Here is a 68,505-nt window from a genome sequence, read left to right on the forward strand (position 1 = left end):
ATCAACAGGTTTTTATTAAGAACTTGCTATTTTCCAGAAACTGAATGAGGTATTGGGAAAACCAGAACAAAGTATGAAATAATTGTTACTCTAATGGGGACGGAAGGTTACATTCTAATTGGGGAGAGAAGTACATATAAAAATGTAGACAAATACAATTATATACAAAGTATTTAAACTAGTTCAGGTAGGAGAGTACTGGTGGTCAGGAGATCAGGAAAGGCTCCATGAAATAGACAGTATTCTGAAAAGGGATCCATAGCTTTCATCAGATTTCCAAAGGGGTCCATGTTACCTTTTTTTGTAAAAGGTCATGGTAGAAGGAAAAGAGAAAAGGAGAAGGAAATAAGCATTTATATAGTGCCAACTATGTGCCGGGCACTGTGCTAAATGCTTTACAAAGATTTCATTTGATCCTCATAACCGTGGAAGGTAGATTCTATTATCTCCATTGTACAGAACTGAGGCAAATCAGTGAGTTGCCAAGGTTCATAGAGATAATTTTCTGAGGCTGGTTTTGAATTAAGTCTTACTGATTCTAGGCCCAAAGCTCTAGACATTTGAGCTACCAGCTGCCTCAGGACCCAAGAAAGAACTTGAGAATGGCCACATTTAGAGAGAGGGGATAACACAGGTATTAGGTTGAATTAGTAAAGGAGATTGAGAAATCATCAGACAGGCAGAAAAGAAAGAGTTTTCAGAAGATGAAGTTGATTAACCACTTCAAATCCAGCAGATGGGCTAAGAGATGAAAAGAGACCATTGAATTTGGCAATTGGTAACTTTAGCTAGAACCACAGGAGATGAGGTGGAAAGCCAGATTACTGAAAGTTGAGGAGTGAGTCTCCTACAAGACTAAAGATTCCTTTCCTCTGAGATTCCCTCCAATTAAATATACCCTCTATACCAAGTGACAGGGGGAGGCTGAAGATTGAGGGAAGGATCACAATCTGCTGGAGAAGACACAGGGGAGGGGGGAGTGGCGTCCAGTATAGGAAGAGGTATTTTTTTGGCCTTGGCAAGAAGGATGTCTTGGGGGAAGGAGGAAAACATGATCATGAGATGGAGAGAATGTGACAGCAGGGAGCTCCCTCAGAATGGCCTCAAAAAAATTTTTTTTTCAGTAAAGCAGGAAGCAGGGTCCTAAATTTGCAAGTGTAATTGAGACCTGGCAAGTGCCCAAACCACCTGAAGTGGTGATGTTCTGACTGAAGAGACTCAGATCCTGCTTTTGAATAATTATGATCACCCTTATAGGAAAGTACTTTGGAATGACCAGAGCGGGCATGAATGTCCTGTAACAGGTTCCAGTTGATCAGCCAACATGATTGGAGGGAGACTTGTTTTACAGGTTTTGACTCTAGAAAAGACTGTGTCTTCAAAAACTCCCGACTCAGTATGTTGGCTCATTATTGTTTCATTCCTGGAGGGACTCTGTGACCCTCATCAAGAATGATTTCAGGGGGTAAAAGAAAGGGTCAAAAAGCCTCCTACCTACCCTCTCCTCTGGCTTGTTCATTTCTGTTCTAAGGAAAGGGAGTAGAGCCTCTTATTTAGGTCAGAAATGAGAGTTATAGGAATCTAGGCATTGCATATTGAAATCTAGCCCAGAAGTTGTCCAGCTTGGTATCAGTGCCCCAAGGAGGGACCTTGGAGACTCGGCTCAACAGGACATGATCTTGGTACGGCTCATACTGTGAAGTCACTTGAATGAAGCTCAGACGGCCCTACTAGACATTATGGAAGAGAAGAGGGAGGGAGAGTGGATAGTACACCACTGGATGGTGGGGATATGTTTATCAATGTTTGCTCTTGCTATATTTTCAAAGTAAATCGCCCTTTACAAAGCTGATGGAGGTTAACTGGTTAAACAACTGGGATGTTGTTCACTAGCCCTTAAAATGTGGGAAACACTGCTGGTGGGACTCCTGTTGCTGGCAAAGAAAATAGATATTACCAATCCCCTGAGGTTAGAGAGAAATGTATCTTTCCGACTCCAGAAGGTCAAAATGTATACATTACTACAAAATTGCTACATCTTTAATCCATTCATTGTGATCTCTCACCCTTTTCTTTTTGCTCAACTCCTTTAATTGTCTAGACTTGAATAATAATCAAGGTTACTGGCTGTAAAATTTATTAGAGGAGCAATAAAAACAAATATGTAAAGAATAATTTGTACTAAGTCAGCTGTGGGAAAGCACACAAAGTTCTCTTTAACTATAACTCTAAGCGCCGTCTTAGGTCCGGGAACAAAATTTCACTCTTGCCTCCCTATCTGCCTTTAAGATTCAGCTCAACCACTTCTTACTTGAGACCCTTTTTAATGGTTAGTGTCCTTTCTCTCTCTTTCCTATCCCCCAACTTTTATTTACAATATGCTTATGGTATTTACTTTCTGTTTACCTGAATCCCCAGTTATTGCAGGTAGAATCTAAGCTCCTTGAGAACAAGGCCTTCCCATTGTAGCAAATACCTCATAAATGCTTGTTTTTAAGGAAGCACAGATTTCCTTGGAAGATGTAATTTTTTTAAATTAAATTTTTATTTTTTTAAAGTCACTAAAACTCGGACTCCTGCCCCTCGAAATCCCTCCATCTTCCCCCTCAGTTCTCATAAGAAATAAGACCTTACTCCTTTTCTCCCTGCCCTGGCTTCAGCCATCACCGGATCCAGTAACTCCAGAATCACATTCAAACTCTGTCTCCTCATCCAATGGCAAACTGTCACTCCAAGATTCCATCACTTCTGCATGTCGCAGTAACATTAGCTATCATAATGTCTCTTGAAGAAAGTATTGAAATTGGTTCTGCACCTGGGAATAAAGCAGATAAGGAAAGACACCCCCCTTCTCTCTACAGAGAGACCATTCTGTGGCTGTGGAATATGGCTCTATAGGGAAAGAACCTCAGCGTGAGGATCAGCTGTACTTCGAGGTCTATTTTGAGGTGGATGTTGGAAAGTGTAAAGACAAGGAGCACCAACCAGTTTTTTTTTGTTTGTTTGTTTTAAGGCTGTAAGCTCCTGGAGGACAGGGGCAACACTGTTTTTCTCTGGCTGGCTGGCTCTTACTAAGTACTCAATAAATGCCAACTGATTGGCCCATTGTCTGTTTTATCTTTGTGCCCCCCCCCCAATTCCGGGGCCTTCACAGAGACCCCTTTTTATAAGACACATCTAATTATGCAATAATTGGATCTACATGTTCCTAAAAACCACCCCCTTCCCCCTATGCAAAACGGAGCCATAAAAGCCACAGGACCTATGGGGGAAAGGGAGTTAGGGTACCACACTCAAAGACTTTGTAGATAACACATTTAAAAAAATAGACACAATTTTAAAAAGGGTGGCACAGTTTTATACATGTTAAATGGCACTTCACCTTGAAAGAGACCTGAAGTTTGCTGGCTGAAGTGGGTTCCATCCGAAGGGCCTGCGAGCTACTGTGGAGTGACAGACCGAGGGGTGTCCAAAGCCAGGTGAGAAGCTGCACTCCCAGATGTGCTCGGGCCATTGATTTCTCGTCTCTTAAGATACACATAGGATTTCTGCTGCTTTGCCAGCCTCCTCCTCTCGTACTGAAGGTGCCGGTAGGGTTCCAAATTGGTCCGGATGCCACGAGCCACTATTCTGCTGCGTTCAGCGTTGTAATCGTTGTCCTCCAGCCACTGCAGCTGCTTTTCTATCACCCCTAAAACGTCAGACAACTGGACCGTGTCCAGCTGCCTGGGAGCAGCCTTCGGGCTGTCTTCCTCATCCTCGTCCTCTGCCTCAGCCTGCCCTTCGGCAGCCAGCTGTCGCATGTCCTCAGAGGAGAGGCGATCAGGGGGCGCCTCTAGAAGCTCGTCTACGTCTTTCTTCTTGACCCCCTCAAATCCAACTTGCTTCGCCAGATCCACGCAACTTGCCTTGATTTTTTTTAATTGCTCCGAAGGTTCGAATCCTTTAAAGTCGTGAATCAAGTCGGGGAGCATCTTCTTCCACACACGGTGCAGACACTCTCTGGTGACATCGTTCCAGGCTTCAACGATGATGTCGATGGCCATTTTGATGTTAAATCGCTTCCAGAACTCGATAACGGTCTCTGCATTCTCCCCTCCGGTGGCCGAGAGCAGCATCTTAAATGTTCGCCTCAGGTAGTAAGCCTTGAACAGGGCTATCACCCCTTGACCCAGGGGCTGGATCAGGGAGGTGGTTTCAGGGGGCAGAAAGATGAATTTGACATTGGGATTGAGCTCAGCGATGGTCAGGGGATGGCTCGGTGCGTTATCGATAATTATGAGAATCTTAAAAGCCAAGTTCTTTTTCTTGCAATAATCCTCTAGAACGGGGAAGAATTCGGCAAAAATGTCGATGCAGACTTGGGCCGTCATCCAGCCCTTCTTGCTGTAGCGGTAGTGAACCCCGAGGCTGGCCCTGACGATGCCCCTCAAGGCCTGAGGATTGGCCGAGCGGTACACCACTACGGGCTTGAGCTTCAGGTCCCCGCTGGCGTTGGCGCCCAGTAGGACGGTCACCCGGTCCTTGGCCGCCTTCGGCCCGGGCCCGTGCTTCTCGGCCCTGGAGATGTAGGTGCGTCGCGGCATGCGCTTGTAGTAGAGGCCCGTCTCGTCGAAGTTAAAGATCTGGTCGAGCGTGTAGCCCTCCTCCTTGACCAGCTTCTGGATGAGCGCCGGCAGCTCCTTGGCCGCCTTGAGCTGCGCGCTGGCCGCCTCGCCCAGCAGCTGCAGGCTCTGGAAGTTGTAGCGATGCTTGAAGCCGCTGAACCAGCCGCAGCTCGCCCGGAACGGCGCCACCTCGCCGGGGTTGGACGACTTGCGCTTCAGGTCGGCATAAATGGACAGGGCCTTGCCCTTGGCGGTCAGGAACGTGGTGCCCGACCTCTTGCCCTCCATCCACAGGCTCAGCAGCCTCTCCATCTCCTCGATCTCCCTGGGCCGCCCCCGGATGGACTTGGCTGCGCTCGTGCCGGTGCCGGTCCGGGACGTCTCCTTGATCTTGACCGCGTTGTCGCGGATGGTGCGCAGCGTTGACTCCTTGAGGCCCGTGGCGCGGGAGATGTCGCACGTCCTCTCGTTGCCCTCAAAGCGCTTGATGATGTCCAGCTTCTCCTTGATGCTCAGGGCTTTCCTCTTGCCGGCCCCTCCGCCGCCCCCGGGCAGCTTGGAGCCCGGGCGCTTGGACATGTCCGGGCCGGGGGCGAGCGCCGGCCTTAAGCAGGGACACGGTAGCGATGGGCGGCGCCGCCGGGGCAGGGGCCGCTCAGCCAACCTCCAAGGAGGACTCCCGGGGCGCGGGCCCCCGACGATGGCGGCGGCGGCGGCGGCGGCGGGCGGTCCGTCCTTGTGTGCTCCGAGGAGGTCGGGACCCAGGCTCGGAGCCGACTGCGCCGTTCTCGCTGCTTCTCGAGGGCAAAGTCGCAGACTGGCAAACGCGGGGTGCGCGGCGCGGCGCCACCGGACAAAGCGATCAAGTTGGAAGGGATTCGCGCTTTGGAGCGGAACTGACAGTCCCTCCGAAGGGAATTACCGGGAAGGCGAGGCGGGGAGAGGGAGGGACTCGAAGCCCTCCCGAATTTTTTTTTTTTTTTTTTTGGTAACGGGTCATAACGCATGCGCCTAGTTGCAGGCTCTAGGTCTGGGGAATGCGATCGCGGGAAGAGCAATTGACGTGTGTGGGGGACTTCTTGAGTCAGAGCGCATGCGCAGACTGCTCCTCTTCGGGGCGGGCGGCTTTCCCGGCCTCCCGCATTGCGCAGGCGCAGATCGTCACTGAGGCTCCCAAGTTGAGGCGGCAGAGCCGGCCACGGCGCGGTTATAGCGGATTCCCACGTGAAGGGCCGATCTCGCCTGAGCCCGTGAGTCCGAACTGAGGCGGGGAGGGCCGTCTCGGGCCGGAGAGACGAAACACCTGGTTACCGTGGCGGTGCGGGCTCGCGTATGCGGAGCGAGGCGCCGCGGGGTCTGGGGAAGCGTAGCCCGAGCGAGTCAGAAGATCGGGGAGGGCTCGAGACAGGGGCCCCGTTGCTAGGCAACTGGGGGCGGCGTTGCTAGGCAACCCGGGCGCCCCCGTGGACCGCTCCTGGGGGCAAGAAAGAAGTGGGCGAGGGCGCGGGGGGAGGGGGGACGGGAGGCGCGGGGCTCGGCGATCTCCGAAACCGGGAGTGTTCCGGAGGCGCCCCTGCGGGGGTCCTCACGCCCGCCGGCCCCCCGCCTGCGCAGCCTGCCCCGCCGGAGGCGCCGCCCAGTCGGCTTTGGCAGCGCGCCCCGCGGGCGAATATAGCTCCGGTGGCTGCCCGGGCTCGGGGGAGCTGCCCCCGCGACAGCTGCTGCCTGGCCCGGGCTGCCAAGGCCTGTGTCGGACGTGGGGGGGAGGGGGGGCGCAGGGCGTGCACCCCGGGGCCCGCGAGTGGCCAGAACTACTGCCCCGACGGCTAAAAACCCCGGCCCCCTGGGAAGGGGCAGCGGGAGGGCGTGGACCCCGGGAACCCGCGGGTGGCTAGAGCCACGCCCCCATGCCTGGGGACCCTCGGCCCTTTAGGGAGGAGCCTGGAAGCCCAAGGGCAGACAGAGCCACGCCCCTGACATCTGGGCGTTTGCGACCCCTCCCTCCTCGTAGCTCAGCGTGCAGGTGGGACATGCAGGAATGGGATTAGAATTCTGGTCCAGGAGCTCAGACCCATCCTCGGCCCCGGAGTGCTGGGGCTCAGAGAGCTATTTATTGTTCAGGCGTTTTTTTCCTGTCTGTCCAGCTCGTGACTTCTTTGGGGATTTTCTTAGCAGAGACACTGGAGGGGTTGGCCATTTTCTTTTGCAGCTCATTTTACAGATGAGGAAACTGAGGCAGACAAAGCTAAGTGACTTGCCCAGGGTCACACAGCTAGTGAGTGTCCGAGGCCGGATGTGTCCTCCCGACTCTGGCGCTCTGCTCCCCCCATGATGGCTTTGTAGCCCGTTCAGTCGTAGCCTTTGGGTTCAGTTCGATTCAGCCAGCGTTTCTTAAGTACCCAGTATGTGCCAGCTCTCCTTCCCTTTCACCCCAGTGCCTCTGGCTCCCTTCGTCCTCATCCCTGCAGGTCCAGCCCCCAGCCTCTTATCAGCTCCTTCTTCCTGGCCTGAGCTGTGCCTCTGGCCCCCCTTCATCCTCACCCCTGCAGGTCCAGCCTCCAACCTCTTATCGGGCCCCCTCCTGGCCCGAGCATCTCCCCTGAGCCTCTGGGGCTGCAAGTCAGTGGCCTTAACCACGATGCAGAGAGTGACTCAGAATGCGGAGATGCCCCGACAGGAGGAAGGAACTGGGGGCACCGGGAGGAGCCGGGCAGCCCCACCCCGCTCTGCCTGAAGAAGCGAGAGCCTTCCCCCCTGCTGCGGAGCCGCCGGCCACGGAGGCCTCTGGCTGGGACCGGTGGAACCACCTTCCCAAACAGAGGCGTTGCCTCCTCGCCAGCCCCACACAAAACCAGGAACTGGGAGCCCCGGCTTTGGGCCTTCCAAGGCTTGGCTGTCACCCCAGTCTATCTGGGCTGGCCTCTATTGTTTGAGCTGGCTGTGTTGCCTAATGCCTCAAGCTTTTTTAAAATCTGATCCCCTTGGACGGGATGTCAGCCCAGTCCCCCATAGCCCCCTCCTGCCGTCCTTCCCACTCCTGGGTGAACCTTTGACCCACAGGTCAGATAAGAAAAACCTGCCTTATTTGGACAAGTCCCTTTGTCTCTGAATCTTAGTTTTCTTATCTGTAAAATGGGTCCCCTAGACTCTGTTCCTCTGACTTCCTTAGTGTCAGGACCTAATGGAGAAAAAGACTCAGGCAGCCGCCATCTGCCGGCAGAGGAGAGGACCCTCCGGCTCCCTGGCCAGAGGAGAGGCTGGAACCCCGGGGCTCCCCCTCTCTGCCATTTCTCAGCCTCGGGTCTCAGCTCATAAAAGAGACCCAGTGGTCTCTCTGGTCCCTCCCCAGGGGTTCTCATTCGGCAGTTTGTCTTAGCCCCCTTGGGTTCCCCCTGCGCCCTGGGCGCCGAGGCAGTGCAAGCTAAGGGTCAGACGGCTTTGGAGTGTAGAGGAAGGAGGGCAGTTAAGGACTCGGTGTGAGGGGCTCCGCGGGCATCTCCTCCCTCTGCCCACAGCTGGAACGGAGGCTGAGCCGGCCGAGCGAGGCGATCGCCACCGCTGACCTTCTCAAGTGGAGGCGGGGATGTGTCCCATCGTTCTCGGGGAGGGAGGGGGATCTGATAGCGAATCTTAACTCGCACTTGGCACGCTCCCCGGCAAGTTCCTGACTTGGCCGCGACCCAGCTGCCTCCGCCTTTGGCTCGCCTCCTCTCGGCCTTGGCAGCCGGTGGCCGTCTGTCCCCGGCGGAGGCTCGCTCGGGGCAGCCTCCCTCCTCGGCAGCTGTCCCCGGCCCATTTCACCGTCTCCAGCAGGACAGGATAGAGCAGCTTCTTCTCTTCCTTCAGAGCCGGGAAAGCTGGGAAATGGGTCTGCCCCCTCGGTGGCTCCCGGGCTGAGATTTCCAGCTCATTGTTTGGGTGCCATGGTAACCTAGCAAACTTGGCTGCCCTGCCATCTGCCAGCAGGTGGGACCGCCCTGAAGCCTCCAGGTTCCCCTTCCCGCTCCCTCCCTCTGTGCTCCGGGAGGAGGAGAAAAAGAGGAAGAAGAGGGCTGGCCGGCCGCCCTCCCGGAGCTGGCACGGCCCCTCACCGGAGCTTCCCTTCCCCACCGGAGCTTGGTGGGGGGCAGTCTTTAAGTGAATTAGCCCAGCTGCCAGTTTCTGCCCTTGAATACTCTGGCCGCTGGGGAGCTCACTACTCTGTGCTTTCTGACCTTCCCTTCGCAGTCCCTTTTCATCCATTGGGGCTGTGAGAGCCCGCCCTTTGAGGCCCATGACCTAAGAAAGCAGTGGGGCAGAATGAGAGAGGGCTGGACCTGAAAGGCCGGGGGGCAAGTCCTGCCTTTTGCCATTTGTGGCAAGTCTCGGGTCAGGTCATTTCCCTGAGTCTCAGTTTCCTCATTTGTAAAATAAACTGCAGCACCTGCCCCGGGGTGTGTGGGAGGCCGTGTGAGCTGGAGTATCAGAGGATCGCGCAGGCTGATAATCGCTGGCTCCTGGCGGCCTCAGCCGCGGAGTCCGGCCCTCGGGCCTCCGATGAGGAAATGGAATTCCGTGGGAGGCGGGCGGCTCACCTGGGCCGGACAGCCGGGAGCCCGTCCGCTCTCTGCCCCGGTGTTGCTCCCTGGCTGTGTCACTGACGCTGGTGCGTGGGACCCTCAGTAAGAAACGCCCCCGCCCGGTGCCATCCAGCACGGCTCTCTGAGAGGCCCTCGTGCTCCTGGCCTTTTCTCCACTCCCAGCCACGCTTCTCATCGCCAGCCCAGTCTCCCATCCAGTCACGTCGGCCCTTGGGGACCTCTGGGTGGCGACCGGGCACAGAGCACCGGCCTCTGAGTTCAGATCCTGCCTCCATCACTAGCTGTGTGACCTGTTCACCCTCTTGGCCGCATCTGTGAAATGAGCTGGAGACAGAAAGGGCAAACCCAGAAAAGCCCAGAGTCCGGCCGGATTGTGATGGCCGGACACTAACACCAGGGCAAGCCTGTGTCTATCAGCCCGTTCTCGTTCCCAGGCCTCCTCCTCCTTGGTCTCCTTTGGGCCGCCTCCCCTCCCCCCTGGGCTCCTTTGGGCCGCCTCCCCTCCCCCCTGGGCTCCTTTGGACCGCCTCCCCTCCCCCCCACCCCCTGTCTCCTTTGGGCCGCCTCCCCTCCCCCCCTGGCTCCTTTGGGCCGCCTCCCCTCCCCCCCTGGTCTCCTTTGGGCCGCCTCCCCTCCCCCCTGGGCTCCTTTGGGCCGCCTCCCCTCCCCCCTGGGCTCCTTTGGGCCGCCTCCCCTCCCCCCTGGGCTCCTTTAGGCCTCCTTGACACTTCCTTCTCAGGAGGCCCTGGAAAGCGCCAGGTTGAGGCAGCCATGTGCTGGGCTTCTGAGCCCCCTGTGGGCCGGCCCACCTCCCACCTTTGTGTGCCCCCCCCCACCAGAATTCAGCACTGGGCACTGTCCAGGGAGCCTTGGCTGTCGGCCAGAGCTAAAGCACGGCCCAGACGCTGGCTCCGTGTGGCCCCACCAGGCCCCATGGTCTCCATCTTGAATCCCTCCTAGCCAGCATTGGGTTGTCTTCCAGAGTCGGGGTTTGGGCTGTGGGCCAGTCTGGCTGACTGTTCCCGGGAGGAGGTCTCGGGGTTCCCCGGGGCTCCAAGTCTACAGCGATGCCTTTCCCCCTTCCCACTGGCAGGCAGAGCCATGCTGAGATTGGGCAGCAGATTCCTGATGGGGCGAGCTGTGCCCAAGGCCCTCCTGGCAGCCTTCGTGGCCCTCCTCCTCGTTCTGCACGTGGCAAGTTCCCAGCAAGACTTCCAGTCAAGGAAACCGCAGAAGAAGGACCCCCCGGCCGACTTCCTGTCGCAGACAGGGTGGGCCATTCGGGAGACCATGGACGCCTGGATTGGGCCCGACGTCATGCACGTGGTGGCCGAGGTGAGGAGCCTTCCCGCTGGGCGAGCGACGGCGGCTGGCGTGGGCGACAGGTCCAGAGAAGGGGCGAGCGGATCCTCTTGGCACTTCGGGAAGATTTGGGGAAATCGGGTCAGCGTGTGCCTGGAAGGGGGACTGGGGAGAGCCCACCCTGCCGCTGTGTGGTCCCTGATCTCACGTGTAGTCCCCACCTCCTCCTTCCCCGGTCCCTTCCCTTCTCTCAGGGAAAAAGGTGGGGAAAGGGCCCAAATAGCGGCCAAGCCACTTTGACCCATCGTGACACAGATGCTTCCCTTCTTGGTAGAGAAGAGGGAGATCGGGGCCTGACGTTTCTGAAACGGGTTCAGCCCTGGCTGATAACACCATTTAGTGGGGGAAGGGCTGACAGAAGGCCTGCTCCTTGAGCCGCTCCACATTCGGAGCTCTTAACCGAGGTGACGCCCTGAGCCTCCCTTAACGGGGAGAGGGCAGCCCACGATGACCTCGGCCCGAGTGCGGGCAGACCGAAGGGAAGGCTTCTGTCGGGGCTCCCGGAGCCCGCCGGCCCAGCTGTCCAGAATCTCAGGCTCGTGGCTTCCTCTCCCCCCACAGCAGGGGTCCTCCCCGGGGCCCGGCCCCTCGGCCAGTCTGCCTGGGAGGCCGGATGTCACTGTGCTTTGGAGCCCACGTTGATCACTGAAGGGTGAAAGGTTACATTTCAGTTAGGGGCTCTTGAAAACAAGATGTCCTTGCTGGGCCATCCCTGGACCTTCCTCCTTTTCTCGGTGGAACCTTGGGGCCCCTCCCTGCTGCAGGAGATGGGGTGGGCTTCTCTTGGGTGCCCCCCGCCCCGAGTCAGCCAGCTGCTCCGCTCTCTCCTAGACCTTGTCCCAAGTGCTGTGGGCCGTCTCCTCTGCCATCTCCGTGGCTTGCTTCGCTCTCTCCGGGATCTCTGCGCAGCTGCTGAGCGCCATGGGGCTGGATGGTAAGGAGGGGCACGGGCGACTGCCTCGGGTGTGGGCGGCGGGCCATGGGCCGTGGGCACCGGACAGCTCGATTCCTGAGCACTTCTCCAGTTCTGGCTGTCCTGGCGGAGGCTTCTGGGCGTCCCTCCGAGGGATCGGCCCCTTCCTCTCTGGGGGCGGGGGGAGATCCTCTTGCCCCTTGAGTCTTTGAGGGTCCCTGGCCTCTCCGCGGGTCCTGCTAATGCTCCCCTGCCCCCCTCACAGGTGAGCACCTCACACAAGGCTTGAAGCTCAGCCCTGGCCAAGTGCAGACCTTCCTCCTCTGGGGAGCCGGGGCCCTCGTGGCCTACTGGGTGCTGGCCCTGCTCCTGGGCCTGCTGCTGGCCCTGCTGGGCCGGATCCTGTGGGGCCTGAAGCTGGTCCTCTTCCTGGTGGGCTTTGTGGCCGTGGTCAGGTCGGTGCCGGACCCCTCCATCCGGGCCCTGATGCTGCTGGGGCTGCTGACGCTGTACGCCCTGCTGAGCCGGCTGAGCGGGAGCCGCGCCTCGGGAGCCCAGCTGGAGGCCAAAGTGCGCGGCCTGGAGAGGCAGGTGGAGGAGCTGCGCTGGAGGCAGCGCCGGGCGGCCAAGGCCAGCCGGGGCGCCGAGGAGTAGGCGGCCGGCCGGAGGCGAGGAGGCCCCGGATGCCGCTTCTGCGCTCCCCGAGAGACGACGGCCCGCCCCGTCCCCGCGGCCTCGCTCTCCGCTGGATCGGCTCCCGCGGCTTCCCCTCGCACCCGGGCCAGCTCCGCCGGGGAGGGTCTGACCATTCTCTGTCTCCTGTTGCTACCCTTAAGCACACCTCTGCCGTGGCCTTGACCGAGACCTCCAGGGGCGCAGGGACGGACCTCGGGGCAGCGGCCCGCCCCTCTCCGTGCCCCTCCCCCTCCGCTTCCCCCTCCCGGCTTCCCCTCCGGCCCTGCCCTGCGGACATGTGTCCTGTGCACCACCCCACGGTGGGGAGGAGACATGAGTGGTCCCTGCGGGGGCCGGAAGCCCCCCCACCCCAGGTCTTAGGGCCGCCAGTGTCAAATCTGTGACAAGTGCCTTCACTTAAGCCAGCAGTGCCTGCTTCTCGCCTGCTGTATGTAGGAATGTGTATTAGGTGTCTCGGGCGGGAGCTGGAACAGGAGCAGCCTCCTAGAACCCGACACCCACAGCCAAAGAGCCCCGTGAGCGAGGCCTCCCCTGTTCTGGCCCCCGGAGAGGGCCCGGGGAGCTTGGACGCCCCGAGCCCCCAACTCTTCCTTCAGGAGAGCCGGCCGAACCAGCCCCACTCCAGCGTCACTGCCCAGCCGGCCAATCGGGAGGCTCCTGAGGAGCAGGCTGCCCCCCCCCCCCCAACTCGGCCACCACCGACTTCTCTGGGAGAGCGCAGGGCAAAGGGGGAGCGCAGCCTCTGCCCCGGAACCTGGGGAGGGGACCTGGCCGAACCGGGGTTCCGGCCCGAAGAATGGCCCCGACCGAGGAGGAACCAGCTGCCAGTGATGTTTTTATCGAAGCTGAGCTCATTGGGTTTTAAATTAAGAAACGCACGCTATTTTATCTTGTTCCATATAAAACACGTGTAATCCAAGTCTCTCGAGTTGCTTGTGATTTCCCAACATTGTCCCCCCCCCCCCACCCCCTCTTTCACAGCAGGGGGGGTGGGCGGGGCGGAAACCCCAAGTAGTTCCAGTCGCCGCCACCAGGTGGAGTCTGAGGGACGGCGCAGGGTTGGGACGGCTGCAGCCCGGGGCCGCGAATAACGCGCGCTCCCGCGACGCCCCCCCGGCCCCGCCCATCTCGCAGCTGCGCCTGCGCGATACTAAAGCGTGCTCTTGGGCTGGAACCGAGAAAGATTGAGGATTGTGGCGAGAGGGAGGGCAGGCGGGCCTGGCATCCCCTCTACCCCCGGTCCGCGCCCCCCCCCTCCCCAGGGTAAACAGACCCACACGCCCGCCTGGCACAAGCCTTTCTCCGCCCCTACCTCCCAGAACCGTGCTACACGCGCACACGTGCACACACTCCCTCCCTGGGACAAACCTTCCCCCCTTCCCAGAAGAGCGCTGTACACACGTGCGCACACCCTGCCTGAGAAGTCTCACCTCCAGAAGTTGGCTGCACGCGCACACACGTGCACGCGCACACATCCTACCCGGGACTAGCCTTCCCATGCTCTCCCCTACGCTCTGGCACGCACATGTATACCTGTACACACCCCCACGCTCCCCTCCTAGCGCACACTACGCACACCCCGCCTGAGGTCTCCCCTCCCAGAAGTGGGCTGCACGCGCACACACTCTGGCCCGACCCTTGCCTCTCTTTCTCCCCTGTGCTCTTGCATGCCCGTTTGTGCCCAGCCCTCATGCTTCCCCAACATGTGCACACGCGCGCGCGCACACACACCCTGCCCGGGCCAAGCCTTCCCTCCCACTCTCTCCTGCACGCGTACATGTGCACCCCCCGCACTCGTGTTTCCCACCCAGCACACACATTTACAGCCCCGGAGGACAAGCCTTCCCTCCGCGGGTACTGTGCTAGAGCACGCGCGCGCGCGCACACACTCTGCCCGGTTCTCCCTCCCACGTTCTCCCCACGTTCGCATACACCTTTGTACAAGTCCCAGCCCCGCGTTTCCCTCCCAGCGACACGTTCACACCCCCCTAGGACAAGCCGTCCCTCCCCAGGTACAATCCTCCTGCGCGTGCGCGTACTCCCCCCGGCCCCCAATCTATCTCCCACGATTTCGAGGCCCCCCAGGGTCTGCGCCCGAGCCACAGTCCCAAGTCAGCTCCTCGGCCCCCTCCCTCTACTCTCTCGAGTCAGTTTCCTCCCTTTCCCACCCTCTGCCCTAGTCAGTTTCCCTCCCAGAGGAGGGCCCCCGAGGGGCGGGGGCCGGGGCCGGGAGGAGCCGGGACCCTGAGCCGGCGTCGGGGGCGGCGGCGCTGGGCGCTAAGACCCTGCGGGTCGGGGGCGGGGCGTCCCCGGCTGGTCCCTCCCCCGCCGCCCGCCTGCTCCGGCTCCATTGTCTGCTCGGCTCTGAGCAGCGGCGGCCCCGGGGCTGCGGGGCCGGGCTGGCAGCGCGGTCGGCCGGTCGGGGCCGGAGCGGCGCCCCCTGAAGCCTGCGCCGGGAGCATGGGCGCCGGCAGCCCCCGAAGCGCTCCTCCGCGGGGCCCCGGGCGTCCCGGGCGTCCCGGGCTCGGCTGCCTCTGGGTGGCCCTGCTCGTGTTGAAGACTGTGCGAGGTGAGGGGGCCCCTGGGGCGGAATGGGGGAGCCCTCGGCGGGCTGCCGGGGCGGGAGGCCCCTGGAGGCTCGGCTCGGCTGCGAGTCTGGGGAGCACCGCTCAGCCCACTCCGCAGCCGCGGCCGGGACCCACCCCCCTGACGCCGGGATCCCCGACCGCACCCCCCAAGAGACCCCCGGGATCCCCGAGGCTGGGGCAGCTTCCGTTCTTCCCCCCAGACCTCTCTGCCCTCCGGGGCTCCCACCTTCCTTCCTCTGGTCTCCAGGGGTCCTACCCTTCTTTCTCCCCACACGCACCTCTGGCCTCTGGGGGGTCACCCACACCTCTGCGCTCCGGGGTCCCACTCTCCTTCCCATCCCATACACCTCTGGCTTCTGAGGGTCCCACCCTTCTTTCTCCCCCCCCCACACCTCTGGCCTCCCGGGGACCCACCTCCTCTCCCCACCTCTGGGGTCCCACCCCCTTTCCCCAGATAGCCCAGCTTGCCGGGGCTGCCTTCTTTCCCAGTTTTGCCCCACTGCCTGGGCCCCGGCTCCTGGATGTCCCCCTCCTTCCCCCTCCGCTGAGGGAGCCTCTCCGGGTTTCTGGCCCCAACTTTCCCACCTGCAGTAGCCGGGCTCACATCTTCTGCTCCCGGGAGGGCCCACGGTCCAGCGCTCTCCCTGGGCGTCCCGGGTCCTTCCGAGAAGGAGGGAAGGGGAGGGGGTGACATGGCCCCAGGGAGGCGGCCTCCCCCACCTGTTGGACAAATGGGAAGAAGCAGTTTGGGGCCCCGAGGTTGCCGGGTCACTTGGGGAAGCCCTTCCTTCCTGAGGGTCCGCGCTGCTGGGGAGGGGCAGGGAGTAGCATCGGGAGGCGGCCCCCGGGGAACTTCCCGGCATGATCCAGCTCTGGGGCAGATGGGAAGCAGGAGAATGGCCCCGGGGGAGGGAGGGGGTCCTAGTGAGTGGGGTTGGAAGTGTCTCCTCCAGAGCCGATTGAAGGGCGAGGGGCCACCTGTCCCCCGTGGCTGCAGGACCTGGCCTGAGCCGGATAACGGACCGTCTGACCCCCAGAGTCCGTCTCCCTTCCCCTTGGGGGGCTGGGGCCCCCCACCCTCGGACCTGGGACAGAGCAATCCGCCTTTGAGAATGCTGCTCCCTTCCACGAGGCCCCGCCACTGGAGCCTCCCCCCAACTTGCCCCAGAGCTAGGGACGGCGGGGGTTATTAGCCCGGCTTCACAGATGGGAAAGTCGAGGCTCAGAAAGCTGCCCACGCAGCCACTGATCCAACCTGCCTCAGAACCGGGATCCCTTGTGACCAGATCCCTGAAGCGGTGGGGGCGGGGGAGGCATCCAGGCTTGGCTTGAAGTCTTCCAGCCCGAGGAGCTCGTCCACTCTGCTTTGCATCCTTAGGAAGTTTTCCCTCAGTTTCCCCCTTTGTAACTTCCAGCCATCGTTCCTCATCGCAGCTTCTGCACAAATGGCATAAAGAGAATCCCTTTCCCATGCAAGTCCTCAGACCCTTGAAGACAGCTCTTGTCTTCTCCCCTCCCACATCCTCCCCCAGCCCCTTTTCCTGGTCAGTATGGCGGGGGCTCAGAGCCCCCGGCCTCCCGGCTGCCCTGCCCTCCCGGCTGCCCTGCCCTCCCGGCTGCCCTGCCCTGGCTTCTCCAGCGCACTCCCGTCAGGCCTGAGCAGGCGGAGGATGGCAGCCCCTGATCCTGGGCTCAGAAGCCGCCTGAAACGACACCTTCCTTGGGGGGGGGCATCTCAGCTGGTGGTCCACGAAGACCCTCAGATACACCGACATGTCTCTTCTCTAGCCAGTAGAATCCGATCTCGCGACCCCGTCCACCTTCTGCGAGGCGGGCGGCCCAGCCTTGTGAGAGAGGGTGCCCTCGACTCTCCCTTCGCCCCGACCCTTGCCCACGTGGCCCTGGTTCCTGCCCCGTTCTCAGCCTGTTTCCTCGCCTAGTAACGGAGAGGGTGATAGTTTCACTGCCTCCCTGGTGGGCCGGGAGGGACTGTGCAGGGATGACAATCTTGTCCTCCGAAGAGAAGGGCCCCCCTGGAGCTTCCCAGCTCAGCCAGAAGAAGCGCAGCAGGGGGCGGGAAGGGGGAGACCGAGGGGGGAGAGGAAGCGTGGCCCGGGGGCTCCCACTGCCCGCTCTGAGTGGGCTCCAAGTAGTGAGCTCCCCGTCCCCGGCAGCGGCCAGCAGGAGTTACAGAGGGCAGGCCTCCGGCTCTGTGTGAGGGGCCCCGGCTCCCGCTGGCTTCCTCAGCCCCCCGCGGCTCTCGTCCCTCTTTTAGGGAGCGGGGACGCCGAGCCCCCTGACCCTGTCTACCTGCCGGCCACTCTGGAGCTCTTGGGCGTCCCGGAGTACTTCCGCCTCCAGCAGATCGGGCGCTACCCTCCCGCCAACTCCTCGCTGGGCTCCCGTTCCGAGAGCTTCCTGCTCCTGCACCCTTGGCCTGGGGTCCAGCCCCTCGTCCGGGCATCCTACCCGCCCTTCGGCACCCAGCAGGTAAGGAGGCTGCCCCCGGGCTCCTGCAGGCTCGCGCCCTCCCCATGTAGCAGGAGAAGTGGGTGCAGAGAGGGGCAGGGTTGGGAAGCACACCCCCACCCCCGGCTTTGGATGGGTCCCCGGTGTCCGGACACCAGGTTTCTGCTGGGTGGAAGCGAGACATCTGGGCCGACGCTTCTCGCGGTCCCCCCGGCCCCTGCTGTTCCGGTGCCCGGCTTCCTCCCCTCCCCTCCCCTGCTCAGCCTCTTCTCTGCCCCTCCAGGCTATGCCAGCCTGGGCCACGGAGCCCAGAACTCTGCTTGCCACTTGGGACGTTCGGGCCGTGTCGGTGGAGACCGTCCTCACCCCTGTGGAGCCCCATGCCCGGGTCCTCTTCTACCTCAAAGGGCAGGACTGGCAGCCCAGCCTCCGAAATCTGCCCTGTGCCCGGCTTCATGCCATCCATCCCCTGGGCACCATACACCGGGCTTGCCGCTTCCAAGTGAGTAGGACGCCTGGTGGGGGGGGGGTCTCCAGGGATGGCAGAAGCAGAATGGCAGGGGGAAGGTCCTTCTGGGGCTGGGAAGGACAAATGGACGGGGGTGATGGGAAAGGGATCAGGTCCCCTCGTGCAGCGGAGCTGGGGGTCCCTGACAGACAGGAGGCTCAGAGGGGAGCCTGGGGGAGCTCTGGGCCCCGGTGGGATCGGGCGCAGAGCTCCGGGCCCCCGTGGGATCGGGCGCAGAGCTCCGGGCTCCCCTCTGTTCCTGCAGCCATCCCTGGGGGCGTGTGTCGTGGAGATGGAGTTCCCGCGGCGCTGGTTCTCGAGCACCGCCACCACCAAGGCCGAACTGGCCTATACTTTGGAGCTGGGGGCCGAGGAGCCTGGGCAGTGCGCCCCGGCGGGGGAGGGGACCCCCCCGGCCCGCCTCCTGCCCGTGGGCTGGGTGGAGATCCAGCAGGCCGAGCCCCCTCGCCAGCAAGAGGTGCCCCTGGACGCCGCCGTGCGCCTCCGAGTGTCCGATGCTGCCGTCAGGGCCGGGCAGCCCTTCAACGCCACCATCCTTCTGAGGAACAACTTCACCGATGGCTCCTTAACGCTCTGGTGGGTCATCGGGGCCCCCGCCCCCTCCTTCGGGCCAGCCTTCCCGATCCCGGGGGCCAGCTGGCGGCGACCAGACAGAGGGGACTGGCTGGGGGACGCTGCACGGCCATTTCTGGGGGCTCTTACATTCTGTCTGAGGCCCCCTTGTTCAGAAACGTCTCCCCGCCCCCTGCAGGATCAAGGTGAAGAAGGGGCTGCAGGTGACGGCCGCCCGCCCCGCCCACCCCTCCCTGTGGACCGCCAAGCTGGAAAAACTCAAGGGCTCCAAGCATCCCACCCTGCTCGTCACCTGCCAGCGCACGGGGCCGGGGCTGGACACCAGGTAGGACCGGCCCTCCGGCCCAGAGGAGCCGGGGAAATGGCGAGCTGTGAGCGCCGAGCAGACGCGGGAGTGGGGGGGGGGGGGTCCGGGGATGCCAACATGGCAGCCAAGGCCAGGAGTTTGAGGACATCTGTGCCTTTGACCAGAGCAGGAAAGCTGGGCAGAGGGACGAGGGCTGGGGCGTGGGAAGCCGAAGGCCACGGGCTTTGTTTCAGACTATGGAGTTTGGGATAATTCCCCCAAAACTGAGTGCTGGGGAGCAGAGCTCAAGGGAGAGACTGAGGCAGGCTCGGTGTCTCCGGGTATCCCCTGGCTAGCCAGAGTTGTGACCGTGTCGGGGCTAAAGGATCCTAGAGAGAAGCTGTGTCCTGAGAGGTCTGGGGGTACACCCACATGGCCCAGAAGGGGGACTAAGGAAAGGTCAGGCAAGAAGGCAAAAGCCAGGGAGACAGGGGCCAGGAGGGCCAGAGAGGCCAGGAGGCACTAGGAGGGGCCAGGAGGCCCAGGGAGGCCAGAAGGGGATGGGGGGCTGGGAGGGCCAGGGAGACCAGAAGGGGCTAGGAGGGCCAGGGGGGTCCAGGAAGGGCCAGGAGGGGCCAGGAAGGCCAGAGAGGCCAGGAGGGGCTAGGGGGGCCAGGGGGACCAGGAGGGGCCAGGAAGGCTGGGGGGGCCAGGGAGGCCAGAAGGGGCTAGGAGGGCCAGGGGGGTCCAGGAAGGGCCAGGAGGGGCCAGGAAGGCCAGAGAGGCCAGGAGGGGCTAGGAGGGGTTAGGAGGGCCGGGAAGGCCAGAGAGGCCAGTAAGGCCAGGAGGGGTTAGGAGGGCCAGGGGGACCAGGAGGGGCCAGGAAGGACTAGGAAGGGCCAGGAGGGGCCAGGAAGGCCAGAGAGGCCAGGAAGGCCAGGAAGGACTAGGAAGGGCCAGGAGGGGCCAGGAAGGCCAGAGAGGCCAGTAAGGCCAGGAAGGACTAGGAAGGGCCAGGAGGCCCAGGGATGCCAGAAGGGGATGGGGGGCTGGGAAGGTCAGGGAGACCAGAAGGGGCTAGGGGGACCAGGGGGACCAGGAAGGCCAGGAGAAGCTAGGGGGATCAGGAGGGCCGAGGGGACCAGGAGGGGCCAGGAAGGCCAGAGAGGCCAGGAAGGACTAGGAAGGGCCAGGAGGCCCAGGGATGCCAGAAGGGGATGGGGGGCTGGGAAGGCCAGGGAGACCAGAAGGGGCTAGGGGGGCCAGGGGGACCAGGAGGGCCAGGGAAGGCTGGGGGGGCCAGGGAGGCCAGAAGGGGCTAGGGGGGCCAGGAAGACCAGGAGGGATTAGGAGAGCCAGGGGGACCAGGAGGGCCAGGGAAGGCTGGGGGGGCCAGGGAGGCCAGAAGGGACTAGAGGGACCAGGAAGACCAGGAGGGATTAGGAGAGCCAGGGGGATCAGGAGGGCCGGGAAGGGCCAGGGAGGCCAGAAGGGGCTAGGGGGGCCAGGAAGGCCAGAGAAGCCAGGAAGGCCAGGAGGGGTTAGGAGAGCCAGGGGGACCAGGAGGGCTGGGAAGGCCAGGGAGGCCAGAAGGGGCTAGGGGGACCAGGAAGGCCAGATGGCATTTGAAGGCAACAGGAAAGGTGCTGGCCCAGGGGAGTGACTGGAGATTAGAGGAAGGGGAGTGGGACGGGACAGGAGGGAAGGCTGCCTGGACCAGGGGGCCAGCCTACGAGGGGGCAGGGCTATGCTGGGAGAGTGGGGGCTGGGATCCAGGGTGACGAAGGAGGCGCAGTTGTGGGAGAGAAGCCATAAATGGGCGGTGGGACGAGGCGGTCTCAAAGTGCCGGGGGTCCCTGCTCCCCACTTCCTCCTCTGGCTTGACTGTCCTCCCCCTCCTGGAAGCCTGCCTGGATTCTCCGAGTTCCTGTGGGTGGACTTTGTTGTGGAGAACGGCACGGGAGCCACGTCGTCCACCCGTCCGGTCACGTGGCAGCTGGAATACCCGAGCCAGGTCCCAGAGGCCAAGAAGGAGAAGATGGTGTGGGAAATCTTGGTGTCCGAACGGGACGTCCGGGCTCTTGTCCCCATGGCAAAGGTACCAGCCCGGGGGGGGTAGGGTGCTTTGGGCCAGAGCCTCCGCCCTTACTGGGACACTCCAGGGGATCCCCGGGACTTTAGGGGCAGCTAGAAAGATGGATGCCAGGCATCTGCAGGGGTAATTTCTTGGGGCTATTCTGGGAGAGCTTGGGGGGCAGAATTCAGCGCTAGGCCCCCTGGGGTTCCCAAGATCCCCAGGAGTGTGTCGGGCCTTCGGGGCTCCTTCCGGTTGTAGAGCTTCCATATGTCTGCAGCCTGTGGGTTTCCTACTCAAGGAGGGCTCGGGGCCCAATGCCAGTGAGTGCCAGGTAACTAGCATTCCCCAGGGGCAGAGCCCCATCAGGGTGTCACCTGGAACTGAGGATGGGCATAGGAACCTTGGCCAGCTGGCACTGCCAACGGGTAACCCAGGTCCCCTCTGCCCTGCAGACGGAAGAGCTGGTGAACACCTCCCCCCTGACTGGCATTGCCCAAAGAGTGCCCATCCGCCTGGTCACCGTCGCCATGGGGGGAGCTGTGGCGGAGGTCACTGAGCAGGTGGGCTGCGAGTCGGCCAACACGCAAGTCCTGCAGGTGAGTGGCTCGCGGCTCCTTTGGCCCCCGCCCCCACCCCTTCTGCCCACAGCCCGCTCTCAGGCCACCCAGAGACGAGGCTCCTTTCCCCCTCTCACGGACAGAAAGACCCTCCCACAGTGGGGAGCCCTCCTCCTCCCCAGACGCCTCTTCCACCCTTGGCTGCTTGGAGGAGGGAGGACGCCTCCCTGGCCTCTGGGACTCCCATTGTTTCTGGGGCTGCCCGCTGGGGTCAAGCAGAACAAAGCTGATCCCTCTCAGCTGGGGGGGGGGGGGCAGGTGGTGAAAGAGGTCTCCTCCTCCTGGCTGTGCTCCCCCGATTCCTCGGCCTGGGAGAGCGCGACACACGGGGAAAGAGCTGAGCTGGAGCAGGGGTCCAGGCGCCGGCGGCGTGACCTTGGCCAAACCAATCAACTTTGGGATGTTTTGGGTTTTTTTTTTTTTTTTAATGAGGCGATTGCCTGGCTCACACAGCTAGAAACCAGTTAAGTTTTTCAGGCCTCAGTTTCCTCAGTTGTAGAATGAGGGGGTTGGACCAGATGAGCTCCGGAGACCTTTCACACGTGCTTTATGGCCTTCGGATCCTTCCATCCTAGTCCCTCTGCTTTGACCCTGCCCAGACCCTCTGAGCAAGGGCAAGTTTAAGTGTGCGTCCAGCGCTCCCAGTCGCGGGGTTTGGCCCGAGCTCTGGGTAAAGAGCGGACAGTGGCGCCTTCAGCCAGAAACAGTTCGGCAGAATGGCCGCCTCTTCCTGGGCTGTGCCCCTCGTTATGAGCCTCAGAGAACTAGTCTGAACGTCAGCCCACGTGGAACATGATTAAGAAGCCGGGGTGCGGAGGGCGGACAAGGAGACGCGCCGGGAACGAGGGGGTGTCGGGAGCCACAAGGCCTGGGTGAAGGCTGGTCTCGGCCACCTTGTAGGTCACCTTCCCTCCCCCTCCCCAGAACCTACATTTCGTCCTTGGAAGGTAACTGATGGTCTCCGAGGAGCTTTCCTGCTGATTTTAGATTGAGAGCTGGAAGGTTTCCAGAGACCATTCTGGGGAAACTGAGGCAGGCAGCCTCAGAGACTCGCCTAGTCAGCCAGCTAGTAAGTGGAACTCCCACTCGAGCACTCTGTCCTTTGCGTCTTGCCGTCTCTCAGGCTTGGAGGAATCGCCGTGCTCCTCTCTGAACACGGGGACGAGCCAGCTTCCCCCACCTCTAACTCTGGGCCTCTCTCCAGTAGCCTGGGGTCAGACTAGGGGTCTCTCGCTCTAACCTGGCGGACCCTCGCCACACTTCCTTGTGCCCGCCGGGCCGGTACGGGCTGCCCTCCTGAGCGCTCTGCCTCCCCCCAGGTATCGGAGGCCTGTAGCGAGGTGTTTGTGGAAGGCAAGGAGAGCCAGGGGAACCGGGGCGTGCAGGTGGACTTCTGGTGGCGCCGGCTCCGGGCCTCCCTGCGGGTGACCGTGTGGGCCCCGCTGCTGCCGCTGAGGATCGAGATGACGGACACCACTCTGGAGCAAGTCCGAGGCTGGAGGGTCCCCGGGACGGCCAGTGGGTGAGCTGTGGACTTATCTCTCCGGGGCATTTCCAGGGCCAGTGCTCCGTGCTGGGTCTGGGCGTGGGAGGGCCCTCCCTTCCCTCCTTGGCCAGAGCTCCGGCCTGTTGTGGCTCTACAGGAGAACCCTTCTTGGGAGCCCCAAGGGGCCATGCCCGTCCTCCAGTCGCTCTGCCCCTGGTCCGGCTGGAGCCCGAGCTCCCTTTCGGCCTCGACCCTGCGGTCTTTCCCAATGGGGCCACCTCCTCGTGGATGTGCTCCAGACTCTCCCCTCCCTCTTAGCAGGACCAGGCCCCAGGGTGACCTTGGACCTTGGGATTTGCCTCTAGATCTTAATTTATAAGATCCCCTCCAACTCAAAAGCCCCAGATCCTGTGATCCCACGGCCTCAGGGACTCTCCACCTTTTATGTGTGGGGGGTGCTGGACCCCTTGGGCAGTCTGAGGAAGCAGAGGGGCCCCCTCTCAGAGCCATGTTTTAAAAGGCACAAATCAGACTGCTTAGCACTTTAAAAGAAACCAGTTCTGTGACATGGAGTTATCAGATGTTCCTTTAAGCTTAAGAAGCTCCGGATTCTTCCGGCCAGTCTGCCAGGAACAGGGCAGAGGGTCAGTGAAGAGCCGTGGAGTAGATACCATCAGGGGACGGGGTCAGGAGTGTCCTAGAATGGTCTGATTAAAGAGTGGCCTGCGGTATGGGTCAGAGCAGGGAGTTCCAGGCCGCCCTCCTCCACTGACCGCTTTGTCCTTGGCTGGGTAGCGCCCCCACCGAGCCCGAGGAAGGAGGCGAGGAGGCGGACCGGCGGGCCCGGGGCTGCCGGCTGCAATACCAGCGTGCTGGCGTCCGGTTCCTCGTTCCTTTCGTTGCCCATCCTCAGGATGGAGGCCGCCATCTTATTTATCTCCTGGGCCCCGATTGGCTACTGGATGTGACTCATCTCGTGGGACCCCATGCCCGTGTCCAAGACCCCCGCGTGGCCACCCTGGAGGCTGGCAGCGTCCTGGTTGGCCGGGAGCCAGGGGTTACTTCTTTGGAGGTGAGAGAGAGTGGAGGGAGGGAGGATGGAACAAGAGGAACAGCTGACAGGGATGGAGGCATGGGCTTTGGAGCCCCCCCCCCCCTTCAGCTCTGCTTCCTGCCATAGGTCCGTTCGCCAGTATCCGACTCCATCCTGGGAGAGCAGACCCTGTCCGTGACTGATGAAAAGGTGTCCGTGCTGGAACTTCGGGTGCAGCCGGTGATGAGCATCTCGCTGGCCTTGAATCGGGGCACCGCCCATCCTGGGGAGATCACGGCGACATGCTGGGCACACACAGCTCCACCCGGCTCGAAACAGGTGAAGGCCAGGGGGCAGATGGTCCACGGATGGGCAGCCAACCTCCCCAGAGGGAGACAAGGCTAGGGGCTCCAGAGAGAAGGGTGGAGGTGGGAGAGAGGGAAGAGGGAGGCCCAGTGACCACCCAAAGGAAAATGCTCTGCAGAGCCCCTGGCCAGGGGGGCTGAAGGCTGGCCCCAGGGCCCCATGGAGTATTGAAAGGCTGAAAGCTGGCCTGGGCCCTCTGTGGAGGATGGAGAGAGGGTAGAGGCTGGCCCTGGGCCCCCTGTGGAGCATGGGTGGGGGGCTGGCGGCTGGCCCTGGGCCCCCTGTGGAGCATGGGGGGGGGCTGGCGGCTGGCCCTGGGCCCCTTGTGGAACACCGAGGGGGGCTTAAGTTTGGCCTGGGCCCCCTGTGGAGTGTTTTGGGGGGAGCTTAAGTCTGGCCCTGGGCCCCCGTGGAGCATTGGGGGGGGGAGGCTAAGGCTGGCCCTGGGCCCCCTGTGGAGCATTGGGGGGGGGAGGGCTGAAGGATGGCCCTGGGCCCCCTGTGGAGCATGGGGGGAGCTGAAATCTGGCCCTGGGCCCCCTGTGGAGCATGGGGGGAGCTGAAGGCTTCTGGGCCCCCTGTGGAGCATGGGGGGGGGAGGGGCTGAAGGATGGCCCTGGGCCCCCTGTGGAGCATGGGGGGAGCTGAAATCTGGCCCTGGGCCCCCTGTGGAGCATGGGGGGAGCTGAAGGCTTCTGGGCCCCCTGTGGAGCATTGGGGGGGAGGGGCTGAAGGATGGCCCTGGGCCCCCTGTGGAGCACTAGGGGGGAGGCTGAAGGCTTCTGGGCCCCCTGTGGAGCATTGGGGGGGAGGGGCTGAAGGATGGCCCTGGGCCCCCTGTGGAGCATAGGGGGGAGGCTGAAGGCTGGTCCTGGGCCCCCTGTGGAGCACGGAGGGAGGAGCTTAAGTTTGGCCTGGGCCCCCTGTGGAGCATGGGGGGGGGCTGAAGGATGGCCCTGGGCCCCCTGTGGAGCATGGGGGGAGCTGAAATCTGGCCCTGGGCCCCCTGTGGAGCATGGGGGGAGCTGAAGGCTTCTGGGCCCCCTGTGGAGCATTGGGGGGGGAGGGGCTGAAGGATGGCCCTGGGCCCCCTGTGGAGCACTAGGGGGGAGGCTGAAGGCTTCTGGGCCCCCTGTGGAGCATTGGGGGGGAGGGGCTGAAGGATGGCCCTGGGCCCCCTGTGGAGCACTAGGGGGGAGGCTGAAGGCTGGTCCTGGGCCCCCTGTGGAGCACGGAGGGAGGAGCTTAAGTTTGGCCCTGGGCCCCCTGTGGAGCATGGGGGGGAGGCTGAAGGCTGGCCCTGGGCCCCCCGTGGAGCATGGGGGGGAGGCTGAAGGCCCTGGGCCCCCTGTGGAGCATGGGGGGGCTGAAGGCTGGCCCTGGGCCCCCCGTGGAGCACGGAGGGGGGCCGGAGGCAGGAGGCGATTAACCGGGCGGCCTCTCTCCCTGTTTGCTTCTGTTACTGTCTGGCCTCTTCCGTGTGTCTGCCCGCGGGCGGCGTGTGTGTCTGCGTTCTTGTCTCTTGTCCCACTGTGCCCCCCTCCCCGTGGCCCTGCAGGCGGTGGCCTTCTCCCTGTGGCTGGCCTTCTCGGACCACACCCTGGCTCCGGCAGAGCTGTTTGACCGCAGGGACTTGGCCCTGTCGGTCTCCACCGAGGAGCCGGGAGCCTTCTCGCCAGCGGTCGCCAGCAGGGATACGGGGGACTTCTTTGGGGGGCTGGTGAGTGGAGCGGCCGAGGAGGGGACGCCCCTGCAGGTGGGCCTGCACTCCCCGGAGGCCTGCCGCCGGGGCAAGCACCGGCCCCCGCTGGCCTCGGCCACGGCCTGGCTGGGGCCGCCCCCAGCGCCCCCTCAGCAGCACGAGCAGGTTCCCCCAGTGGCCTCGGCTCCCCCGGTCACCCAGAGCCAGGGTGGGGGCGGGAGGCGTCAGGGGCCGGAGGACGAGGGGGGGCTGAGGAGCAAGTTTGAGCGGCCGGAGCACCTGGGGGAGGAGCCGGAGGAGGAGGAGGAGGAGGAGCCGGAGGAGGAGGAGGAGGAGATGGTGAGGGCCCCTCAGAGGGTGACGGACCTGGAGCTGGGCCTCTACGCCCTGCTCAGCATCTTCTGCCTGGCCATCCTCATTTTCCTTATCAACGGGGTGGTCTTTGTGCTGCGCTACCAGCGCAAGGAGCCCCCTGACGCCCCGGCCTCCGGGGGCCCCACTTCCCCGCAGCCCCACAACTGGGTCTGGCTGGGGACGGATCAGGAGGAGCTGAGCCGGCAGCTGGACCGGCGACCCCCCCGGGAGGAGAGGCCCCCGAGCCCAGCCGCCCCCGCCTCGGGGGAGGGGGGCTGCCACTGCGAGGGGGGCGGAGGCGGCGGCGGCAGCCCGGACCCCACTCCACCCCTGGGGGCCACTCTGCCCCGGAAAGAGCCGGGGGGCCGGAGGAAGCGGGTGGAGTTTGTGACCTTTGCCGCGGCGCCCCCGGCCCGGCCCCCCGAGGAGCCTCCGGCTCCGGCCGTCCAGTCTATTCTGGTGGCCGGGGAAGACGACATCCGCTGGGTGTGTGAGGACATGGGCCTGCGGGACCCCGATGAGCTGAGGAGCTACATGGAGAGGATCCGGGGCAGCTCCTGACGCCCCGCCCCCTTCCCGCCCACGGCCTCCTGGGGTCGCGGGGCGGAGTCGGAGAGCGCCCCTCCCCTGCTTCCATCCCCCCTGGGGGCCGGCCCGAGCCCTCGCGCCCCCGGCCTGCCGCTCCCGCCCCCACCCCCTCCTCCTCCTCGCCGCGGGGCGGGGAAGGGCCGCTGCCCGTTATTTATGACAAATGTTTTATTCTCGCGTCGGGTACAAATAAAAGGAGATGGAGCCCAGAGCCTGCCTGCTCTTGGCGCCGGCGCCCTCAGCCGCCCTCTCTCCCGGGGCTGCGGCGGCCGGGCGGCCCCGGGGCCGACCTCTCGTAGCGGGTGGCGATCGCCAGGAAGAGGAGCGCCGTGGCCGCCTGGATGCCGGCCAGCAGGAAGAAGTAGAGGTCCAGCCGGCAGTTGTTGATGTTTCCTGCGGACGGAGAGCCCCGGGCGCGTGAGGCCCCCTGCCCCGCCCGGGCGCAGCGGGAGCTGGGTTCGAGTCTCCCAGCGCCCCCGGCTCGGCTCTGGGAAGTGACGGTGGGGGCTGCTGACTGCCGGGCGCCCGCCCCCGCCGCCGCCCCTCCACTTCGGCCTCCCCCTTCCCCTTCTTGGCCTGGGGGGGGGTCTTATTTTAACATATGGCCCGAGGAATCTGGCTCCGCAGCCCCCCCCCCCCCACGGGAGGGAGCGAGCTGCTTCTGCTTTATGGGCCTCAGTTTCCCATCCGAGGACGGGGCAAGAGATTGTGACTTTAATACTAAGGCTTCCTCCAAGGGCGGGGGATCTTCCGTGTCTGAGGGCACAGGGTGGGCAGGGGACTTCCCCCAGCCCTGAGCTTCGTGCACCCCCTGCCCCCCCCACCCCCGCGCGCGCGCTCACCGTAATCCTTGGGGCAGTGCAGCCAGCCCCCTGCCGGGAGGGACAATAAGGCCACCAGACCCGAGCCCAGAAGGGAGCCGATCCCAGACAGGAAGTAGAAGATGCCCATGATGGCGCCCTGCATGGACCGGGGAGCTTCCGAGTAGGCAAACTCCAGACCTAGGGCAGAGCGGGAGGGGGTGAGCAGGGGAGGAAACCCGGCCAGGCTACAGACCCTGGGAAGGGGCCCGTCCCTTAAAACTCCAGCGGGACCCGGTTCCGGGCTCAGCCCTGAGCAGGGGGAAAGAGGCCGGATTCCGGGGCGGGAGCCGACCAGAGACCCCGCACTCCCTGCTGACTGAGCTAGAACGGGGGCCAGCCTCTGCCGGGGCTCTGGGGCGGGGGGAGGCCTGGCTCTGGCCTCAGGGGAGATTCTCCCAGTTGGACCCATGGAAGCCCCGGGGGAAGGATGATGACCAGCTGCTCCCGGACCAACACTGCTCCGCCCTCCCTCTGCCATTATAAGGATATTATGTTGCCCATGGGCGTGTAATATTCAGCCACAGCCCCTTGCAAACCTCCCCCCAAGCCTGCTGGTCTCCAAGTACCCTCCTCAGATTCCTTTCTGCCCTTCTGCGAGCTTCGCCCCCAACCCAAAGCCTGGAGTTCAGGTTCCCAAGGGGCAGATTAGAACTTGGCCCAAGGCGCAAGGCCCCACATCTGTCCCGGGATGCACCCGGCGGCCTTGGGAGGGGGTCGGTCTCCTCTCCTTGGAGAGCTTTAGGTGGAAGCTCGGAGCCTCCTGGTGGTTCTGGAGCCGGCATTTGGCCCTCCCTGCGAGGCTGCTTCCAACGCTGAGGTTCTGTGCTGCCCCCTCTGCCTCGGGACAGTTTCTGGGCCCACAATCCCCGGGCCGGGAGCCTTTCTCACCTCTTCTGGGCTCACACTGAGACTTCCATCTGAATTCTATCAAGAGGGCACCCACTCCTGAGGGGCCCCTGGTCTTTGGGGAAGGGGGGAAGGGGGTTGCCATGGTACCTGGGATGCTGGCAAAAATCTCGCTGATACCAATGAGGAGATACTGAGGGATCTGCCACCAGATATACATAGGGGCTGCAAAGTACAAGTCCTCTCCAATTTGCTGAGCCACTGTCTCATTGAGGTGGATGTACTGGAGCCTCTTGGTCTCCAGGATGCCTGTTGGGAATCGTCAGGATTGAGCACCTTGGGGATTGTGGGTTACAGCCTCATCCTCTACCACCTAATTTACCTGCCAGTAGGTAACTCTGTGCCCCATGATCTAAGACCCACCCAGCTCCAACACCCTATGCCCCGTGTCCTGAGGTCCATCACCCTGTGCTCTGGGGCCTGAGCTCCATCACCCTATGCCCTGGGGCCTGAGCTCCATCACCCTGTGCCCCGTGTCCTGAGGTCCATCACCCTGTGCTCTGGGGCCTGAGCTCCATCACCCTATGTCCTGGGGCCTGAGCTCCATCACTCTGTGCCCCATGTCCTGAGCTCCATCACTCTATGCCCCGTGTCCTGAGCTCCACTACCCCGTGATCCATGTCCTGAGCTCCATCACCCTGTGCCCCGTGTCCTGAGCTCCATCACTCTATGCCCCGTGTCCTGAGCTCCATCACCCTATGCTCTGGGGCCTGAGCTCCATCACCCTGTGCCCCGTGTCCTGAGCTCCATCACTCTATGCCCCGTGTCCTGAGCTCCATCACCCTATGCTCTGGGGCCTGAGCTCCATCACCCTGTGCCCCGTGTCCTGAGCTCCATCACTCTGTGCCCCATGTCCTGAGCTCCATCACTCTATGCCCCGTGTCCTGAGCTCCATTACCCCGTGATCCATGTCCTGAGCTCCATCACCCTATGCTCTGGGGCCTGAGCTCCATCACTCTATGCCCCGTGTCCTGAGCTCCATCACCTTGTGCTCTGGGGCCTGAGCTCCATCACCCTGTGCCCCGTGTCCTGAACTCCATTACCCCGTGATCCATGTCCTGAGCTCCATCACCCTATGCTCTGGGGCCTGAGCTCCATCACCCTATGTCCTGGAGCCTGAGTTCCATCACCCTGTATCCCGTGTCCTGAGCTCCATCACCCTGTGCTCTGGGGCCTGAGCTCCATCACCCTGTGCCCCGTGTCCTGAACTCCATTACCCCGTGATCCATGTCCTGAGCTCCATCACCCTATGCTCTGGGGCCTGAGCTCCATCACTCTGTGCCCCATGTCCTGAGCTCCATCACTCTATGCCCCGTGTCCTGAGCTCCATTACCCCGTGATCCATGTCCTGAGCTCCATCACCCTATGCTCTGGGGCCTGAGTTCCATCACTCTGTGCCCCGTGTCCTGAGCTCCATCACCCTATGCCCTGGAGCCTGAGTTCCATCACCCTGTATCCCATGTCCTGAGCTCCATCACCCTGTGCTCTGGGGCCTGAGCTCCATCACCCTGTGCCCCGTGTCCTGAACTCCATTACCCCGTGATCCATGTCCTGAGCTCCATCACCCTATGCTCTGGGGCCTGAGCTCCATCACTCTGTGCCCCATGTCCTGAGCTCCATCACCCTATGCCCTGGAGCCTGAGTTCCATCACCCTGTGCCCCATGTCCTGAGTTCCAATGCCCTGTGTCCTGAGCTCCATCACCCTGTGCCCTATGATCCAAGGCCCCACCCAGCTCCAATACTCTGCTCTGGGTTCTAAGGCCATCCATTCCTGGCCTAAGGTTCTCGAGTACAGGGATGAGCAGCTTCCTCCTTCCTACCACGGCATCCGATTTGGCCCCGTGGTCCTCGTGGCGGGCACGGAACCCCCGCTTTCCTGGCCCAGGATGGCCAGATCTGGCCCCAGCTCCCCCCACTCCCCCACAGGCTGCTGAGCTGCCCTCCCTCACACCCCCTCCCCAGAATGACCTGCCACGATGACGGAAGCAAAGCCGAAGAACATGCCCAGGGCCATCTTCTTGAGAAGCGAGGGGAGCAGCTTCCGGCGCTGCAGGAAGGGATCGAGGAATCGGTCCTTCAGAGGGACCAGGACCAGTACCATGACCACATTGGCCAGAAGGAGCCAGGCTTCCGGAAACTGGAAGGGAGGGAACCAGATCAGGGCCTAGCCCGGCGCCTGGGAAGCAGAGGGGGGTCCGGGTCAGGGCCGGTGCCCGCCCGGGTGGGATGTCCCCCAGGCGTCTGGGACAGAGAGCAGCAAGGGGATGCTCGTCACCAGCTCTGGTCATCAGTCAGGCGAGATTCAGGATGCCCCCATCCAGTAAAGGCTCCCCCACCCCCCGGCAGCCACCGGTCTGACAGGGAGGGAGGCCTGAAGGCAGTGGGGAGCCCCGCAGATGCTTCCTGGGAGCCCCAGGTTCCGGACAGAGCCAAGGTCCCAGTACCTCCTCTCCCAGTAAAGGGTTCTGTTTACAGAAAGGAGGGAATAAATTCAGGGAAGCGGGGGATGAAACTGGGGGGATGCTGCATTTGGAACGGAGATGTGAGTGGGTTCTCACCAGACACACAGCAGCTAAGTGAGCTTTGCAAAGAACTCGGGCTCTCCGTTTCCTCACAGGTAAAATGGGGGTATTAATGCTCCCTACAGGGCAGATGGGCCTAAGAACTGAACTGATTGAGCACCTCTAGTTCTCCAACATTGGGATCTGAGGACCCCTTTGGAAAGTTTCTGCAGCCCCCTCCAAAGGGCTTTGGGAGTTCTACCCACATTTACCATTTTAGAAACAATATTTCTATCATTAGTGTTATCATGAACAAATTTTGACCTTGTGATCCCCTAACAGGGTCTTGGGGTCCCGTAGGAGACCCTCTTTCTCCCTGACCACAGCTTGAGAATGGCTGGAGTAGATGGACTCTGGGATCTTCTAATTCCAGCATTCGATGCTCATTCCTAATGTTTGCAGATGCTCTGATCTTCTTCAACACTAACGTACTGAAAGCCCCTTTCAGACGCCAATATTCCATTTTAGAATGTGGCCAAGGCTTTGCCTAATGCTAACATTGTGTTCCAAGATTCCTTCCAGCTTTAATATTCCATGTTCTCTGACATTCCCTGTTCTAAGATCCTTCCCAACACTAACATTCCTGGTTCTAAGGTCTCTCCCAACATTAACATTCCCTGTTCTAAGGTCCCTCCTAACACTAACATTCCCTGTTCTAAAGGCCCTTTCTCTCTGACATTCTCTGTTCTAAGGTCCTTCCCAATACTAATATTCCTGGTTCTAAGGTCTGTGCCAACACTAACATTCCCTGTTCTAAGGTCCCTCCTAACACTAACATTCCCTGTTCTAAAGGTGCCCCCAGGTCTGACATTCCCTGTTTTAAAGGCCACCCAGGTCTGATATTCCCTGTTCTAAGGGTTCCCCAGCTCTGACATTCTGTGTTCTCTGCTCAGGTTAATATTCTCAGGCTCCTCCCAGCTCTGATTTTCGGCTTCTCCGTGGGCTCCAGCCCTGTGTTCTGAAGTTTCTCCCAGCTCTGACACCCCATGTTCTGTTTTCTACGATCTTGTCTCATTCTAACACTCCCCATCCGCAGGTTCCTCCGAGCTCTGGTTCCTAGGAACCCATAACTCTGCCGTCGCCCCTGGTCGGTAGGAAGTCCATTCTACCAATGAGAGCATGTGGGTCACACGGCTACTAAGTGTCAGACCTCTCCATCCCTCTGCCCCCATCCTCCCCCTCCCCATCCCATCCTCATTGGAATTACAGGACTAGACCCAAGTTCTTGCTGACCAGGCTGGCTTCCCGTCCCCCAGAAAGAAGCCCCAGGGGACTGGCAATACTCAGGGTTCGGCTGTTTCTGGTTCTGGTTCTGGGGACAGGGGGAGGGTCAGTTGGAAAGGACGGGACTTTGTCTCACCCTGTAGCTGCTCTTGTCCTGGGGAAGCTTGTTGCTGTTGCTCCCATTGTCCGATGGGTTCTGGAAAATATGTGGGATTTGGAGGTGCAAGCCCTGTAGGACATAAGTGGACTGCATCTGGGGGGAGAGAGAGAAAGGACAGAGCAGGAGTCAGACTCCCCGCTTTCCCTGGATTTATGAGGAGTTCCCAGAATCCTCCCGGATGCTGCCCCACCCTCCACTCAGCTCCTTTCTGCCTCCGAGTACTAAGAAACAGAATGGGAAACATTTCTAGCATCAGGGAAAAGCGAGACTTTCCAGAATTCCTTTTCCTACAATTGAACCATCTCAACATAGTGCCTGCGGTATTGGCCAATCCTCTGGTTCCATTAGTGCAGGGAACTCCCAAAAAGAAAATCTCCCCTGCAACGTAGAGAGTGACCTGGGACACCTGTCCAGGATCACCCAGCCCCTTAATGTGGACAGTAGGATTCGAACCCAGGATCACTCAGCCCCTTAATGTGGACAGTAGGATTCGAACCCAGGATCACCCAGCCTCTTAGTGTGGACAGTAGGATTCGAACCCAGATTTCCCTTTCCAGCTCTCAGCCCACTAGTGCCAGACTAACTTAGGAGCACTTCCAAACCGGAAGTTTACAAGAAGCACACTTGAAACAGAGACACACACAGAGTAAAGGTAAGAGAATGGAGCTGAAGTTTAAAAAATAAAAAGCAAGCAGGGGTAGTAATCCTGATCTCAGAAAAGCAAAAGCAAAAATAAACCTAATGAAAAGAGATCAGCAGGGAAACATCGTTTTGCAAAAAGTGCCATAGACAACGAAGTGCTTTACCATTTGGTACGTGTATGTTTAGTCCTGACATTACTGAGTTGTCTATGGCACCTTTTAGTCATTTTGCTAAAAAGTGCCATATAATAAGGGGAAATTTCATATTTCGAGAGGCCTACTTGCATAAAATAGAGAAAGAGAAGATCAATGAATTGGGCTTGCAACTAAAAATGCTAGAAAAGGAACAAATTGAAAACTCCCAGTCAAACACTAAATTTGAAATTCTAAAAATAAAAGGAGAGATCAATAAAATGGAAAGTAAAAAAACTATTGAATTAATTAATACAACTAAGAGTTGGTTCTATGAAAAAAAAAAACAAAATAGACAAACCCTTAGTAAATCTGACTTTTAAAAGTGCCATAGACAACAAAGTGCTTCACCATTTGTTAGCCACTCTCTGCGTCCGTGAGCTCCTGTATTAACAGTGGGTCCTGAGGGGAGATACGGCCGCTAAACTCCCCAGTGGAGGAAGGGCACGCGGACCCACCTGGAAATACACCATCCAGTAAGGCACCAGCATCAACATCACGGGCAAGATCCTCATCAGCACCCGGAAGTTGGTGACATCTTCGTGGTGGGAAGGACTCCTCGGTGACCATCGTCTGCCAGGCAGCTCATGTTCATCTCGGGAGGGTCTGTAAGGGGAGCAGCACTCAGATACAGCCGATGGAGTTCCATCTCCCCCTTCATTATCCCCACCCCATCCTCATCCTCACCGTTCATTCAACAAACATTTATTAAATGGCCTCAAATGAGCTATGCTGGGGGGAATGGTTCAAAAAATCACACAATCCCTGCTTCCGAGGCAGTCTGATGGAGGAACGCCACGTGAACGTTTGTGAGGAAATAGAAAATACGTAGAATTTTAGGAATGGGGCACTACCAATCGAAGCTATCGGAAAGGGTACAGGACATGGCAGTCTTTGAAGGGATCTGGAAATCTTGAGAAAGAGAACGTGTTCTAGGCATAGAAGTACTTTGTACAAAGGTGTGGAGGTAGGAGATGAAATTGAATGTATGATTGTTGGTGGAATTGTGACCACATCCAGCCATTCTGGAGAGCAATTTGGAACTATGTCAAAAAGTTATCAAACTGTGCATCCCCTTTGATCCAGCAATGTTTCTACTGGGCTTATACCCCAAAGAGATACTAAAGAAGGGAATGGGACCTGTAGGTGCAAGAATGTTGTGGCAGGCCTGTTTGTAGTGGCCAGAAACTGGAAAATGAATGGATGCCCATCAATTGGAGAATGGTTGAATAAATTGTGGTATATGAATGTTATGGAATATTATTGCTCTGTAAGGAATGACCAGCAGGATGAATACAGAGAGGACTGGCGAGACTTACATGAACTGATGCTGAGTGAAATGAGCAGAACCAGGAGATCATTATGTACCTCAACAACGATACTGTTTGAGGATGTATTCTGATGGAAATGGATCTCTTCAATAAAGAGAGCTAACTCAGTTTCAATTGATCAAGGATGGACAGAAGCAGCTACACCCAAAGAAACAACACTGGGAAATGAATATAAATTGCTTGCATTTTTGTTTTTCTTCCTGGGTTATTTCTACCTTCTGAATCCAATTCTCCCTGTGCAACAAGAGAACTGTTCGGTTCTGCACACATATATTGTATCTAGGATATTACTGCAACATATTTAACATGTATAGGACTGCTTGCCATCTGGGGAGGGGGTGGAGGGAAGGAGGGGAAAAATCAGAACAGAAGTGAGTGCAAGGGATAATACTGTAAAAAATTACCCTGGCATGGGTTCTGTCAATAAAAAGTTATTTTAAAAAAATAAAATAAATAAATTAAATTAAAAAAAAAGAAATTCAATGTACGATCACTATCATCCTAGTTTCTCCTGAGCTCCATTCCCATATAAGTAGCTACCTGTTGGAGGTTTCTCCCTGGATTGGGACTTCAAACTTACCACCTCCCTCTTCCTGGAGTTTCCTATTTCTGCGGAGGGTATCATGAATTCATGATCTTTCCCTCAAATCTACCTGCCCCCTCCCTCTTCCTATAGTTTCCTATTCCTGAGGAAGGTATCACCATCCTTCAGATATCCAGCTCACAACCCCAGCCATCTTCAATTCTTCCTTCTCACCCCCCATATCCAAGAATCATCAAATGTGGGCATTTCTATCTTCACAAATATCTCCCATCTCTCTACTCACTTAGACACTGCCCATGTTCAGACCCTCATTTTCTCTCACTTGGATTATTACAATGGCTTCCTTACTAGTCTCCCTGTCTTAAGCCTTTCCTCCTTGTAACTTTCTTTCACATGATCATCAAAATAATTTTCCAAGGACAATCTTGCTCAATAAAAGCCAGGGATCCCCCGTTGCCCTTAGTATCAAGTATTAAAGTACAACTTTACAAGTTCCCTTTTAAGGCCCTTTACAACCTGGGTCCTACCCCCCCTTCCAGATGTACATAGATTGCTTGCCTCCTATTTAACAAAGCTAGCTTTCTCTCTTCTCGCACACGATTCCCCATCTTGGGTCTTGGTGCCCATCCCCCATGACTAGAGTTTAGTCCTTTCTCTCTCTCTCTTAAAACCATTCGATTCCCTCTGCTCAATCACTACCATCTACGTACTTGAAGATTTTCCTGATTCCTGCTCACCATAACCCCTGCCTCCAGCTTCTAGGGCCCCCCTCCCGTATCAGTTTAAATGGACTTTGTGTCCATTTTTGTCTACTTATATTTGCAGGATGGTCCACAAGGACTCTGGATTGGCCCATGTTTCAGGAATACATTTAGATAGATAAGATCTGAACACTTCCACTGCCCCCTGCTTGTCTCCAGCAGAGGCTATGAACAATATATGCATTGTTTTGGTCAGCAGAGTATTTAGGCAGCCCTTGAGTGCTGAGACTGTTGCACTTTCTGTTTCTGCCTCAGTTTCCTTATCTGTAAAATGAGCTGAAGAAGGAAATGGCAAACTACTCCATATCTTTGCCAACAAAACCCAAATGGGGTCACAGAGAGTTGGATGTGACTTAGTAGGTGCTTAATAATTGCTTGTTGATTGATTCTTTTTTTTTTTTTTTTGCTGAGGCAATTGGGGCTAAATGATTTGCCCAGGGTCACACAGCCAGAAAGTGTTAAGTGTTTGACACCAGATTTGAACTCAGATCCTCCTGACTTTAGGGTTGGTGCTCTATCCACCTAGCTGTCCCGTATTGACCGATTCTCATCCTGGTGTGTCCCTTAACCTCTCCAGACCTCAGTCTTGGTCATCATCTTTACCATCGCCGGCTCAAGGCACCTTACCTGAGTAAACAACAGCAGCACCGAGGACAGCACTTTTGGATGGCAAGCTTCAGCATGGAGGACACTTGGCTGCCCGTGGGGGGCTTGGTGATGAACAGGGGGCCTGCACAGATGAACACGAGCAGGGCGAGACCGACACAGACCACGGGGATGATGTAGCCCACCAGGAAACTTATGTTCTGCTGGATGAAGGCCACCACAAACAGGGACAGAACTGCACCCAGGTTGATACTCCAATAAAACCAATTGAAAAAACGTCGGGTGGCATCTCGTCCCAGGTCCATCACCTACCAGGGAATGAGCGGGGCAGATGTGAGGTGAGGGGAACATGTGGGGTTTGAAGCCCTCATCTTCAGCTCCAGCGCACCTGCCTTGCTCCATCAACTTTTCTAGAATTCTATTTCCCTCCTTAACTTCTTTCCCATTTATTTTGTGGTTTGATTTATCTAGTTCTGAGAGAAGGAGGTTGAAATCCCCCACTAGTATAGTTCTGCTATCTAATTCTTCTTGCAGCTCTCTCCACTTCTCTAGGAATTTGGATGCTATATCACTTGGTTCATATATGTTCTAGCCCATATTCCTTAAACCACAGAGGCAACATCATGTTGTGGAGACTCTCAAAGTGTCTATGGAGCATCTCCACATCTGGCATTGGGAGCAGGGAAGACCTGAGAGAGTTCAAATGTCACCTCTGACAGTTACTGTCTTTGCACTATGGGCAAACCATTTCATCTCCGTGGTCTTCAAGCCCAGACTAAAGAATTCCTGCAGGACCCAGGATATAGAGCTGCAAAATCTCCAATATCTCATAAGAAAGCTTCTACTTAAAAGTCTGCCATTGTAGCAGCTACCATTTTGATAGCTCTCTACAAATATTACCCCACTCAATCCTCACAACCATCCTGGGAGGCAGGTCCCACGATTATCCCCATTTTACAGATGGAGAAACTAAGACTGAGAGAAGTGAAGAGCCACACAGCTACTATGAGTCTGAGACAGAATTCGAACTCGGGTCTTGCTGGATCAGGTGCTCTTTCCTCTGTGACAGCTGTTATCTTAGCAAAACTTCAGAGAAAAGGGCACGGACCATATCTCTTAGGGTACATCTGGACAACTTCCTCTTTTGAGCATGTGATTGCATCCAGCTATTAATACCAACCCTCCTACAGTATTTTTATCGCCTCACCCTTTCAGACACTTGGCAAGCCCCCCATAAAGAACAGCGATCTTTTTGTCCCCTGAGATTAGATTATAGGGACCCTGCTGCTGAGAGTTTATACACTTATAATACTATAGACTATTGACCTCTAACTACTCAGTGAAAACACTATCTTATTGTTCCATTCAACAGATGAGCAAATTGAGATCTGGAAGGAAAATGACTTGCCCAGAGTGATCATTGCTGGAGCCAGGATTAGAATCGTCGTGATCTGTTTCCTCTAGAACAGGATGTTTGGGTCATTGGGATGAACAAATCTGCCCACAAGGGAAGCACAAATGCAAGGGGAAGTATGTTGGTCTTGAAGTCCCAGCCATCTGCAGCCAAATTCTCCCCCTGTCACTTGCCTGTGTGACCTTGGTTACCTTCCTCCATTCCCCTGGCCCTCATCTGGTTCATCCATAAAAAAACAGTCTTTGTATTTTCTACCTCACAGTGTGATTGGCAGAAACAGCCCTTCACAGCCATTCACAATTCCACCAACAATGTACCAGTATCCCAGTTTTCCCACATCCCCTCCAACATTCATAGAAATGTAGTGGGGGGGCCCATGGGGAGGGATGCAGTATCTGTTACAACAACCAAAAAAGCCCTCTTGCTTTGGGATCCTTGATTGCTCCTCATGATCAGGGGTTTACCTTGAAGATTATTGGCAACTGAGCCAGCATGAGACTCCCCTCAGTAGGCTATACGAAGAGGAGAGACTGCTTCTGTTCAGGATATATTCTCAGAATTTTGTGGGGAGGGGGTTTCTCCCATGATCCCCAATGCCCAGGGTGGGTGACAGTTTGGAGCTGGAGTATGTCACAATGAGGATCACTAGCATGTGCACGGCTGGGCTTGCTCCCATTCCATTATCATTCTAGTGCTATAAAAATGGCAGTTATCATCCTTTCTACCACTGACTTTTCAGCTTTCATGCATCTGCAGAATTTGCTCGTAATGAAGAAAAAGCTTGGTAAGACCCCAAAAAGTCTAGAAATACGATTACTAACACCCATATTTGCATTTTTCCCATCTGCACAATCATAAATTTAGCTGAGAGAAGCTTCTCTTGAAGGTCGCTCCCCCTTTTCCCACTGGCTCTTGAGTTGATCTCTGAGAGAACTTTTAGGTCCATACCTGCCATCATTGGCTACAGCTTCATGACTCCTTAGAAATCTGATTCAATTCTTGGGCTACCCTAGGATGTCCAGTGCTAGACCATCAGTTCATAACTCTAGAATGACTTTAATTCTAGACCTTATTTCCAGAAAGAAAACAAGAGCCTGGGTTGCCTCAGAGAGTGGCCAGGAATAGTCCGAGGTCTTACAGACCTAGATAGATCAGAGGAGAAACTAAGGATATTTAACCCAGTGGAGAGAAGACTTGGAAGGAACATGATTGTCGTCTTCAGGATCTGAAGGATCGTCCTTTGGAAGAAGGATCAGCTTTGTTCTGTTGGGCCCCAGAAGGCAAAACCAAGAATAATGGAGGTTAGGAAGAATGTGAAAAGCAGCAGATTTAGGCTGGATATTGGGAAGAATGGCCGGATTCTTAGTTCAGAATGGATTGGGTTGCCTTGGGAGATGGTGGTTTCCTTTCCAATGGAGCTCTTCAAGTGGAACAGATTGAGTTCGATGATCCAATCGTAGATCCCCCTCAATTTCAAGATTCCATAATTCTGTGAACTTAACGAAGAAGAAATGGGGGAGGCTCTGGGGGTGGGAGAGCAGATGGCCTCCGGAAGACAGGGAAGGGCTATGGGAAGACATCTGTGACGCAAACGTAGTGCACATACTAGGCCGATGAAATGAGAATAACCGGGGGCTCCTGCTTTGCTCTAGCACACTCCAGTGGGAGGATTTGTGAACCCCAGCAGACCTCCCCTGCCATTTTCTGGTGCTGCATGTGACAAAGCATTGAAGAACATGTGCTTTGGGATGACTAAACAGATTTCTTCTTGGTTCCTTAGTCCTGTGACAGCAGCAAGTTGACTATCAAGCCATCACTCAGATTTTAAAAGGAGAGAATTTCTGATGGAAGTGGATTTCTCTGACAAAGAGACCTAACTCCTTTTCAATTGATAAATGATGGACAGAAGCAGCTACACCCAAAGAAAGAACACTGGGAAATGAATGTAAACTATTTGCATTTTTGTTTTTCTTCCCGGGTTATTTCTACCTTCTGAATCCAATTCTCCCTGTGCAACAAGAAAACTGTTCGGTTCTGCAAACATATATTGTATCTAGGATATATGGCAACACATTTAACATATAAAGGACTGCTTGCCATCTTAGGGGAGCGGGTGGAGGGAGCGAGGGGAAAAATCGGAACAGAAACGAGTGCAAGGGATAATGTTGTAAAAAAAAAAAAATTACCCTGATATGGGTTCTGTCAATAAAAAGTTATTATTAAAAAATAAATAAATAATTTTTTTTTAAAAAAGGAGAGAATTTCTGCTCTCGTTTTCTTGTTCTTTTGTCCAGAAAATAGTATTCTTTCTTTGTCTCTGTTTATTTCTCTCCCTCTCTCCTCTCTTTCTCTGTCTGTCTCTTCTCTATATCAGTTTGTGTCTCTCTCTGTCTCTCCATCTCTTCTTTCATTTCTATCTCTTCTCTTTCCTTCCCCTCCTCTCTCTCTCTTCTCATCTCTCTTTTCATTTCTATCTCTGTTTTCTCTCCTTCTCTCCTCCTCTTTCTTTTATCTCTTTCTCTCTCTCCTCATCCTTCTTTCCATTTCTATCTCCTTTCTCTCTCTCTCCCTGATGCACACCTAGGATTATTCAAAAGCAGAGGCCATATTTGTCACAGGTCTTCAGGCATTTTGGTCTCTCCTTGAAAATCCCAAATGCTATTGAAGACTCCTCCCTGAGATTCCCGAACCAGGGGCAGATGGGTGAGGGCCCTAGTCCTTTCCTTCCACCCTGTTTTCAACTCCGGTGAGATGCAGGTGGCTATAATCTAGCACGCTGTAGCTTAACGGTCTCCCGAGATCCAGAGAGAGGGAGAATGGCTTTCCAGAGCAGTGGTTCTCAAAGTATGGTCTAGAGCAGGGGTCCTCAAACTACAGCCCGCGGGCCAGATGCAGCAGCTGAGGACGATTATCCCCCTCACCCAAGGCTATGAAGTTTCTTTATTTAAAGGCCCACAAAACAAAGTTTTTATTTTTACTATAGTCCGGCCCTCCAACAGTCTGAGGACAGTGAACTGGCCCCCTATTTAAAAAGTTTGAGGACCCCTGCTCTAGAGAATCCTGGGGATCTCTGAAATCCTTTTAGAGGGTCTACAAATTCAAAAATAATTTTTATCTCCAATATGATAAATGTTTATCAATATAATCCAGATAAACAAAAATGCTTTGGAGAGATCCTCAATCATTTTTAATAGGATAAAGATACTGAAAACAAAAGTTTGAGAACCACTGTTCCAGAGTTACCCAGAGAGGTATTAACGGCAGACCCAGAAGAGCCTGGGTTGTGGCGAGAGTTCTGGTTCTGAGGAGCTAAAGCTTCCTCCCTCACCTCCTCCTCTATTATTGGGGCTGTCCAAAACTGGAAGCAGGCTACCTTTTGACCTAGGGCCCAAGTTCATCTCCTGCCACTTCCCCTGTGGACTCTTAGCTTTGCTTGGAGGCCCAGCAGAACAAGCTCATTGTCCTCCAAAGGCCAGCCCTCAGGGGTCCACATCCCTTCAGGCTCCCTTTTCTCCTACTTAAACATTTTCAGTTCTTCCACGACCCCCCCTCCCCCCCCCCCCCAGCCTGGACTTGAGAGCTACTGGACTTCCCAGCTGTCCACCTCTGACCGTCTCCCAGTTGGCGATTCCTCTGAAGCCCCAGCAAGATGGCAAGAGAAGACAGATCACTTTTTCCCAGAACCATTTCCTGTTTTTCTTGGGACACTAAAGACACAGGTGGGTGTGGGACTGCTGGTATCAGCTTGACCGGCTCTCTAAACCAGCCTTTTTCCAGTGTCTCTCGCCTCCTCCCACTCCGCAGGGTGGTCTGAGCAGCCAGCCCCAGAACTGGCCACTGTCACTTTGGCCAGACTCCCCCCAATGTGCCAGGCCACAGAGCCTGGGTGCGTCCTCCCATGCTACTTAGAAATGTTCAGTAAATGAGGGGCAGCTGGGAAGCTCAGTGGGTAAAGCCCTGATTTCAAATCCGTCGTCTCTGAACGAGTCATTTAAAAATAAAAAGGAACAAGAAATGTTGTCACTTTGGTCTTTCCCACAGGGTGGCCAAACTCCCCACGATATGTCAGGCCACAGAGCCTGGGCACCTCCTCCCATGCTTCTTAGAAATGTTCAGTAAATGAGGGGGAACTGGGTAGCTCAGTGGATAAAGCCCCGATTTCAAATCTATTGTCCCTGAATGAGTCACTTTTTAAAAATGAAAGGAACAAGAAATGTTTAGTGGATGTAGGCCACAGTGGATGTAAGTCTCCCGCCCAAGGATCCCCCCCACCCCCAGTCCCAGCCTTGATTCTTCTTACCTGGTCAGCCCCGAAAGAGGTGAGGTTGGCCTTCACTGAGCTGATGCCCAGGGCCAGCAGCAGGAGCCCCCCGTACATGGTGGGCGCGCAGTAGGGACTGGAAGACTCCTTCTGGCAGTCCTGGCCGGAGCAGGGGGGCTGGATGACGAAGGTGGGCATCCCCCCGCAGAAGGACTGGCGGCCATCGGAGAAGGCGGTGAGGGGCAGCAGGCAGGAGGCCCCGGCGTAGATGAGCAGGCTGGTGATGATGGTGGTGTAGCGGCCCAGGTAGACGTCCGCCAGCCAGCCTCCGATGGGGGACAGCAGATAGGAAGCCCCCAGGAAGACCAGGGCGGCACGGGTCGCCTGCTCGCCATCCCAGTTGAAGTTGAAGCTGTTGAGGTAGAGCACCAGGTTGGAGGAGATGCCGAAGAAGGAGGCTCGTTCCAGCATCTCTGCCAGGAGCACCGCGGCACAGGCAGCCCGGCGGTGGCCCAGCGCTGCGCGGCTTCTCGACGAGGGGCCCAGCAGGGGCCTCTGCTCTCCGGGCACTCCATTGCCAGCCATGGCTCCCACGGGGCTGCCTTCTGGCCCTTCCTTCCCCTCCGACTCCTTCTTACCCTTTCATCCTTCCTGCCTGCCCTCCTCTGCCTCTAACCAGCTTCTCTCTGCCCCTCTCCTTGCTCCCACTGTTTCTTTCCCCCTTCCCCTCTCTCTCTTTTCTTCCTCCTGTCTGCTCCCACTCTTTCTTTCCCCCCTTCCGCTCCCTCCTGTCTGCTCCCACTCTTTCTTTCCCCCCCTTCCTCTCCCTCCTGTCTGCTCCCACTCTTTCTCCTCTGGTTCTCCTTTCCCTTCCCGCTTCCCCCACCCCCTGTCTCTGTCCCGAGTGGCCCTGGCTCAGTGGCGGCTCCCTCTAGCTCTCTCCCTGCTCCCCATGCAGCCCTCCAGCCCGGTCTAGCTCCCCAGTCCCTGGAGCGCCCTGGAGCCCTGTCTCTGTGTGACCCTCTGGGCTCTGTGTGTGTGTATTCTCCTCACTTCCCCTTTTCCTCCCAAACCAATATCATCACATGATGTTCCCTGACAAGAAATGAAAGTCAGAGGCAGAGCTGCTGACCTATTCAGCTTTCTAAATCCTCCTTCCTGCCGGATTCCCCTTCTCCTCCCCCACCGCCCCCCCCTCCAGCTGCTGGAGGCCAAAGCCAAACTGAACTCATCCACTTTCGTTTCTCCTGCTCCTGACCCTCCCCACCTCCCCCCACAACAAACAAACTGCTATTTCCTCACATCCAAAGACTTGCCTTGACTTGCAGCTAAGTCTCCTCAAGCCGGTTTTCCCTTCCTGGAGCCTCAGTTTCCCTCTCTATAAAATAGAGGCTTGGGGCTGGCTAATCCCTAATGTCCCTTCACATCCTTATGTGGAGCCCTATGTGAGGTGCTATGAGAGGACAGAGAAAATCAGGAGCTGTGGGTTTCTGAAACTTTCCTTTTGAGGAAGAGTCCAGAAAAATGGAAAGGAGCTAAAATCAGGACAAAGAGAGCTAGACTTGGGCCAGGTTGTCATGGCTTTGTGACTGTGAGCAGATCGCTTCTTTGGTTTTCTCTCTTGGGAAATAAGTTGGGGGTTGCCCACTGTCACCGTTACTATTTAATATTGTATTAGAAATGCTAGCTTTGGCAATAAGAGTTGAGAAAGAGATTAAAGGAATAAGAACAGGCAATGAGGAAACCAAAGGATCACTCTTTGCTGATGATATGATGGTCTACTTAGAGAACCCCACAGATTCGACTAAAAAGTTATTGGGAAATAAGTTGGGGAGGGGGGCGTGGGGTGTGGAGGGAGGAGAGGGGTTGTCCCAGCTGGTGGCCGAGATGTCCTCCAGCTCTGATGTCCTGGGAACAGGAAGACCTGGGCTTGAGTCTCAGCTCTAGCGCTTATCAGAGCCCGGGGGCTTCTGGGAGTCTCAGTTTCCTCGCCTGTAAACAAAAAGGCAAAGGGAGCTGGAAGGATCAGATGAGGAAATGCACTTAAAAGGCCACATGAACATGGCTTGTCTGCCAGGACTAAGAGCAAGCCTCCATGCTCAAGCCAACGAGTCACAGAATCGCAGCCTCTGGCTGGCAAAACCTCAGTGTCCAGCTAAGCCCTAGAACAACAGCAAGTGGCCGGTCATCCAGGAACAGACCAGCACCCACTCTATTCCAGGCCACCCATTTGCTTCAGCTGGTAGCTGTTCTGCAGTGGGTAGAGCCCTGAAGTCAGGAGGACCTGAGTTCAAATCTAGTCTCAGACACTTAACACGTCCCAGCTGTGTGACCCTGGGCAAGTCACTTAACCCCAATTATCTCAGGGGAAAAATATTTGAACCAAGAAGCAAGTTCAAATCTGCTCTCAGATATTTACTAGCTGTGTGACCTTTAATGAGTCACTTCACAAAACAGGACTAAGTGGCGTTCCCAGGGTCACATTTGAACTCAGATCCTCCTTATTCCAGGATCTATGCTTTATCCGCTGCAGCGCCACCTAGCTGCCCTTCTTTGTAAAATAAGGACTTTCAATCAGGAGTCCCTAAAGTCTGTTCCAGTTCTAAATCCTATAATCCTGTGAATTGAATCGATGATGAGTAAGAGACAAGTTAAGTCCTCAAGGGGATCTGCTGGAGAGGAAAGACCAGGACATAAATAATGATTACTCAAGTAGCATTCATGAAACATATCAATGTTTCTGGACCATACAAAGACAAAAATGAAGCAGTTCTTCGTCCTCAAAGAACAAATGAATGGGAAAAAATATATAGTTTTTGCCAAGCCCTGTACTAAGGAATGGGGATATATACAAAACCGAATCCCTGTCATTGAGCATTCTACTTTCTAATCAAGAAAGATAATACATAGAGGAGAGAGTTGTGACCAGAACTGGGTCATGGGTCTAGAAAGCCATAGTTGACTGAAGTCAGAGAGGAGTAGATTGATGTACTTTTTCCAAGAGTAATAATAACAGACTCTAATATATTTAACATGTATTGGTCATCCTGCCATTTTGGAGAAGGGGCGGGGGAAGGAGGGGAAAAATTGGAACAAAAGATTTGGCAATTGTCAATGCTGTAAAATTACCCATGCATATAACTTGTAAATAAAAAGCTATAATTTAAAAAAAAAAAGAAAAGGAAAAAAAAAGAGTAATAATAACAGTTTGCATTTATATAGCCTATTAGGGTTTGCAAAGTGCTTTACAAATATCTCATTTGATCCTCACAACAACACTGGGAGTTGGCGCTTTTATTATTCCCATTTTACAAATGAGAAAACTGAGGTTTAGAGAGCCAATGACTTGCCCAGAAACATACAACTAATAAATGTAATTTATTCAAACTCATCTTCCTGATCCTAAGATCTAAATTTCTAGTCACGGCAGTATTGATTTGATTATGTTTCCAGGACTGGAAAGGGACGGAAAGGAAGACTATCCTGAATAAGGCAGGTCAGAGGCTATTAAATGTTGCTGATGATCTACTTGTGTCTGGGAGAGGGAAGGAGAGAACAGGTGTCTAGATAAGCATGGTGGTTCTGTGCATATTACATATTCAGAAAGGAAAGAATCAAGGAGGTGACTCTTGAACTGAAAGAATCCGAGGATCCAAGTGCGAACTAGAGATGGATGAAGCGTGGGATTTAGGGAACAGAGTCCTTAAGGAGAGTGGTTTGAGAGAAGACTGGAAAGGTGGATCCGAACCAGCCCTGGAAGGGACATAAATGCCAAGAGTCTGCATTTTAATGTGTGGGTAATGGAAAATCGCTCTCAAGGAGGAGTGACATCTTAGGAAGATCATTTTGGCAGGGGATGGATGGAAGAGGGGAACGAGGGGAGAAGAGCAATCAGTTCTAGTGCTCCAAGGGAGGGGTGATCAGCATCCACATTGAGAAGATGGCCCCGTGAGGGTAGAAGAGGGATGGCTGTGATAGGTGATGTGAAGGCAAGGTGGATAAAATCTGGCTGATTTATTGGCTATAAGGGTACAGGAGAGAGAAGAGGTGAAGATGACTTGGGGTTTATGGATCTGGGTGGTCTCAAAAGCCATCAGGTCCAACCTTGTAAAGAAAGTGAGACCCAGAGAGCAAAAGAGATTTACCTAAAACTAGATGGGTAGTAAGTGGCAGAGTCAGCATTTGAATCTAGCACCTCTATCTTCAAAAACAGTTCTCTATCCAATGTTCCATGGATAGGAGAGCCTTCACCAGAAGTAGGGGAGTTTGGTAGAGATGGCTATTCTGATGCCTGGAAGTCTGGAGGTGACTTAAAGTTGAATAAGTTGAGCTAAATGAGTTTAGTTTGGGACATGTTGAGTTTGCCATATCTGAATACAAAGTCTCTAGTTTGAAATGTCTATTAGGCATTCAGTAATTCAGGATTGGGATTCAGGAGAGAAATCAGAGCTGGATGCAGAGATTTGGAGCCACCTAAATGAAGAACCCCCTCGGGAGTCCATGAATTCATCAAAAAGCGGTATATTCAGAGAAGATTGCCAAGGAGAAAGCTTTAGAGTACAACCACAGCCAGGGATGGGGGACATGGATGATGAGCCGGCAAACAGGAGTGGTCAGATTGGCAAGAGAAGGACCAAGAGAACAAGTCATAGAAACTCAGAGAGTGTCCAGAAGAAGGAAGGGGTCAATTAGGTCCAAGGCAGCATAGAGTTCAAGAAGAATGAGGAATGAGAAAAGGCTTCTGGGTTTGACAAGGAAGAGATGATTGGTGCCTCCGGAGACAGCCCTTTCGGCAGCGAGGAGGTCCCAGTTTCCCAGCTGCCGTGGTTTGATTAGGTGTGAGGACATCAAGGTCATCCGTGGTCATCCATTGAATTTTGATGATTCTGAGAGAAAGGCTGACAACTCTAAGCTATTCTGCTTCTCTTAAATCCAACTCACACACAAATCAATACATCACTCATGAGTGTCGTGCTGCTATTGATCTTTGAAACCGAAGGAACCCCACCGCAGTCACCACAACAGAACTCGCAAGAAAGCCCAAGAGAGCAAACTCTGTGGAGTCCAAGGCAGGATAGCTCTTTCCCGAAGAGGGGTGACCACGAAGACTTCCAGGAGTGACAGTGGGGTTGGCCCTGGAAAGTTGCAGAGGATTTGAATGGATGAGAACTAAGAGCAGTAGGGGAAAGTGGGAAAGAGATGAATTTAGATTTGTGTCAAGAAGAGATTTCTAATCATCTGAACTTCTATAAATAGAATGGGAAACTGGGAGAGCCGGTGGATTCCCTGGCACTGGAGATCTTCAGGCACGGTCTGCAAAATCACTTGTTGAGGGTGTTATAGGAATCCTTCTTCAGCTGTATGTGGGAACAGTAATAATAACAACAGAGATAACAATAGCAAGTATTTATATAGTGCTTTAGGGTTTGCAAAGGGCTTCACATGTGTACTTACCAACACTGACATTCTAGGAAAAGGAAAGGAAGGGAAGGGAAAGGAAAAGAAGGGAAGGATAAGAAAGGAAAGGGAAGGATAAGAAAGGGATGAGAAGGGAAGGGAAGGATAAAGGAGGGAAAGGAAGGGAAGAGAAGAGAAGGGAAGGGAAGGAAAAAGGGAAGGGAATGGGAAAGGGAAAGGAAGGAAAAATAAAGAAGGAAGGAGAGGCTAAGGAAAGGAAGGGAAAAATAATGAAGGGATGAGAAGGGAAAGACAAAAAAGGGAAGGGAAGGATAAGAAAGGGATGAGAAGGGAAGGGAAGGATAAGGAAGGAATGGAAGGGAAGGGAAGAGAATAGGAAAGGGAAGGAAAGAAAGGAAAGGGAAAGGAAGGAAAGGGATGAGAAGGGAAGGGAAAAGAAGGATAAGAAAGGCATGAGAAGGGAAGGGAAAGGAAGGATAAGGAAGAGAAGGGAAGGGAAGGAAAAGGATGAGTTTCTAACTCCAGGCCCAGCATTCTATCCATTGTGCCTCCTAGCTGCTCTCATAGATTCTTAATAAATGTTTATAGTCTGAATGACTGATTCCATCAGCATGAGAGAAGTGTGGCCCAGTTCTTCCTGAATTAGAAATCCCAGAATAAATCACCAGAATTTCCATCTATCTGGCCCCTGCTGTGTGTTGTGCATGGAGGGAGCTCAATTTGTTAAGATGGCCTGAGCTCTCAGTGATGAAGCACCATCCAGGTCTCAGACTGTATTTGCCTATAGCTTGTAAATTGAGTTCAAGAGGCCCTAACTGCAACTGTATTAAATATAATCAAGCTAATTAATTAGAGCAGCCAGCTGAGAGCCAGCTTCCTGCTCAATATTCAAAGCACAGACAGACACGAAATAGAGAATGGATTTAAAAAAATCAACTCAATCCCATCCAAGGTGAGAAAAGACAGACAGCACCAGTCACGTTCCCAGGGAATGAGACGTTTCATAGAAAGGCGCCGAATTGAATGAAACGCCTGGCTGATCTGAGGACTGTGTGAAAATTAGCTGTCGACATTCTCCATGTCTCTCCCCCCCTACGAGAACATGTGCACATACGTGCTCACACATACACAAACCTGTACACTCACAATACTCCCCCCCACACACACACACACACACGCTGACTAAAGCCCAGTGGGTTCGGTGATCCTGCATCACCAGGTTCCCACACTGGAACCAGCCACATCCTCTATGGGCTGGTAGCCACTATATGGTGCTGGTCCTGATATATGGGCAATTTTTGTAGAGGTTCCATGAACTTAAGAATGGATTTGACCAGTGTTTTGCAAATCTAATTGAAATGGCTTTAAAGTAAAAGATTGGGGTGGGATGAGACTATTTGTTTACCTCACCGTGGGCAAAAGCAAAAGTCTTTTTGGGTCATGGGTCATGGGTCCCTTGGATAGTCCGTCTGGTGAAGTTCAGGGACCCTTTTGCAGAATAACACTTTTTAAGTGCAAAAATTCAAACATGTAGGATTACAAAGGAAATCAATTCTATTTAAATAGCAAAATATTTCTTAAAAACAAGTTTAGGGGGCTTCACGATAAGAATCCCTACCTTAGAATGTTGCTGCAAAAGAAGCAAAAAGAATAGCGTTCGAGACATCCCGAAATTCTCCAGAGACAAAAATCTTAGAAAAAAGCCAAGAGTAAAAACCTCTGGCTTTGAACATCTGTACCCAAATGCCCAAACTTCAGGCAACACAAAAGATGGGGCTCCTAATGCAAAGAAGCAAATTTGACTTCATAGCGTCCCTGAGCCTCGGTGGTCTTTTAGAGAAACACGGTGGCGTTCTATCCCCGTGGCCAGCCTAATGTTGGATTGGCAGTTTAGTTCGAGAAAGAACCTGGGGTCTGGTACCTTCTCCTGCCAGGGGATCTTCAGCATCTTCCTAAGACAATCCAAATGCAAGTGAGTAGTTTCTGGCGTGGCGCTAGTAACGGTCCAGGATTCACAGTCAAACAACAATGAGATCAGCATGATGGAGACACAGTTTGGAAAAAGACAGATGTCCCAATTTTCAAAAAAAAGGGAAGAGAACAGTATGTAAACTATAGGTCATTGACTGGGATTCCTGGGCAAATTCTAGATGAACTCATCAGAGAGCTGGTTGGCAATTGTCTGAAAAAGGGAAGTGGGGGCTAATACCTCGAGCCAGTTTCACCAAGAACAGGTCATGTTAACCTGACCTCATTTCCTTTTGGACAGGTTTACAAAACAAATGAGTGAACAGTCAACAAGTAGATGGATCCCTATGATATTTGGGGGTTTTGAGTGTGACTCAGTTGGGACAAAGTGACTTGCCCAGGGTCACACAGCTAGGAAGTATTAAGTAGGTTCCCCAAGATGGTACAATAGGTAGAACACTGGGTCTAGAGTCAGAGAAGATACCCTTTACTATACCCTTCACTTAGCTGCAAGTCATTTAACCTCAGTTTCCTCATCTGTAAAGTGGGAATAAAAATTGCACATCTCTCCCGGTAGCTGTAAGGTCTTTGTTTTATTATCACATAAGCACCTACTGTCTACAGCACGGTGCTGGGGATATAAAGAAAGGCTGGATTTAGTCTTTGTTCTTTTTTTTTTAATAATAATTTTATATTGACAGAATCCATGCCAGGGTAATTTTTTTTTACAACATTATCTCTTGCACTCGTTTCTGTTCCAATTTTTCCCCTCTCTCCCTTCACTCCCTTCCCAGATGGCAAGCAGTCCTATATATGTTAGATATGTTGCAGTATATCCTAGATACAATATATGTTTGCAGAACCGAACAGTTCTCTTGTTGCACAGGGAGAATTGGATTCATAGTCTTTGTTCTTAAGGAGCTCAAAGTTTAATGTGCACTGGATCCCAGAGAGAAAGCATTATTATGAAGGGCCATTGGGAAAGGCTTCTTGTAGCAGATGGGATTTTAGCTAAGCCTGGAGAAAGCCAAAAGGTGGAGAGCAAGAGAAAGATCCTTCCAGGCCTAGGAAGTGGTCAAAGCAGGTGATGTTTCGGGGTCAAAGCCAAGCTCCTCGGCTGCAATCTGAACCACTGCCAGTCTTCTTAGCACTGGATTCTGATGCAGACAACTTTCTAGCTCTGCTTCGCTTAAATCCACTTATTACACAGCTCAGAAGTCATCGCCCGTTCCCTTTTAGAATTTTTTCCTGCCTAAGAGCCATGTGGGTGACAGGTAAGTGATGAAGTAGCAGGAGCCGATACACTGGGAGCAGTGGTCACAACTCAGCACAACCCAGGCTATCGGGCTGCCCTTTCACTGGAAGCAGCAGTGGGGTTTGGCAGCCCCCCGGGGGTCTGAGCAGCCTTTTAAAGACCATCCTGCTTACCTGCTGGTGTGAGGAAGGGGTACGTTTGGGGATCACTTGCCTGATTACTGCAGCAGGCAGGGATCCTACTCGGTGGCGAAAATAGCCCCAAAAATAATAGTACAAAAACTTTTGCAAAGATGATTCCACTCACTATTGATACATGCAATGTGTGAGCCTTATAGACTGCACAAAATCCCAGTAGACCTGAAAGACAAACAGCTCTTGCTGCAAGAGAACTCAGCTGGAATTGCATCCAAATAGTAATTCAACTGAAATGAGGCTGGCAAATGAAGGCCAACTTACTGAGATAGGAGCTGGAACCACTTTTTTCTGGAGGGTTCACAGTGATGGGGAGCACTGTGAAGCTTGCTGATGTTTTACAACAGAAATTAATACAGTCAACAAGCTCATATGCCTCCCCAAAGGAGTGAATGAAAGGTTCGTGACAAGGCAATTGCCACTTGTAGGAAAACGATGGGTTTTCCTACATCCTTAGTGTGTATGATCCCACCATGACAAACCCTGATGAGTTCAAAGAAAAATTTTTATGAAGATCTGAAGACCCTTATCATTAATGTGACAGAAGCCAAGCTTATAATTCTGAGTGGTTTTATTTTTTAATAATATTTTATTTGTCCAAATACATATTAAGATAGTTTTCAACATTCACCTTTGCAAAACTTTCTGTTCCAAAATTTTCTCCCTCTCTCCATCCCTTCCTCCTCCCCACAATAGCAAACAATACAATATAGGGTAAACTTCTGCAGTTCTTCAGAATATATTTCCATATTCATCATGCTGTGCAAGAAAAATCTGATGAAAAGGGGGAAAACATGAGGGGAAAAAACCAAGCAAATAAACAACAAGAACAAAAAGGAGGGAAATACTATGCTTCGATCCATATTCAGTCCCCCTATTTCTCTCACTGGATGTGGATGGCACTTTCCATCACAAGTCTATTGGAATTGCCATGAATCACCTCATTATTGAAAAAAGCCAAGTCCATCAGAATTGATTATCAAATAATCTTGTTACTGCTGTGTATGATGTTCTTGGTTCTTCTCACTTCACTTCGCCTCTCTAAGTCTTTCCGGACTTTTCTGAAACCATCTTTTCTTTTAGAATAATAATATTCCATTCCATTCATATATCATAACTTATTCTGCCATTCCTCAATTCATTGGCATCCACAATTCTGAATGATTTAATGCTAGAGTAGGCTCAGACTACCAGATATGGCAGGAAGTCCTGGGAAGAAATGGAGTTGGAAACAGCAACAGCAATGGTCTCTTATTCCTGAAGATTTGTGCATCTCAAGACCTTCTCGTCACCAATATTGTCTTCTATTTATCTAAATGCAGTAAAAGTTTGTGGCTACACCTTTACAAAAACTTTGTGATTGTAGGGAGAAGAAACAGATGGGATGTGAAAGTGACCAAAGCAATGTGGGATGCAGGGTGCTGGACTGATCATGGACTTATCCTCTCCAAGCTGAATATTCACATTTAACAAAAGCGGTGGCTCCAACGCAAGACAATTAACTACCAGAAAAGTTCATGTCCACAGATTAGAATGTTTCTCCTGGCAGGTATAGTTCCTGGCTAACTTGGAGGGAAAGCTAAACCAACCCATGGTTGACATCAGTGGAACAGAAAAGGAGTCAGCAGCTTTCAGAGATTTGGTCTCCAGCTCTGCCTTCACTCCACTGGGCCAGAACAATCACAAACATCAAGACGCATTTAATAAAAATGATGGAGAAGTTCAGAAGAACTTTAGAATCTGTTGTGTGACATGAAAGACCAGGACACGGGACCACCCAGCATGGCCCGCACACATCAAAGAAGGTGATGGACTCTAAGAGCAAAGCAGAATTCCAGTAGCTCAAAAGAAAAAGTAGATGGACAAATTTAGAACCACATCCACTCCAGATGTTCATTTGTGCCTGACCTGTTGCAAAGCATTCGGAGCTCATATTGGTTTGATCAGCCACAGTCACACACTGTATTCCAACATAATGATGTCATTTTGATCTTCTTCGAGGATGAAGGACAGCAACCAACCCATCAATCACAGGTTGCCCATCAATCATTTGCTGCTCATGATTTGAATAAAGACACAGAATTTTCCTCACATTTTCAGATGCCACAGAACTGAGAGGGACAGTTAAATGCCGTGAATTCAAAAAAGGTCTTGAGTTTAGAGCATGGGATTGAATTGAATAAGATGAAATTCAGTAGGGATAAATGTCAAACCTTACACTTGAGCATGAGAAAGTCGACTTCACAAGTAAATGATGGGAGAGATCTGCTTACGCATGAGTGGTTCTGAAAAAAAAAACTTAGGGGGTTTTAGTGACCTGTAAGCCCCGTATGAGTCAGCAGTAGAATGTGGCAGCCAAAAAGTTCATTCAGTCTTGTGCTGAATTAAGAGGGCACAGCTTGCAGGAATAGGGAAGTAAAAACAAAAATGATTGCTAAATTTCCAGGGTGTGCCTTTAGACCACAAAAATCAGTTAAATGCTACAAATTGGTGCTTGATTTTTTTTTTTGCTTTATTGATTTGTAGAAAATTGCAACAATAGTGACTAAATTTAAAAAGGTGCTTTTCATGCACTTTCTTCCCCTCCAGAGAGCTGGTTGTTAAACATTTATTAGCATGCCCCTGTTATGACCTTACTGGACCCTGCCATTGCCAGACTATGTCTGGAGCATTGTGTTCAGTTCAACATTCACCTGTGCAAAACCTTCTGTTCCAAATTTTTCTCTTCTCCATCCCTCCCTCCTCCTTAAAAAAGCAAACAATCTAATATAAGTTAAACTTATGCAATTCTTGTAAATATATTTATCTGGGTACCATGATTTGTAGAATAATTATACTGATCATTCTCATCATCATTAACATTTGCTATATACAACAGCATTTTCTATTTGTCAGTCACAATATAAGTGCTTTACAATTATTATTCTCTTTTGAACCTCACCTCAACCCTGTGTGGTAGGTATTATGATCATCTCCATTTTACAAAAGAAGAAACTGAGGAAAATAGTGGTTAAGTGGTTTGCACAAGGTTACACAGCTAGTACACTTCTGAGGTCAGATTTAAACTCAGGTGTTTTTGCTTTCAAGCTTAGGGCCCTATCTGTTTGGCCACCTAACTGCCCCAAACAAGATGTTTGTGAAAGGACAGAAATTCGTGTCCTATGAGAATAGGAGCAGGAGCTGGCTTGTTCTGCCTAGAGAAGAAATCTGATCTCTGTCTTAAAGTACACGAGGGGCTGGCACGTGGAAGAGAGACTTAATCCATCTGGCCCTAGAGGGGAGCACCAGGAGCCCTGTCCAGGAGCTGCCAACAGGCCAACTGAGGCTTTGTGGCCAAGAGGGAGCTGTCCAGCGGTGGAATGTCTGCTGGAGAACACGGGGCTTCTTCCCTTACGAATTTATTCAGTGTCTATGTGACTGTTTCTCAGGAAGTCATGCTGTACATGGATCAGGCTCGATGGCTCCTAAGATGCCTTCCAGCTCTCAGAATCTGTAATTCTGTGAATTTTATCTCTTTAGGCCAAGTTGTTTCAAATTGCGAAGCGTGTAAAATAGCATGAAGCTGATTTTCTCATGTGAGAACCGAATGAGAGCACGTATATGGAAATGCTTTGGAAGATGCCAGCTAGAATCTGAGGGAGATAAATTGGGCTGAGCAGATGAGGACCAGCTGAAAGACTGGAGAGGGAGGGAGTAGGAGAGGAGATGTGGGAAGGAGAGAAGCTCAGGAATGGGCCGGAATATCAAGAAGAGCCCATATTCCTATAGTACCTGGAAATTTCTTTTTTTTTCTTTTTTTTTCTTTGCTTTTATTATTTTTTATTGAAGCTTTTTTATTTTCAAAACATATGCAAGGATGATTTTTCAGCATTGACCCTTGTAAAACCTTGTGTTCCAATTCATCCTCCTTCCCTCTTCCCCCCCCCTAGATGGCAAGTAATCCAATATATGTTAAACATATGCCTGGATGTTTCTTTCTTTTTTCTTTTTTTCTTTTCTTTTATTACTTTTTATTTTCAAAACATATGCAAGAATAATCTTTCAACATTGACCCTTGTAAAACCTTGTGTTCCAATTCATCCTCCTTCCCTCTTCCCCCTCCCCTAGATGGCAAGTAATCCAATATATGTTAAACATATGCCTGGATGTTTCTTTCTTTTTTCTTTTTTTCTTTTCTTTTATTACTTTTTATTTTCAAAACATATGCAAGGATAATTTTTCAACATTGACCCTTGTAAAACCTTGTGTTCCAATTCATCCTCCTTCCCTCTTCCCCCTCCCCTAGATGGCAAGTAATCCAATATATGTTAAACATGTACCTGGGAATTTTTTTTCTTTTTTCTTTTCTTTTCTTATTTTTTATTGAAGCTTTTTATTTTCAAAACACACACAAAGATAATTTTTCAACATTGACCTTTGCAAGACCTTGTGTTCCGATTTCCCCTTCCTCCCCCTTCCCCCTTCCTCTAGATGGCAAGATATAAATTAAACATGTACCTGGAAGTTTCCAAAGGGCTTTATGTTCCTTATCTTGTTTGATTTCCAATCGGTTATAGGATTTAGAACAGGAAAGTTCCTCCTTTCTTTTACCTTAAAGGTTTAAGAAATAGTTTATATACATAGGCACCCATGAAACAGGTGGTACAAAAATGATTGTACCCATCTTGCAGATGAGAAAACTGAGATTCAGGGAAATGTTACCTGTTATCCAACCCCGGATGGTAGAAAAAGGGAAGTTGATGTGTGTCCGGGCTTGTTCCAGGCACTGGGAGTTTGGCTGGTCCTTGTGCCCCAACAGGGAGCTGCTGGGGGACACCTGGGACCACGCCATCCTCCCCATCAGTGCACTCCTCCAGCCTGTGTTTTGAGCTCTCGTCCATTAGAGGGCAGCGCCTGCCAATGTCAGAGATGGGAAGCCAGCTGAGGGCTCGGTTGCTAAGGCCATGTTGGGAGTCAACCACCCAACAAGAGAGAGGTGCCGATCCCCCAGCCCCTCCCTCCTCAGCCCCCGGAACCCTGGGACTTTTCTATAGGTTGTAGCCTTCTCTGGTGCAAGGGGGGCTTGGGGAAGCCTTTCTGCAATGCTTGGGGGACAGAGCAGAGCAGAAACCTGGACTCCCAGTCCTAAGGCTTGGACCTCACTCCCAGGGGGCTGAGAGCTCAATCTGGGGCCCCGCCAGTAACAGATGTTTAAACTGAGACCCAAGGAGGCGAGGGTTTCCCTGGATCCAGCAGCTGGTCATTGTCTGAGGTGGGATTCGAATCCAAATCTTTGGCTCCTGAGCCTGCTATGCTAAAGTGATTTACCACATACTCTGCCTCCTTTTGCCTCAGTTTCCTTATCTGTAGAATAAATGGGCTGGACGAGATGACCTCTTTCTTTCTAGCTCCAGATTAAGATCTCAACAGTCATGGTTCCCAATTGGTCATGTTGCATTTGTCCTCCCCGGAAATCTGGGGAACACTCATCCAGACACTCCCCAAACCCCAGGGTGGGAGGGACCTCAGAAATGTAGTCCAACTCTTCTTGTAACAGGAGAGGAAGCGGAAGTGGGGAAGGGGGTGGCCAAAGATTGCCCTGGGACTAAGCGCCAGAATCGAGACTTGAACCCGGGACCCCAGTTTGGAGAAGGGGCTGGCCGACGGTTGCCTTGGGACTAAGCGTCAGAGCCGAGACTTGAACCCGGGACCATAATTTGGAGAAGGGGCTGGTCGATGGTTGCCCCGGGACCAAGCAAGCGCCAGAGCAGAGACTTGAACCCAGGACCCCAACTAGAAGGTCAGGGCTTTTTTAGAAACTACAGCATCCTTCCCACACTCCAACACGTGCTCCAAGGCAGTCCATCCTCTGGAGTTCAAGCTCAGCGAGCTGTCCCAGTCTTCTGCTCCTGTGAGTGAAGGAAAGGGAAACTGCCCAACTGGGCATTCAACGGTGTGGAGGCAAAGTGCCCCCTTCTGGCTCCCACCGCCACTGCACCTAAGTGGACAGAACACGAGCAAGCCTAACAGGAAGCTCCACCTGGAGTATTCTTGGATGCTTTGAGGTAAAGGGGGAGCGTGGACTGTATCTGCTGCCTTCCTTCCCCCCTTCCCTCCCCCCGAATTTGGAACTTCCCTGCCTTTCCCAGGGTCCCCGTCCTTCTTCAATAGTCAGTTACAATGGGGGGACCTTGGGTTAGCCCAGAGCTCCAGTGACCAGAAAGTGAACAAGAGGAGTAATCAGTCTGCATTTATTAAGCACCTACTGTATGCTAAGGATGCAAATATAGAAAGGAAACAATCCCTGCTGCCCTTAAGAAGTATCTGTTCTCTCTGAGGAGACAACTTGCATTTTTAAGCTTCTGTAGACTAACTGTAAAATAACACCCAGGTGTTGGGGAGGGCGGGCGCCTCCAGGACTGGCAGGGGGGTGAGCAAAGGCTTCCTGTGGAAGATACTGTTTGTCCTCCGTTCTCTAAGAGGTCTGCGACCACAGCAAGGCGATCGGAGTGAGTGGGATTTGAGCTGAAGCAAACGGGACATTGTCAGGAGCGCAGATAGGGATGCTGCGTCCTCCAGGCGCTGGGAACAGCCAGAGCAAAGTCCCAGAGGTGGGAGATGGAATGGTAGCTGTGAGAAACAGCAAGAAAACCAGTCTGGCTGCACTGGGGAGAGCAGCAAGAGGAATAATGTAGAAGGGAGCAGAAAGGTTGGTTGGAGGCAATTCCCCATCCATAGGGCTCTGCCGGGGAATTTCTCGAATTGGGGTCAGACCTGTACCCTGAGAAGGTGGCTCTGGCAGCAGGGATGGACCAGAGAAGGGAGAAGTCAGGAAGGGGGAGCTGGAACCAGGGGGGGCCCATGCGAGCAGAGAGGTTGGGTCCTCCTTTTTCAGAAGGGGAAACTGAGTCAGAAGGGGGGAAGTGACTTGGGTACGGTGCTTTTAGCATGCTTGGTGCTTAATACAGTGTGTGGCCCATAGAAGCATTAACCGAGTGCCTGCAGACCGTTGACAAATAGGGGCAGGGGCACCTCTCTCTGTCCCCCCTCCTCGATAGTTCCTTCCCCCGTCTCTCTCCCCACCTTCTCCTCCCGGCCTCCGCCTCCCTGGGGTTGTGGGGCAGCTGCGCATGCTGGCGGGGGTTCCCATACATCACCGACCCAGCTTCCTGGAGACCAAAACCACAAGTCAGAGAGTGAGCGGCACGAGAAAGAGACTGAGGCAGAGAGGGAGAGAGCCCGAAGAGGAAGAGCGGGGCAGGGAGCAGGAGGCAGAGGAAGGAAAGAGCTCGTTCGTCTTCAGAATGGTTCTTCGCCTTTCCGGCGGCGGGGATGACTGAACGGGGACCAGACATGCTGCTTCTCGTCACCATCCTCGGGGGCCTGCTGGCCTCCGTCTCAGGTACCGACTCTGGGGCTTCCCTTCCCTTTGCGCCCGGCGCCTCTCGTTCCTCTCCTTCCCCAGAGCTGGGTGGGCCCTTGCTCTCAGGGCGCAGGACCAGGGGCTGGTTTGCCCGCTCGCCACTGTGGCTGGTGTCCACCTTAGGGAGCCACCCGTGCTCTGTCTGCTTGGCTGGGGAACCGGTCTGAAGGAGGCTTCCAGGCTCCTCTGTGGCCCCTTCTGTATTTTTCCTGGAAGTGACATTCTGGGCCGAGGGAAGGAAGGGGGAGCGAGATTTCCTTAGCAGAGTCCTAACGTGAGCTGAGCTGATGGGGGGGGGTCCTAAGCTTAGTCGTGAGCTGGCAGAGCCACTGCTGACCCTCGGCCGCTTTGCACCAGGGGGCTGGCCTGCTCACAGAGCCCTCCTGGATAAGCCTGAGGCCCAAGAGGGCCTTGCTTAGGAGAGAAGACAGAAAAAAGCGACTTTCTCTGACCCTGGCCTTCAGGACTATCCGTTTGCCTTCTCTGGGATGGCGGCCATCCCTTGCTCTGGTTTTCTTGGGGATCAGATCAGTCGTCCTAATAAAGAATCCAGACAAGATGAGTTTTCTAGACTGGGATCCATCACCCATCCCGAGCCGGGAGACAGAGCACCTGCCCTGTTGTCCCTCAGCTCTTTTAAGCTCTTTTAAGCTGTTACCTGACCTGCCCATTCTCCACTGTAGGAAGCGCCTGGGGTATTGAGAGGGAGGCAATGAAAAACACCTGAAAGACGGGAAAGAAAAAGGAAATCTGGGGGAGGAAATTACAGGGGGCCAAGAGCATCCATCACGAGGGCTTCAGGAGCGGCGTGGCTCAGAGCGGGGAGGGCGCCTAAAATAGCAGTAACAATAACAGTCATAGTAAACATGGTAACAATTATAACACTCGTGAAGGTTTACAAAACTCTCTGCACCTTATTTGAGAATATTTATATTATCTTTTTGTAAATATTTGTTTTTTATCTTTATTCTCCATATATATAAATTCATATAGATACTGTTGTTTTCTATGTTAAAATAAAAGCTTCTTGAGGTCGGGGACTTTTAGTTCTGTCTTTGCATCCCTAGTGTCTAGTAGGGCCTGGCCCACAGTAGGTGATTAATAAATACTTTTTTTGTGTGAGGATCTCTTTAATTTCACAAAATTTCAGGAGCCCCCACTGAAAATTAGGTGTACTTTTAGTATCTGTCGATAGAGAAAATACGAAAGGACAAAAGAGGACGCGTCCATCTGGTTATGGATAGGAAGTAACTATGGCTAGCCATGTGGACCACTGAAAGGAGCCCTGATCCACTCTAAATCTAAGTTTTCAGGGACTATTAATGAAGCTCGGGAGAGCTTGAGTCACTCAGGGCCTAAATTGAAAGGATGGGATCTAAATTCTCTGCCTGAAAGAGCCCAGTTCTCTTTGCTACTTCTTGCTAGAGGGATGATGGAGGGCCCAAGGGAGAGGGGGTCCCCAGGATGGAGAGGCAGCATGGCACGGGGGACTCAGGCTTGAGTCAGGGTCCCGTTGCCGCCACTTTTTGGGGTGTGACCTTAGGCGAACTCCTCCATCTCTGAGCCCCACTTTCTTCCTCTATAAAATGGAGTCCGACTTGCTTCTCTGAAGGTGAGGGGACTTACCTGCCCGAGCCCCGGGATCACAGGCCGCATTGGGGTCCATTTTCTCAGAGCCAGGAGCCGCCTGGAAAAGCTCGGGCTTTCCTCCACGGCCTGGCCCCTCTATTAGCTGCTTTCCCTACAGTACAGATTAATGTCTCGGAGATGCTCGGATTCGGTCCCACGGGGCCCCTGCTTTCAGCCGCAGTCTGACCCTGCTAATGGAGCTGGTGACCCCTGAGGGCAGCGGGAAAGATTTTTCCCTTAGCAGGGACCGGCCTTCGCCGCAGGACATTGCCATCCGAGGCAGACGCGGCCGACTCCAGAGTGCGGGGGTTGGTTTTTGCCCAACATGTGCCTTCACTTTGGCTGAGTAGGGATGGAGGACTCTGGGAGAAGACAAAGGGGAAGGGGAGTCCTGGGAGAGGAGCTAGTTATGTGTGAGTGTGTGCATCCTGTGCTTGGAGCACTCTCCCGATTCCCTCACATGTCCTGGGATCTCTCCCTCCATTCAAGCTTCTGCCCTTGCCCCAGGAAACCTTCCCTTCCTCCTGCTGCTCCATCCCCTCTGGACTGAAATGATTTTCTATTTCCACAACTTTTAGTTTGTATTTATTTATTATCTATTTATATGTTGCTTCCCCACCCCTACCTGTCCAGTGGACTAGAAGCCCTGATTATTCTGCGTCTGTTTTTGTGCTCCCAGAGCAGCACATAGTAGGTATTCAGTAAAAGCTTATTAAATGGAGTTGGGAAGTGCCAGTTACAACCCTCCCCTCGGCTCCCCAACCTCGGTCTTAGCTACCCTTTGGGAGGCCGCCATCCGCCATTGCTTTACTCTGCCCCCCCAGGCCAATCCCTCCCCATCTTTTCAGGCAGCAGGCCTTGACCCCCAGGAAACAATTCTCTTTCCTACCTGATCTCATAGTCTTCATTTTGAATTTGGATTTTCTTACCCTTGAGGATGGAGTTTCTTGGGATCCCAGGTACCACCCATCTCCTGGACTTTTTTAATAGACCCTCAAAATGAGCCCATTGAATTTTAATTTTCCAATGGGGATGGGGTGAGAGGGGGCCACAATTGAGTGATGAGGAACCTGAGGCACCCTGTGGGGAAAGGGGGGGATCCCTCAGAGAGGGCTCTCGGACCCCCTAGCACTAACTTGTCTACTTAGCTACAAGCCCTGAGATAAATAAGTCATTCCTTCTCTCGAGCCTGTCTCCTAACCGGCAAAATGGGAGAGAAGGTGAGAATATTTGCCCTCGCTGCCTTATAAGGAAGTCATAAGTAGAGCGTTCTGTAAGCCTTGAACTAACACAGAAATGGGTGCTGTTACCGTCGTGGTACCTCAGTTTCCCTGACAACTGCAGAGAAAATGTAGCTTCTTCCAGGCCAGAGCCGAGCTGGGGTTAACGCTGGCAGGCATTGGACCAAAGGAGGACTTCGGAGGGCTCCCCAGATGTTACTATAATATCTATATATTATATATATATATATATATATATATCTCACATGAATAATTACAGCTATATATACAGCTATATATTGCTATATCTATATAATACTAAAAATACTATCACAGCAAAGAAATCTCAAGTGATGAATGGCAAAAATAATCACCAATGGGGCAGCTAGATGGCCGGGTGGAGAGAGCATCGTCCCTGAAATCAGAGGACTTGAGTTCCAACCTTAAGTACTTAATACTTCCTAGCTGTGTGATCCCGGGCAAGTCACTTAACCCCAATTAGCTCAGCAAAATAATAATAATAATAATAATAATAATAATAATCATTAACGAGGACGGTGAGGGGGATTTTTTTAATGTCATTGGTCTGATTTTATTAATTGAATGTAAATTACACAACACAGATTTTTATGTTTAATTTCTTTCCTGTTTAGTGATGGGTAATTGTTGGCTTAGGAAGGTGATTTTGTGCTTCCGGTGTTTCCTTTAGAGTCCCTCCAACCTGCTCCTATGGAAGATTACCATCCTTTCCCCAATTTTACATGTGAAGACACTGAGACTCAGAGCTCACCTCACTAGTTTAGGGTGGAGGCAGCTAGAACTTGAAGTCTGGGCTTTGGCCCATTCTGCGCCGCCGGCCCCAGGGAGGGTTCCCCCCGATTCACTAAGTCCCCTGATTGAAAGCTGAACACAGAAAGCTGGGGGGCCTTCGCCTGGAGGTCTAAGGGGTCTTCCCACACCTGGTGGGTATCTGAGGTGACAAGGGAAAGAGCAGCAGGAACTTCATCCCCTCTGAAACCAGAGGACCAGACACCCCCAGACCTTGAGGGGCTCCAGATGTGGAGGGGGAGGGAAGGGAAAGAGAATCCATCTCTGTATTTGACATAAGGACAGACATCAAGAAATATCCGATCAAAGGAATTAAAGTCACTGTGTCTCCATTCCATGGGATCCTGGGCTTTCTATGAAGATATCAATATTATAGGGCAAAAGGACAAGGTCAGAAATTACATTTTCTAGCAAGAGTCCCTAAGAGTCCATGAATTGGCTGCCTAGAGAGGGTGGATTCTCAGCTCTGAGAATCCTATCCCTCCTTCCCCAGAGCAAGATGAGAGAATGGTAGGAAATGGTTCCTTTTAGCCTAACTTCGGAGCCGTGTTTCTTTTCCTCCCGTATCTCTCACTGACTGGGGTAAGATGGTTGTTGGACAGCTAGAGGTGGTATCTAGGCTGGGGTTCTAGAGCAGGGGTTCTCAAACTTTTTAAATAGGGGGCCAGTTCACTGTCCCTCAGACTGTTGGAGGGCCGGATTATAGTCAAAACAAAAACTTTGTTTTGTGGGCTTTTAAATAAAGAAACTTCATAGCCCTGGGGGAGGGGGATAATTATTCTTAGCTGCCACATCTGACCCGCAGGCTGTAGTTTGAGGACCCCTGTTCTAGAGTATGGAACGTCCAAGATGGAACAGACCTCAGTATATGGAATACTGAATATTGATTTGATTTGATTTGATTTGTTCAATGGCAAATGCAAGTTAATTTTCTTTCTCTTTTACTTCTCTTCATTGAAAGAAAAACCCTTGTAAATTTAAACCGTTTCCTACATTAGTCACGTCCAGAAACGTATTTCTAATTCTGCATCCTGAGTGCATCCACCCCTTTGTTTCATAATTGGTCCTTTGGACCAATATAGAATGTTAGAACTGGAGGGGATCTTGGAACACAGAATGTCAAATCTTAGAACAGGGAGAGGCCCTGGGATTAGACCTGAGAAAGACCTAGAACAGAGAATGTCGGAGCTGGAGAACCTGGAGAGTGTCAGAGCTGGGAAGGACCCAAGAAAATGGCGGCCGGGGCCTTCATTTTGCTTTGAGAAACAGAAGCCCGAGAAGACGGTGACTCACTCAAAGTCAGCCCAGCACGTTCATCGTGGCCAGGGGAAGCCTGGGCTCTTTCCTCCATCAGTCAGGCTGTACGAGGCTGGCTCTGAGATGGGACAGGTTTGTCTGGGCCTTTTCTTCCCGAGAGAGCAATCCTCTGAGAAACGAGCAGTTGTTACATCCTAATAACCCACTGGCAGTGACTGTCCCACCCTCCACAATGGCTCATCTCTTCCTTTGGAGCTGGCTCCCATGAGCCATCACCAGTCAGGCTGGTACCCTGGACAACTGGCTGGCTGTCCCCAGACCTGGATGCATTTGAACTTGAGACCCCCAAAAAGCCCCCAAAGAGAGGTCAGGGCTGAGGACTAAGGGGTGGAGACCACCCTCAGGGCTGATGAAGAGGACAGAGTTAACTGAAGGAGAAAAATAGGAGGAGAAATTATATATAGATATATATTTAAGTACTCAACTTTCCCATCCTCCATTTTGGAGGCTCCCATTGCCTCCTCTTGCTTTGTTTGAAAATGGAGGCACCGACGCTGCTGTCTGCGCATTTTGTAGAAAGGTTTGGGTTTATGGAGAGAAAACTCTGGGAATAACGATAAGGAAAATCTGGAATAAATCAGAATGATATTTAATCATTACTTAGAAACGGATCTTTATTTTTGTCTGGGGAGATGGGCATTCTCTAAGGTCCCCCTCCAGTTCTAAATCCACAATCCTACAAAGCTTGTTCCTCCCATTCCCACAGATAAGGAAACTGAGGCACAAACATGCTTAGCGAGGTATTGGGTATTAGCACAAGGCGCTAAGGACAGAGGAGAACTCCCGGACTGTGAGTTTCCAGTTGCCCCACTTGGCTTGGCCACGAAGCTAAGCTGAGCCCTCTCCGAGGACAGCCATTGGGGTAGACTGCCAAAGGAAGGGGAGACAAACTGGGTCACTCTTGATTTGAGTGGGTGGCTCACAGGATAGTGTGGGAGTTGGGGAAAATGCCCAGGATAATGCTCAGGCAATGTGGGCAATTTGGTCGGGACTGTGGTGAGAGGCCCTGTGAGTAATTTTTCTTTTTTTTAAAAAAAAGTGTTAATTTTTTTCAATTGTCAAGCCTTTATTTTTTTAGGTAATAGACTTTTCACAGGTATTTAAGGATTTCTTTGAAGCTCTCAAAGGAAAGAAATTGGAAATCCTTCTATCTTGGGGGAAGAGAGTTAAATAATTGAATTAAATCCAGTTCAGCAAAAAAGGAATTAAGCTCTGCTAGCAAAGACAGAATTTGGAGCTGAGAAGACCTGGGTTTGCGTCATATTCTGGCTGGTTACAGAACAGACTTAACTTCCCAGGGCCCCAGGGATCTCTCCAAAACTAGATTAGAGAAGAATTGTCCACATGCAGCAGTGGAGAGAGCTTCCAGCTTCCTGGGTCTTTAAAGGAGGTATCATCCTTGACATGGCGAAGCAGAAGCTGGGGATTGCTTATGTTCAGGAGTTCTGAGCTGGGGTGTGGATGATGCTGACTGCATTTCCTTACTATACCCAGCACCAATATGGTGAGTCTCCAGGAGCAGCCGGCCACTAGGCATTGAGGTCAGGCCCATGAGTGACCACTAGACTTTCAATCCAAGTAAGATGGGGAAAGAGAAAGGAGGAAGGAAAGGAGTGAAAAGAGAAAGGAAGAGAGAGAGAAAAAGAGGAAGGAGAAAGAAGGATGGAGGGAGGATGAGGGGAGGAAGAAAGAAAGAAAGAAAGAAAGAAAGAAAGAGAAGAAGGAAGGAACGAAGGAAAGAAGGAAGGAAGAAGGGGAAAAAAGAGAAAAGAAAATAAAGAAAAGCATTTCCCTAGTGAGAGCTCTCTACACTTGGTCTGAACCCTAGAAAGATTTTGCAGCACCTTATCCTCAGTACTGGGAGTCAGATACAATAAGATACTGTTCCATTATGAATCTTATAATCGAGTCTGTAAAATAATCACACAGGCTAAAATTCTACTTCCCCTACTGAACTCCCCTTCACAGAGATTGTTTCTAGATGGAAGTATCAAGGAAGACTCGGGCTTGGAAGCAGTAAGTGGAGGTGGGTCTGGGTGGGGAGCAGAGAGCAGACCATCCCAGACCTCAAGAATGGGGCACAAAAGGGCTGGATGATGAGAGAAGGCCCAGGACATCCACGAGGAGCAGTAAGTTGTCTGGGATGGTGACCATTGGACTTCTCAGGAAGATCTCAGTGTCACTCTTTTTTAGACATTTATTAGCTATGTGACTCTGGACTTAGTCAATATTTACCTCAGTTTCCTCAACTGTAAAATGAATAATAATAGCACCCACCTCACAGGGTTGTTTTGAGGATCCAAAGATATTTGTGAAGTGCTTGTTGCAGTACCTGACGTATAGTAAGCAGGTGCTTGAAAAATGTTTGTTCCTTTAATCTTGTCTTACAAGGAAAGAAACTGAGGCCCAGAGAGAGGTGAGGCTATGTGAGAGAGAGAAAAGAGAGAAAGAAGAGAGAGACAGAGAAGAGGGGAGGGAGAAGGAGGGAAGGAGGGAGGAAGAAAGAAAGAGGGGGACACAGAGCGGGGGAGAAGGGGGGAGGAAGAGAGAGAGAAGGATGTAGGGAAGGAGGAAGGGAGAGAGAAGGGAGCTATTTGGCAGAGTCAGGCTCCTGACTTCTAGCACAGTGCCTCTGCTCCCCATTCAAAGTCAGACTCATTGGCCCATTGCTCTTGGGAACAGCCCCATGATTTGCAGCCAGGCTCCTCATAACCATTCAGTGTCCTTTCCATGTGTGCGAGACGCTGCCTTCTGACTCAGTCCCCGGCGTGCTCACGCCCAGCTCCCGGGGATCTTCGAGGAGGGGGCGTGCAGCCCGTCAGCTGCTTCAGTGCCCCATCTCTCCATCTGCTTCAGGAGTCCTGCCAGGGCCCAACAGTTGCTTCCTTGTCTGAGCAGCTTTCTGATCTTCTCTCTTATCGCAGCCTTCTGGACTACAAGGTGGGGCTAGGCTGGGCCCAGGAGATCTTGCTTTGAAGCCATCTGGGCAGATCTGTACAGGTCACTTAAGTTCTCATGGCCTCAGTTTCCCCATTTTAAACATACTCGCCCTACCCGTCTCCTGGGGTGGCTGGGTGAAAAGTGTTCTGTAAAAGAGTTTAAAATGAGTTATTGTTATTATTAGATTGTCAGCTTTGTCAGGATAGAGATTACAAAAATAAGACATTTAAAGTTCACGTCTCTCTTAGTGCCCAGGAGAGAACTCTGCATACAGGAAACACTGCATAAAGTTATTTCAATTGAAATTAATTGATTTCTCTGTGAGTCTCAGTTTTCTCATCTATAAAATCAAAAAGTTCAACTAAATTGGGATCTATGAATTATTCTTGTTTGTTTTATATTTTGCTCATTGTCCAACTTATGTGTTTTTGTAGTATATGTAGAAGTACATGTGTAAAACATGTAGTTTTATAGTATATGTAGAAGTACTTGTGTAAAACACGTAGTTTTGTGGTATATGTAGAAGTACATGAATAAAGCACATAGTTTTGTAGTGCATGTAGTGTTATATGTATAAAACATGTAGTTTTGCCTTACATGTAGTATATGTTTTGTAGTAACGTAGTTACAAGCACAGGTCTACATATTTAAAAACATAATTCTGGGAAGGGTTTCCCCAGAATGCTGAAGGGGTCCACGGCTCATAAAAGATGAAGAATCTTAGACTGGAGTATTCCGTGGCATCCTTCATGCTCCAGTTAAAATCCCACCTCCCTGTACAAGAAGCCATTCCCGGTGCCCTGGACAGCAGTGCCTTTTCTCTGAGTCCGCCTGCAACGTACTGAACAGGGGGTTTGGGGCCTTCCTTTGTCGCCCTGGCACTTAGTACAAAGCCTGGTGCTAATAAGTGCTTGTTGACTAAGTCAGGTCTCTTCCAGTTCCAAGACACTTTTACTGGTTGGAACCCAAGAGTCCAGCCTTGGGGTAAAATATGCTGATAGATTTGCCTCCTGGCTCTCCTGTAGTTCTCAGTCGGGATCAGAGGTACCGACTGCAAATTCTGAATCCCAAGTACTTGAGCTTCAGACACAGGCTGGGGAGTTGGGGACACTAATTCGAAAATGAAATGGACTCTGCCTTTAAGGAGCTTTTTAGGGGGAGACATGTTGGAGTAGGAGCTTCCAGATCATCCTGTCCATGCTTCTCATTTTTCAGGAAGGAGATGGAAGCCCTAAAATGGCCTGGTCCCATTGGAGAGAAAAGCAGGAGGAAGGGAACAAAGCCTCTTAGGATCGAGTGGGCTTGTTCTGCCAAAGGAGGGTGGGAAATAATGGCCCTATGGGAAGGACGGCGTATTTTTAAAATATCGGTGGAATACGCGCTGTCCATGAGTCAAGATTTAAGTTCAAATTCCCCCCATGACTTACTGGCTTTGTGACCGTGCACAGGAATGGGGGAGCAAGAATTCTTGTATCATCCACTTGCAGAGCTTTTGGTGCATGAAACTCTACAGACGCGAAGCTCAAAATTCCCATGTTTTCTTAGCAAGGTCTGCTAAGGTACAATGTAGAATAGGGAAGAGAATGCTGACTTGGGAGGCAGGGGAACTAGATTCAAATGGCAGGACCAGTGCTTAACAATCTGAAAGACCTTCAGTCACTTAATTACTGCACGCTCTCAGCTCCCTCAGTAAAATGGCGGGCTGGATATCACCAACTCCAAGCATGCTGCCAAGCTTCAATCTACAACTCAGGTTCTTTTGATTTTTCTTTTTCTTTTATTATTTTTTATTCATTTTAATTCTTTTTTATTTATTTATTGTACTGTGGATTTCTTTGTAGTGTTTTTCACTACACAAGAAGAAATAAAACTTTGCTGATAAGAAAAAGAGATCATAAAGGACTTTGTAATTAGTGTTCAAAAGACTTGCCAATTTTGCGTTTGAATTTAAATTTCACAGACGTACAATATTAATGAATTATTGTAGAAAAAGAAGACATCAGGATTAGCAAACACCCATTCCATAGAAAGTAATCCATGAAA

The 68,505-nt window shown here is 53.5% G+C and overlaps 4 protein-coding genes across 4 annotated transcripts; 2 read left to right on the plus strand and 2 right to left on the minus strand.

Moving 5' to 3' along the window:
• Positions 1 to 3,440: 3,440 nt before the first annotated feature.
• LOC127541695 (tigger transposable element-derived protein 1-like) lies at positions 3,441 to 5,186 on the minus strand. The gene has a single exon (XM_051966911.1). The coding sequence runs from the start codon at positions 5,184 to 5,186 to the stop codon at positions 3,441 to 3,443; it is 1,746 nt and encodes a 581-aa protein (XP_051822871.1).
• Positions 5,187 to 5,758: 572 nt separating this feature from the next.
• TMEM109 (transmembrane protein 109) lies at positions 5,759 to 13,077 on the plus strand. Its single transcript, XM_051965749.1, has 4 exons — positions 5,759 to 5,857; positions 10,281 to 10,522; positions 11,381 to 11,483; positions 11,728 to 13,077. The coding sequence occupies exons 2-4, from the start codon at positions 10,289 to 10,291 to the stop codon at positions 12,114 to 12,116; spliced, it is 726 nt and encodes a 241-aa protein (XP_051821709.1). The 5' UTR covers positions 5,759 to 5,857; positions 10,281 to 10,288; the 3' UTR covers positions 12,117 to 13,077.
• Positions 13,078 to 14,571: 1,494 nt separating this feature from the next.
• Positions 14,572 to 27,035, plus strand: TMEM132A (transmembrane protein 132A). Its single transcript, XM_051965746.1, has 11 exons — positions 14,572 to 14,727; positions 17,022 to 17,236; positions 17,499 to 17,717; positions 17,989 to 18,320; positions 18,496 to 18,642; positions 20,509 to 20,701; positions 21,133 to 21,276; positions 22,617 to 22,819; positions 23,579 to 23,855; positions 23,964 to 24,155; positions 25,741 to 27,035. Exons 1-11 carry the CDS (start codon positions 14,619 to 14,621, stop codon positions 26,797 to 26,799), a joined length of 3,090 nt encoding a protein of 1,029 aa, XP_051821706.1. The 5' UTR covers positions 14,572 to 14,618; the 3' UTR covers positions 26,800 to 27,035.
• Positions 26,977 to 43,017, minus strand: SLC15A3 (solute carrier family 15 member 3). The gene is made up of 8 exons (XM_051965747.1): positions 42,331 to 43,017; positions 36,638 to 36,924; positions 33,833 to 33,980; positions 32,518 to 32,634; positions 30,565 to 30,733; positions 28,686 to 28,844; positions 27,669 to 27,827; positions 26,977 to 27,219 (listed from the first exon to the last, which is right to left on the minus strand). The coding sequence occupies exons 1-8, from the start codon at positions 42,874 to 42,876 to the stop codon at positions 27,065 to 27,067; spliced, it is 1,740 nt and encodes a 579-aa protein (XP_051821707.1). The 5' UTR covers positions 42,877 to 43,017; the 3' UTR covers positions 26,977 to 27,064.
• Positions 43,018 to 68,505: the final 25,488 nt, after the last annotated feature.

This window comes from Antechinus flavipes, chromosome 6 (assembly GCF_016432865.1).
Source record: "Antechinus flavipes isolate AdamAnt ecotype Samford, QLD, Australia chromosome 6, AdamAnt_v2, whole genome shotgun sequence".
NCBI classification, from domain to species: domain Eukaryota; kingdom Metazoa; phylum Chordata; class Mammalia; order Dasyuromorphia; family Dasyuridae; genus Antechinus; species Antechinus flavipes.

Bases quoted from the DNA above. Each gene is read 5' to 3' on its own strand.
- LOC127541695 (XM_051966911.1), bottom strand. From the start codon at position 5,186: ATGTCCAAGCGCCCGGGCTCCAAGCTGCCCGGGGGCGGCGGAGGGGCC.
- TMEM109 (XM_051965749.1), top strand. From the start codon at position 10,289: ATGCTGAGATTGGGCAGCAGATTCCTGATGGGGCGAGCTGTGCCCAAG. The intron at 10,523-11,380 runs GTGAGGAGCCTT...GCTCTCTCCTAG, and splicing joins TCATGCACGTGGTGGCCGAG to ACCTTGTCCCAAGTGCTGTG. The intron at 11,484-11,727 runs GTAAGGAGGGGC...CCCCCCTCACAG, and splicing joins GAGCGCCATGGGGCTGGATG to GTGAGCACCTCACACAAGGC.
- TMEM132A (XM_051965746.1), top strand. From the start codon at position 14,619: ATGGGCGCCGGCAGCCCCCGAAGCGCTCCTCCGCGGGGCCCCGGGCGT. The intron at 14,728-17,021 runs GTGAGGGGGCCC...TCCCTCTTTTAG, and splicing joins CGTGTTGAAGACTGTGCGAG to GGAGCGGGGACGCCGAGCCC. The intron at 21,277-22,616 runs GTGAGTGGCTCG...GCCTCCCCCCAG, and splicing joins CCAACACGCAAGTCCTGCAG to GTATCGGAGGCCTGTAGCGA.
- SLC15A3 (XM_051965747.1), bottom strand. From the start codon at position 42,876: ATGGCTGGCAATGGAGTGCCCGGAGAGCAGAGGCCCCTGCTGGGCCCC. The intron at 36,925-42,330 runs GTAAGAAGAATC...ATTCCCTGGTAG, and splicing joins CCTCTTTCGGGGCTGACCAG to GTGATGGACCTGGGACGAGA. The intron at 33,981-36,637 runs GTAAGGTGCCTT...CTCCCCTTACAG, and splicing joins TGCTGCTGTTGTTTACTCAG to ACCCTCCCGAGATGAACATG.